This window comes from Pygocentrus nattereri, chromosome 22 (genome assembly GCF_015220715.1).
Source record: "Pygocentrus nattereri isolate fPygNat1 chromosome 22, fPygNat1.pri, whole genome shotgun sequence".
Classification (NCBI taxonomy): domain Eukaryota; kingdom Metazoa; phylum Chordata; class Actinopteri; order Characiformes; family Serrasalmidae; genus Pygocentrus; species Pygocentrus nattereri.
The window spans coordinates 19,703,862-19,775,950 of NC_051232.1; the positions used below are offsets into that span (position 1 = coordinate 19,703,862).

General features: G+C 41.0%; 1 protein-coding gene across 1 annotated transcript; it reads right to left on the bottom strand.

Moving 5' to 3' along the window:
* Window positions 1–14,239: 14,239 nt before the first annotated feature.
* zgc:92594 (uncharacterized protein LOC436996 homolog) lies at window positions 14,240–26,240 on the bottom strand. Its single transcript, XM_017722978.2, has 7 exons — window positions 26,126–26,240; window positions 23,563–24,252; window positions 20,354–20,449; window positions 18,391–18,624; window positions 16,169–16,191; window positions 15,896–16,041; window positions 14,240–15,268 (listed from the first exon to the last, which is right to left on the bottom strand). The coding sequence occupies exons 2-7, from the start codon at window positions 24,184–24,186 to the stop codon at window positions 15,075–15,077; spliced, it is 1,317 nt and encodes a 438-aa protein (XP_017578467.1). The 5' UTR covers window positions 24,187–24,252; window positions 26,126–26,240; the 3' UTR covers window positions 14,240–15,074.
* Between the last annotated feature and the right edge of the window lie 45,849 nt (window positions 26,241–72,089).

A 72,089-nucleotide genomic window follows, 5' to 3' on the forward strand; every position in this document is an offset into this window, starting at 1 on the left:
AACGACCCACTGGAGCTGAAATGAAGAGTTAGTCCGCTTTGACTAAGTTTACCATCTGTTTTTTACTTCCCACCAGTTTCTGAGGTGGTGGTGTTTTGGTTTGAGTCAATGCTCGGTGTCTGTATTGAACATTTGAGTTGTTCTGAAAAAGTTACAAGCTCTGGCTTTTCTAGACATCAAAGTGGGAAAATTATGTAACAGCTACGGATTCTGGTCAAGGAGGGTCTGAGCCAGCATAGCGTGACTCAATATCACAGTGATGGTCAACATAAATAGAAGTGCTATTAATTAAATATGTATGGTTCAGTACAGCTGGTGTTGTTCAGAGGGGTTTTTGTTTACATCATGAACAAAATCAACACTATGAGCATGCCGTTTACTAGACGTTCCTGAGTCGGCCCACCAGGCCACTCTCTGATAGATCAGAGCTGTTACCATAAAGGTGAAGACTAGTGATGGAGTGCTAATGTGATCTCACAGCTGTGTCTCTGAGTGTTGAAAGATGCATCTTTCTTTAAGCCCGCACATGCAGCCTCTGCTGATAGTATGTGCCACTTTATAAGCCAGTCAACGAAGCTGGTTAACATGGTTTTTCAAGAGCAATAACAGAGATAGTAACGTTGCCTTCAAGCTTTAACTACTCATACAATAAACTGTGAAATAGAGCCGTCATTTATTGACTCTGCTTAGTACAATAACCCAGATTTCACATTCGTGCTAGCCTGGTAGTCGCCGTACATGTAGCCCTGACGCCCAAGTGAAGCTCTTGTAGTGAGCTTAACATAAATTAGGAAAGTAGTCATGATGTACCTTAAGCTTCCCAATAACCTGCCCTGAAAGTAAATGCATAGCTGTTTTGTAGCTTCTTGTTTAAAGTCTGGACTGAGTGAAGACTGCTTCAGTTGTCAGAGTTGCTGAGTCCTACTTCCAGATTAACATGAGGGTGAAGTCATGTTGTTATGAAGAAATTTTTTTGGTGCTACCATCGCTTACTCATTCGTTTATTCATTCTGTTGTGCTCGTTTTACCATCTGAGGCGGAGCAATGGGTCTAGTGATGAACATACCATTAATGAGAAAAGTAGTCGCAACATACTTACAGCTTCATGACAACATAGTCAGACAAATTTGGGCTTATAGGCCCAAATTTATCTTTCCTTGCTTTCAACCCAACATGGGTAGAGGCTGGGGACGTCACTGATCTTGTAACACAAGATCTTATGATGTTCTAAGCCTCACTGAAAGCAAGAGTGCTTTAGCAGCAAGCACCTGCTGGATTGCTGCGAGAGAGAGCCCAGTAGAAGAATGAAGCTCAGCTGGTCAGCTCTGCAGTCTTTTTTTTTTGTTTGTTTTCTTTTGCAACAATTTTTCACCAGGATGGTGTACTGCACTCTCTATATTTATTCTGTTGTGCTAGTGTTCTCATCCGCGGTGAAGAAAAACTTGTATATTAAGTTATTTTTCTAATTCACCGTGATGGAGAATCCTAGTCATAGCACAAGGTTTATAAATGGCTCATGGATTTTTGGGCCCTTTGGCTGCACATGATTGGTTAATTAGCTATGAATATGCAAATCAGCACTCTCACGCTTTATTTTCTGAGTTTCCTCATAGAGCCCCATTATAACACATTCTCCCTCTCAATGTATTGCTAATGTCTCTCGCCCTCTCTCTCTTCCAAAAAGTGCTCTTAGAGGAGAGGGAGTTGGAGTTGAGCTGAGACTCAGCACTTCATCCCGGTAACTGCACTGGAGACTTTACCGAGTGGAGGACTCACAGACTGAGAGCAGAAAGCTCACTTACAGCTGCACTAAAAAGTCTAGGAGGACTGTAGAGGTGAAGGCCAAACTCTCCCACATTGACCTGTTAGTGGAGCAGTTTGTCACTCACACACATAGATTCCAAAAACCAATGAAATCCAGAAGCCTGAAACTCAGTCTTAAAACTCTTGAAAACTTGGCTTGTTCTTTCTAACACCGATTGCACTGGACGTTTTCAGTCATTTCAAGGAAGGATAGTGTGGTTTTCTTGACATCAGCACAAGGTGAAGGTCTGAAAAGATCAAGAGACAAAACATTTTAAACGTTATTACAGCTGCCCACGCCCCAGCTACCCGCCACTTACCCTGGACTAGCTGCCCATCCTACGTTGAACTTTTCATGGACTCCTACACTGTTAGAAATAAAGGTACCACGTAGGTATATGATTCGTTCATCAAGGTACAAACAGTGTAAACGTTTCCTCAAAGGTACAACAGTGGTTTTAAGGTCCAGCTGTGCACCGTAAATAAGAATTCCCTAGTAGAAACGTAGACATTTGTATCTTTTTATAAAATAATGTTTTAAAACAAAACCACTTTATAAAAAGCCTGGCGATGAGACGGGGTGCGTGGAGTCAGTACAACTTACAAAATATCATTTCAATGGATTATGGTACAGTTATGTTCCATGACTAAAAGGTACTGAGATGTGTCCTTGAGGGTACCATCACAGTGGCAGTGTCGTACCTTTTTTTCTGAGAGTGTAGCTATTGTTACTACTAATAAAACTATTAATAATATTAGTAGTAGAATAACTCCGTAGGTAGCTCGACCAGAGGAGAATAGGTCCCCCCCTGTGAGCCTTGGATCCTCCCAAGGTTTCTTTCTCAGCTCTGAGGGACTTTTTCCTTGCCACTGTCGCCCCTGGCTTGCACACCTGCGGGTTTTTACATTCATGTTAAAACTTTCTCTTCACTGGAATTCACTGAAGCTGCTTTGTGACATTAGTTGTAAAAAGTGCAATACAAATGAATTTGATTTGATTCGACCTTTAAAACACACCTTAGACAAACCATCAACAGACGACTGAGATCTGAGTCCTATTCCTCACATAATTATAAAGTGAAGATATAAAGCTGCTCGTACTCTATAACGGTCTCAGATCAACTGAACAGATTAGACAGTAATATTTTTCCAAGACTTTATCAAGATCTCCATCAACTGATTGTCTAAAATGCCTAGAATGTAGGTCAATATATTCTCTACAGGGACTCGGTAAAATGCTGAATACTGATGGTCAGTCTAGGTTAGAGCGACAGTTGTGACCAAAACAGGCACAGAAACTGTCATGAAGAACTCAAGTGGGGGTCAAACTCAGGTCCTGAAGAGATTCGTGTTTATACCTCTTCTGATGTTCAGATATCAGTTCGTAATAAAACTGTCTAATTAGCAGACAGACTGAAGCAGGTCAATTTCTAAAGGACCTCCAGGACTAGAGTTTCACCACCCTGACTACTCACATCAGCCAGCATTCGCTGTAGCACTTGGTCAACAGCAACATCAAGAACATCAGGAACATCAATCACAAGTATCTACTAGTGATATCCAAAGAGTGTGTTTCAGGAAAAAAGCTAAAAGAACCTGTACTCGCTAAACAGAAGGGAGAAAAGTCCACTTCTATGGGGGAACTGCGTTTAATGCAGCTTCAGTCTAAAATCAAAGCCGTCTAAAGTCTGCCAGGTCTAAGAAATGTAGTGTGTCAAATTTTAAGAACACAAACCCAAAACTCCAGCTGCAATACCAACACTAACCAGCAGGTGTCACGCAGTATAAGACTGTTCAACTTTTTCAACAACTCCAAAGTTCATTTTGGGCTCATGGCATGAAATGAAGTGAACGTTAGTAAAACAGAGCAGTTTATCGCTCTTAAACGACGAAAAGACACACAACAGCTGCACTGAACTGGGCTTTAAACCGCAGCTAAGTTCACAGAGGAGCTTCAGTCCCACAGCTGAACCAAATCCTCTAAATGAACCAAAGCTTTAGCGACGGCATTCTGCATCTTTTCTTCAAAAAGGACACAAATCTACTGGAATAAAGCAAAACCACATCAGCACAAGTGTCATTTCATCATAAAATCAGAGTTTTGTGAGCTCACCTGATGTCGTTGCTGGTCTCGGCTTCCTCTTGCCTGGAGATGCAATGCCGCCATCTTGTGCTGGAAAGCTGCAGTAACAGGGTTTGTCGAAGATCTAAATCAGGTGGAAGCTTCGAGTAGCTTTTGACGAGCACTGATACGTCAACGCTGCTTATTGCTGTGTTTTAGCCGTTCTTTCACTCTCTGGTTGTGAATGTGCAACAACCATGAATGTGAAGGCTTTCAACAAACGACCCACTGGAGCTGAAATGAAGAGTTAGTCCGCTTTGACTAAGTTTACCATCTGTTTTTTACTTCCCACCAGTTTCTGAGGTGGTGGTGTTTTGGTTTGAGTCAATGCTCGGTGTCTGAATTGAACATTTGAGTTGTTCTGAAAAAGTTACAAGCTCTGGCTTTTCTAGACATCAAAGTGGGAAAATTATGTAACAGCTACGGATTCTGGTCAAGGAGGGTCTGAGCCAGCATAGCGTGACTCAATATCACAGTGATGGTCAACATTAATAGAAGTGCTATTAATTAAATATGTATGGTTCAGTACAGCTGGTGTTGTTCAGAGGGGTTTTTGTTTACATCATGAACAAAATCAACACTATGAGCATGCCGTTTACTAGACGTTCCTGAGTCGGCCCACCAGGCCACTCTCTGATAGATCAGAGCTGTTACCATAAAGGTGAAGACTAGTGATGGAGTGCTAATGTGATCTCACAGCTGTGTCTCTGAGTGTTGAAAGATGCATCTTTCTTTAAGCCCGCACATGCAGCCTCTGCTGATAGTATGTGCCACTTTATAAGCCAGTCAACGAAGCTGGGTAACATGGTTTTTCATGAGCAATAACAGAGATAGTAACGTTGCCTTCAAGCTTTAACTACTCATACAATAAACTGTGAAATAGAGCCGTCATTTATTGACTCTGCTTAGTACAATAACCCAGATTTCACATTCGTGCTAGCCTGGTAGTCGCCGTACATGTAGCCCTGACGCCCAAGTGAAGCTCTTGTAGTGAGCTTAACATAAATTAGGAAAGTAGTCATGATGTGCCTTAAGCTTCCCAATAACCTGCCCTGAAAGTAAATGCATAGCTGTTTTGTAGCTTCTTGTTTAAAGTCTGGACTGAGTGAAGACTGCTTCAGTTGTCAGAGTTGCTGAGTCCTACTTCCAGATTAACATGAGGGTGAAGTCATGTTGTTATGAAGAAATTTTTTTGGTGCTACCATCGCTTACTCATTCGTTTATTCATTCTGTTGTGCTCGTTTTACCATCTGAGGCGGAGCATTGGGTCTAGTGATGAACATACCATTAATGAGAAAAGTAGTCGCAACATACTTACAGCTTCATGACAACATAGTCAGACAAATTTGGGCTTATAGGCCCAAATTTATCTTTCCTTGCTTTCAACCCAACATGGGTAGAGGCTGGGGACGTCACTGATCTTGTAACACAAGATCTTATGATGTTCTAAGCCTCACTGAAAGCAAGAGTGCTTTAGCAGCAAGCACCTGCTGGATTGCTGCGAGAGAGAGCCCAGTAGAAGAATGAAGCTCAGCTGGTCAGCTCTGCAGTCTTTTTTTTTTGTTTGTTTTCTTTTGCAACAATTTTTCACCAGGATGGTGTACTGCACTCTCTATATTTATTCTGTTGTGCTAGTGTTCTCATCCGCGGTGAAGAAAAACTTGTATATTAAGTTATTTTTCTAATTCACCGTGATGGAGAATCCTAGTCATAGCACAAGGTTTATAAATGGCTCATGGATTTTTGGGCCCTTTGGCTGCACATGATTGGTTAATTAGCTATGAATATGCAAATCAGCACTCTCACGCTTTATTTTCTGAGTTTCCTCATAGAGCCCCATTATAACACATTCTCCCTCTCAATGTATTGCTAATGTCTCTCGCCCTCTCTCTCTTCCAAAAAGTGCTCTTAGAGGAGAGGGAGTTGGAGTTGAGCTGAGACTCAGCACTTCATCCCGGTAACTGCACTGGAGACTTTACCGAGTGGAGGACTCACAGACTGAGAGCAGAAAGCTCACTTACAGCTGCACTAAAAAGTCTAGGAGGACTGTAGAGGTGAAGGCCAAACTCTCCCACATTGACCTGTTAGTGGAGCAGTTTGTCACTCACACACATAGATTCCAAAAACCAATGAAATCCAGAAGCCTGAAACTCAGTCTTAAAACTCTTGAAAACTTGGCTTGTTCTTTCTAACACCGATTGCACTGGACGTTTTCAGTCATTTCAAGGAAGGATAGTGTGGTTTTCTTGACATCAGCACAAGGTGAAGGTCTGAAAAGATCAAGAGACAAAACATTTTAAACGTTATTACAGCTGCCCACGCCCCAGCTACCCGCCACTTACCCTGGACTAGCTGCCCATCCTACGTTGAACTTTTCATGGACTCCTACACTGTTAGAAATAAAGGTACCACGTAGGTATATGATTCGTTCATCGAGGTACAAACAGTGTAAACGTTTCCTCAAAGGTACAACAGTGGTTTTAAGGTCCAGCTGTGCACCGTAAATAAGAATTCCCTAGTAGAAACGTAGACATTTGTATCTTTTTATAAAATAATGTTTTAAAACAAAACCACTTTATAAAAAGCCTGGCGATGAGACGGGGTGCGTGGAGTCAGTACAACTTACAAAATATCATTTCAATGGATTATGGTACAGTTATGTTCCATGACTAAAAGGTACTGAGATGTGTCCTTGAGGGTACCATCACAGTGGCAGTGTCGTACCTTTTTTTCTGAGAGTGTAGCTATTGTTACTACTAATAAAACTAATAATAATATTAGTAGTAGAATAACTCCGTAGGTAGCTCGACCAGAGGAGAATAGGTCCCCCCCTGTGAGCCTTGGATCCTCCCAAGGTTTCTTTCTCAGCTCTGAGGGACTTTTTCCTTGCCACTGTCGCCCCTGGCTTGCACACCTGCGGGTTTTTACATTCATGTTAAAACTTTCTCTTCACTGGAATTCACTGAAGCTGCTTTGTGACATTAGTTGTAAAAAGTGCAATACAAATGAATTTGATTTGATTCGACCTTTAAAACACACCTTAGACAAACCATCAACAGACGACTGAGATCTGAGTCCTATTCCTCACATAATTATAAAGTGAAGATATAAAGCTGCTCGTACTCTATAACGGTCTCAGATCAACTGAACAGATTAGACAGTAATATTTTTCCAAGACTTTATCAAGATCTCCATCAACTGATTGTCTAAAATGCCTAGAATGTAGGTCAATATATTCTCTACAGGGACTCGGTAAAATGCTGAATACTGATGGTCAGTCTAGGTTAGAGCGACAGTTGTGACCAAAACAGGCACAGAAACTGTCATGAAGAACTCAAGTGGGGGTCAAACTCAGGTCCTGAAGAGATTCGTGTTTATACCTCTTCTGATGTTCAGATATCAGTTCGTAATAAAACTGTCTAATTAGCAGACAGACTGAAGCAGGTCAATTTCTAAAGGACCTCCAGGACTAGAGTTTCACCATCCTGACTACTCACATCAGCCAGCATTCGCTGTAGCACTTGGTCAACAGCAACATCAAGAACATCAGGAACATCAATCACAAGTATCTACTAGTGATATCCAAAGAGTGTGTTTCAGGAAAAAAGCTAAAAGAACCTGTACTCGCTAAACAGAAGGGAGAAAAGTCCACTTCTATGGGGGAACTGCGTTTAATGCAGCTTCAGTCTAAAATCAAAGCCGTCTAAAGTCTGCCAGGTCTAAGAAATGTAGTGTGTCAAATTTTAAGAACACAAACCCAAAACTCCAGCTGCAATACCAACACTAACCAGCAGGTGTCACGCAGTATAAGACTGTTCAACTTTTTCAACAACTCCAAAGTTCATTTTGGGCTCATGGCATGAAATGAAGTGAACGTTAGTAAAACAGAGCAGTTTATCGCTCTTAAACGACGAAAAGACACACAACAGCTGCACTGAACTGGGCTTTAAACCGCAGCTAAGTTCACAGAGGAGCTTCAGTCCCACAGCTGAACCAAATCCTCTAAATGAACCAAAGCAGCGGCCCAAACATTCTCTAGCGCTAAGCTCAAAAACGCACACATTTAGCGTCAAAACAGGCCAACTGAAAGCTTTAGCGACAGCATTCTGCATCTTTTCTTCAAAAAGGACACAAATCTACTGGAATAAAGCAAAACCACATCAGCACAAGTGTCATTTCATCATAAAATCAGAGTTTTGTGAGCTCACCTGATGTCGTTGCTGGTCTCGGCTTCCTCTTGCCTGGAGATGCAATGCCGCCATCTTGTGCTGGAAAGCTGCAGTAACAGGGTTTGTCGAAGATCTAAATCAGGTGGAAGCTTCGAGTAGCTTTTGACGAGCACTGATACGTCAACGCTGCTTATTGCTGTGTTTTAGCCGTTCTTTCACTCTCTGGTTGTGAATGTGCAACAACCATGAATGTGAAGGCTTTCAACAAACGACCCACTGGAGCTGAAATGAAGAGTTAGTCCGCTTTGACTAAGTTTACCATCTGTTTCTTACTTCCCACCAGTTTCTGAGGTGGTGGTGTTTTGGTTTGAGTCAATGCTCGGTGTCTGAATTGAACATTTGAGTTGTTCTGAAAAAGTTACAAGCTCTGGCTTTTCTAGACATCAAAGTGGGAAAATTATGTAACAGCTACGGATTCTGGTCAAGGAGGGTCTGAGCCAGCATAGCGTGACTCAATATCACAGTGATGGTCAACATAAATAGAAGTGCTATTAATTAAATATGTATGGTTCAGTACAGCTGGTGTTGTTCAGAGGGGTTTTTGTTTACATCATGAACAAAATCAACACTATGAGCATGCCGTTTACTAGACGTTCCTGAGTCGGCCCACCAGGCCACTCTCTGATAGATCAGAGCTGTTACCATAAAGGTGAAGACTAGTGATGGAGTGCTAATGTGATCTCACAGCTGTGTCTCTGAGTGTTGAAAGATGCATCTTTCTTTAAGCCCGCACATGCAGCCTCTGCTGATAGTATGTGCCACTTTATAAGCCAGTCAACGAAGCTGGGTAACATGGTTTTTCATGAGCAATAACAGAGATAGTAACGTTGCCTTCAAGCTTTAACTACTCATACAATAAACTGTGAAATAGAGCCGTCATTTATTGACTCTGCTTAGTACAATAACCCAGATTTCACATTCGTGCTAGCCTGGTAGTCGCCGTACATGTAGCCCTGACGCCCAAGTGAAGCTCTTGTAGTGAGCTTAACATAAATTAGGAAAGTAGTCATGATGTGCCTTAAGCTTCCCAATAACCTGCCCTGAAAGTAAATGCATAGCTGTTTTGTAGCTTCTTGTTTAAAGTCTGGACTGAGTGAAGACTGCTTCAGTTGTCAGAGTTGCTGAGTCCTACTTCCAGATTAACATGAGGGTGAAGTCATGTTGTTATGAAGAAATTTTTTTGGTGCTACCATCGCTTACTCATTCGTTTATTCATTCTGTTGTGCTCGTTTTACCATCTGAGGCGGAGCAATGGGTCTAGTGATGAACATACCATTAATGAGAAAAGTAGTCGCAACATACTTACAGCTTCATGACAACATAGTCAGACAAATTTGGGCTTATAGGCCCAAATTTATCTTTCCTTGCTTTCAACCCAACATGGGTAGAGGCTGGGGACGTCACTGATCTTGTAACACAAGATCTTATGATGTTCTAAGCCTCACTGAAAGCAAGAGTGCTTTAGCAGCAAGCACCTGCTGGATTGCTGCGAGAGAGAGCCCAGTAGAAGAATGAAGCTCAGCTGGTCAGCTCTGCAGTCTTTTTTTTTTGTTTGTTTTCTTTTGCAACAATTTTTCACCAGGATGGTGTACTGCACTCTCTATATTTATTCTGTTGTGCTAGTGTTCTCATCCGCGGTGAAGAAAAACTTGTATATTAAGTTATTTTTCTAATTCACCGTGATGGAGAATCCTAGTCATAGCACAAGGTTTATAAATGGCTCATGGATTTTTGGGCCCTTTGGCTGCACATGATTGGTTAATTAGCTATGAATATGCAAATCAGCACTCTCACGCTTTATTTTCTGAGTTTCCTCATAGAGCCCCATTATAACACATTCTCCCTCTCAATGTATTGCTAATGTCTCTCGCCCTCTCTCTCTTCCAAAAAGTGCTCTTAGAGGAGAGGGAGTTGGAGTTGAGCTGAGACTCAGCACTTCATCCCGGTAACTGCACTGGAGACTTTACCGAGTGGAGGACTCACAGACTGAGAGCAGAAAGCTCACTTACAGCTGCACTAAAAAGTCTAGGAGGACTGTAGAGGTGAAGGCCAAACTCTCCCACATTGACCTGTTAGTGGAGCAGTTTGTCACTCACACACATAGATTCCAAAAACCAATGAAATCCAGAAGCCTGAAACTCAGTCTTAAAACTCTTGAAAACTTGGCTTGTTCTTTCTAACACCGATTGCACTGGACGTTTTCAGTCATTTCAAGGAAGGATAGTGTGGTTTTCTTGACATCAGCACAAGGTGAAGGTCTGAAAAGATCAAGAGACAAAACATTTTAAACGTTATTACAGCTGCCCACGCCCCAGCTACCCGCCACTTACCCTGGACTAGCTGCCCATCCTACGTTGAACTTTTCATGGACTCCTACACTGTTAGAAATAAAGGTACCACGTAGGTATATGATTCGTTCATCAAGGTACAAACAGTGTAAACGTTCCCTCAAAGGTACAACAGTGGTTTTAAGGTCCAGCTGTGCACCGTAAATAAGAATTCCCTAGTAGAAACGTAGACATTTGTATCTTTTTATAAAATAATGTTTTAAAACAAAACCACTTTATAAAAAGCCTGGCGATGAGACGGGGTGCGTGGAGTCAGTACAACTTACAAAATATCATTTCAATGGATTATGGTACAGTTATGTTCCATGACTAAAAGGTACTGAGATGTGTCCTTGAGGGTACCATCACAGTGGCAGTGTCGTACCTTTTTTTCTGAGAGTGTAGCTATTGTTACTACTAATAAAACTAATAATAATATTAGTAGTAGAATAACTCCGTAGGTAGCTCGACCAGAGGAGAATAGGTCCCCCCCTGTGAGCCTTGGATCCTCCCAAGGTTTCTTTCTCAGCTCTGAGGGACTTTTTCCTTGCCACTGTCGCCCCTGGCTTGCACACCTGCGGGTTTTTACATTCATGTTAAAACTTTCTCTTCACTGGAATTCACTGAAGCTGCTTTGTGACATTAGTTGTAAAAAGTGCAATACAAATGAATTTGATTTGATTCGACCTTTAAAACACACCTTAGACAAACCATCAACAGACGACTGAGATCTGAGTCCTATTCCTCACATAATTATAAAGTGAAGATATAAAGCTGCTCGTACTCTATAACGGTCTCAGATCAACTGAACAGATTAGACAGTAATATTTTTCCAAGACTTTATCAAGATCTCCATCAACTGATTGTCTAAAATGCCTAGAATGTAGGTCAATATATTCTCTACAGGGACTCGGTAAAATGCTGAATACTGATGGTCAGTCTAGGTTAGAGCGACAGTTGTGACCAAAACAGGCACAGAAACTGTCATGAAGAACTCAAGTGGGGGTCAAACTCAGGTCCTGAAGAGATTCGTGTTTATACCTCTTCTGATGTTCAGATATCAGTTCGTAATAAAACTGTCTAATTAGCAGACAGACTGAAGCAGGTCAATTTCTAAAGGACCTCCAGGACTAGAGTTTCACCACCCTGACTACTCACATCAGCCAGCATTCGCTGTAGCACTTGGTCAACAGCAACATCAAGAACATCAGGAACATCAATCACAAGTATCTACTAGTGATATCCAAAGAGTGTGTTTCAGGAAAAAAGCTAAAAGAACCTGTACTCGCTAAACAGAAGGGAGAAAAGTCCACTTCTATGGGGGAACTGCGTTTAATGCAGCTTCAGTCTAAAATCAAAGCCGTCTAAAGTCTGCCAGGTCTAAGAAATGTAGTGTGTCAAATTTTAAGAACACAAACCCAAAACTCCAGCTGCAATACCAACACTAACCAGCAGGTGTCACGCAGTATAAGACTGTTCAACTTTTTCAACAACTCCAAAGTTCATTTTGGGCTCATGGCATGAAATGAAGTGAACGTTAGTAAAACAGAGCAGTTTATCGCTCTTAAACGACGAAAAGACACACAACAGCTGCACTGAACTGGGCTTTAAACCGCAGCTAAGTTCACAGAGGAGCTTCAGTCCCACAGCTGAACCAAATCCTCTAAATGAACCAAAGCAGCGGCCCAAACATTCTCTAGCGCTAAGCTCAAAAACGCACACATTTAGCGTCAAAACAGGCCAACTGAAAGCTTTAGCGACGGCATTCTGCATCTTTTCTTCAAAAAGGACACAAATCTACTGGAATAAAGCAAAACCACATCAGCACAAGTGTCATTTCATCATAAAATCAGAGTTTTGTGAGCTCACCTGATGTCGTTGCTGGTCTCGGCTTCCTCTTGCCTGGAGATGCAATGCCGCCATCTTGTGCTGGAAAGCTGCAGTAACAGGGTTTGTCGAAGATCTAAATCAGGTGGAAGCTTCGAGTAGCTTTTGACGAGCACTGATACGTCAACGCTGCTTATTGCTGTGTTTTAGCCGTTCTTTCACTCTCTGGTTGTGAATGTGCAACAACCATGAATGTGAAGGCTTTCAACAAACGACCCACTGGAGCTGAAATGAAGAGTTAGTCCGCTTTGACTAAGTTTACCATCTGTTTCTTACTTCCCACCAGTTTCTGAGGTGGTGGTGTTTTGGTTTGAGTCAATGCTCGGTGTCTGAATTGAACATTTGAGTTGTTCTGAAAAAGTTACAAGCTCTGGCTTTTCTAGACATCAAAGTGGGAAAATTATGTAACAGCTACGGATTCTGGTCAAGGAGGGTCTGAGCCAGCATAGCGTGACTCAATATCACAGTGATGGTCAACATAAATAGAAGTGCTATTAATTAAATATGTATGGTTCAGTACAGCTGGTGTTGTTCAGAGGGGTTTTTGTTTACATCATGAACAAAATCAACACTATGAGCATGCCGTTTACTAGACGTTCCTGAGTCGGCCCACCAGGCCACTCTCTGATAGATCAGAGCTGTTACCATAAAGGTGAAGACTAGTGATGGAGTGCTAATGTGATCTCACAGCTGTGTCTCTGAGTGTTGAAAGATGCATCTTTCTTTAAGCCCGCACATGCAGCCTGTGCTGATAGTATGTGCCGCTTTATAAGCCAGTCAACGAAGCTGGTTAACATGGGTTTTCAAGAGCAATATATAAAGAACAACATAGTCAGACAAAATTGGGGGCACAGTCCCAGTGAGCAGCAGGTGAGGTTGGGACAGTTCACCTCAAACACCCAGATCATCAGTACAGGTACTCCACAGGGTTGTGTCCTCTCACCATTGCTTTTCTCACTATACACACATGACTGTAACTCCATGGACCCCTCAGTCAAAATCTTGAAGTAGATATAGATTGAAAGGGGAGGGAACCTCCGGCTGTGAAAATAATTCATACGTCTCCACAAAGAAGGGCAATCAGAAAAAAATGGGCAGCATAACTGCAGCTTTTATCAACAATATCAAACCATGTACAGCTGCCAAAATAATTGGAATAAAATTTTCATCCACTCCTTTATACATCACCTTTATCACTTTATCACTTGTCTCTCTGGCTGGGAGTGATAATCATGGAATGTTTAGAAACTCCAAGAAACTCCTCTATTAAGCTGCATTTTGATTTCTATTTTTATCATTCAGACTTTATCAATTAGGTTCAATTAGAGCTCAATTCTGGCATCCTATAAACTGTGTTTTATATATTTAGATTTCAGGGTGGTCTGGATCTGTGTGTAAATCAGGTCAAAAGGGCTTGTTATAGTTCACAGTAGACCACTGAGGTAACGTAACAGACACAAAACACACATTAGCATTTTTGAACCACGTTCCCATCCATCACACTGGTGCTCTCCCTGTCTGTAATACTGCATAACAGCCTGGACCCCAGGGACCCCCAGAGGGTCCACATTTTTGCTTCAACCCAACTCAAAACTCATAGGGCTGGAGGAAAAATGCAGACCAAGTTAAGAACCACTGCTGGTCACTGTCAGAATAAAAACTCATAATTGAGAAATGATTTATTCTAAGTAATTTTGGATCATTTCTACAGCTTCAGCCATGACAAAACTTTGAAATAATGTAGGGCAGTTTGTGATTGTGTGAAAATCTGAAAAACGACAAAAGTGGAATGAGGTGCGTTGCTGTGAGATTCATAATTGGACAGAGCAGACTTGGGTGGTATTGCTGAAACTAAAGCAATAAAGCTGTAGTAAAGAACACAGATTACTCCCTGATGAGAGCACTTTTATTTCACCCCCCTATAAAAAGTATTTAACATTCGGTCATTAAAAGTCTAACTGGTAAAAAACATCCAGTGCAAAATATTTTTGATGTAAATATGTCTTTGCTACCCTGAGATACTAAGCAGTCTGATATGTAACACTTCTGCTCATATATATTCACAAAATTAAGTCCAGTTTCAGACTAAAAAGAATATATGATGACCTGACTGAGAAATTCAGTTCAAAACAGTGTAGCTCATGTTTGGTGCACGTAAACATTAAACAAGTTACATTCATTGCTTTGGTCAGAAAAGCTATTTTTCAGTAGCACCGTTAACAAAAAGTGGGCTGTTGAGTTGGACAGCACAGCACTGATGTATATTTCCCCAATGGGCACAGATTAAGCCTAGTCTGGGACTAAACTGCAGTGCCAATAGTGAAGAAGATAATCCCTTAAAGCAGTTCTGCACTAAACTATTGTTAATTGCAGCACAATATCAAAAATACAATTTTTTTTTTTAAATCTTCAAGTTTGTGCATATTTGTCTTCATACATATACGAACACACACAAACTCCAAACAGCAATGCCAGATTGAAGTTACTAGAGAGTTCCCTACAGGCTTCCCTATTGGCCAGACTGGGAAGTACATGCTTAAATATGCCTTTACAAAGTGCTGTGATTTAATAGTGAATTTTATATACAGAGTCTTTTGGTAAACAAGCGTATTGAAGAACAAAGTAGAGGTTCAGCTGCGTGACGTTCAGCAGCCGTTCTTAAATACAACAGTGCAGAAAAGTGCTTAGGCGTGCAGGACACTCGTATTATTGATCCTCCTCCTCCTCCTCCTCCTCCTCAGGGGTGTAGTCTTCATCAGTATACTCGCTGTGGTCCTGCTCTTCCTCACTCCTCATCTCCTCCTCTTCCTCCCCGTCCTCCTCACTGCCATCATCCTCGTTTTCATCGCTCTCTTCGCTTTCGTCTTCTTCCACTCCCTCGTCTCTGTCGTCACCAGCACCTGACACACACACACACACACACACACACACACACACACACACACACAGATTTGCTTTGCTGACTTAAACTGTAAAAATGACCAGTGTTAAGAGTTATTATACAGTTCAATATACAGAATATTAATCAGTGAAAGTGCCGATTAACAGAGCTTAAATGTTAGTGCAGCACTATGAAAAATACAAATAAAAATCATTGTGGTCAGTAGTGCTACATAAAAAAAATACTATAAAAAAAACTTTCTTGGTTCCAACTAATCATTACATATCATGTAATCACGTATCACAATATTATATTATTGATGTACTGACCACCTGTTTGATACAACATGAAAACCTTGCAGAATACTGCAAAACAAATGAAGCAGAAAAGTCCATACCAGTATGCTAATGCCATACTTTTTGAAATGAATGAAAAGTCCTTAATTTCAGTTTCAGCTAAAAAAAAAATTTGGTGCATCACTAATATTTCCATTATCTCCAGAAGGGGGAGACCAAGCCTTAAAGCCTTACTTTTTTTTACTGTGAGTTACAGACACAGGAACATTTTTTTCCTATTGTGGTTGTCGTTATGAGTGAAACTAGTGTAGGTTTGAGAGACATAAATAAAAACTAGTCTACTAACTTACACAGAGTGTCAATGAGTGAGATGATCTGTTGCCGCATGTCGGTCATAAACTCCTCCATTCTGCCTTCCATAATCGCCCCCAGAGAGTCCATATCAATCGGCATGCTGTGCGCCAGAAACAGAGGCCTTCTCAGAAGACGGCGGTATCTGAAACACACACACACACACACACACACACACACACACACACACACACACACACACACACTCACTCACTATCTCCATATTCTGAAAATATTTATATGTGACCGAATGACTCAAATCGGCTTCTTACCTTTTGGCACATGAACTGTACTCCTGTAAAAGACAACATTTAGTATCAGTGGATGACAGACATTAAAAGCTATAAAATTTAAGGGGATTTTTAAAGCTAGATTTGTACCTGGCATTTTACATTAACCACAGCCAACATACACAGGCAGATTTTTTAATTTTTACCAATTGTTGGATTAGTCCACTTAATTCAGTGAGATTATGCTGGTAGTATGTAATTATGAATCTGACCAACTGACCAGCAAAGGAAGAGAACTGTTTATGAATTAACAGTGAAACTTCAAAAACAGCTTCAATGTTCTGCCAAACATATTCCAAGTTTGTAAATAGAGACACATACTGTACCCCTACGCTTATCTTTGGACATGAAAACTTACATCAGTACAATGTACAGTATAATAAAATGGAAATTAATACAGGAAATCAGAACACTGTACTAGCAACTGTACCAGTTTGGGGGGGGGGGTCATTAACTTCCTGTATCACACAATAACCACACTAGTGCTGCGGTATTTCAACAGACTGTTTCCTACTCCTACTCCTACTCCTCAAAGCAATATAAGCCTATTTTAACTTGCCAATATGAATTAACATTAACCAAACAATTTAATGAAATGGTAACTGTGGTGCTTAATTAGATGAAAGTTAACAGAAACACAATGTTACAGATTTCAAATGTTACATCGTATTCTGTTTTTATTTGTTTTACACAATGTCCCAACTTCACTGGAATTGGGGTTGTAGTTGTTAAATGGTCACATAATCCTTTTTAACCTATATTCAATTGAATACACTACAAAGACAAGATACTTCATGTTCACGGATAAACGGATAAACTTTGTTTTTTGCAAATATTGACTCATTTTGAATTTGATGCCTGCAAAACGTTCCAAAGAAGTTGGGACAGGGGCAACAAAAGACTGGGAAAGTTGAGGAATGCTCAAAAAACACCTGTTTGGAACATTCCACAGGTGAACAGGTTAATTGGAAACAGGTGAGTGTCATGATTGGGCATAAACGGAGCATCCCTGAATGGCTCAGTCGATCACAAGCAAGGATGGGGCGAGGTTCACCACTTTGTGAACAGCTGTGTGAGCAAATAGTCCAACAGTTTACGAACGTTTCTCAACGTGCAGTTGAAGGGAATTTAGGGATTTCATCATCTACAGTCCATAATATCATTAAAAGATTCAGGAGAGAAAAGAATCTGGAGAAATCTCTGCAAGTCTGCCTCAGCAAGGCAGAAAACCAACATTGAATGCCCGTGACCTTCCATCCCTCAGGCGGCACTGCATTAAAAACCGACATCGTTCTGTAACGGATATTACCACATGGGCTCAGGAACACTTCAGAAAACCATTGTTGGTGAACACAGTTGAACATGAAATATCTTGTCTTTGTAGCGTATTCAATTGAATATAGGTTGAAAAGGATTTGAACATCATCGTATTCTGTTTTCATTTGTACAAGATGAACGCAGACAACTCTAAAGTTCAAATAATGAGCACAAAACAACCAAAACATCCAAAACTACACCCAAAACAACCTTCAAAATTTTTTGTGCCAACAGTTTCTCCTTCTGTTTCAGAGAGAATACACACAGTAAAGCTCAATACCATTTCTTATTTTTACCCCATCCCTTGTTTTCGAGTGTCACCTTACCCCTTGTTGCTGAGTTACCAGGGGTAGTGACAAATCTTCCCAACAAAATGGGACCCTCAAATAAAAAGAGCATTACTTCATCTTCAGGCTACTAGCGCTGCTCTGTAGGTGACCCTGCCAGTCTGCAGTGAAAGAGGATCGTAAACTTCAGCTGCTCATTGCTGGGCTTTGGGTACATTTAGCGCATCATATGCGATTTTTTTAACAGAGAAAAATCTCACATTTGTGGGTTTCTTTGATCACTTGTGTAGCCATCTTGCTGGTATTTTTCCTTTTTCTCAAACACTCTGTTTGCAGCATGCCCGAACGTGCAAAATGGAGGGGTAGGAGCGAGGGGTGAAACAGGATTGGGTCCAAGTCTCATCCTTCTAGCTTGTTTCTCTTTGGAGCTCCCCTCCAGTCTCCTCTAATACTGAACATATGTGATTTACACACCTACATATATTCTCAGCAGCACAACAGACCTGAGCAGTGGTTTTCCTCAGTTTCACTGTTTGTGAAATCACAGTTCTTTGCCTTTGTAGGGCAATACAGATGTGGACCCCTGCATGAGTCACTGACCTTGATGAACTGGAAGGGGTCATGCTCCTGCAGCAGCCGCTCGATGCCCGTGTGGACGTCTGCTAGGCGGCTGCGGTCCTCAGCGATACAAGTTAGGTTCTGCTGGACGCTGAGGCTGTTCTCTGCCTCATGCATGTGCAAACTCTCGCATAGTGATGACAGAAAACCTTCCAGCCGGGTGCTCAGGGTGCCTCTTAAGGCCTCCACCCGCTGCTCAGCCTCTTCCATGAAGGCCTAAGGCAACAAAGAGGGTGTATAACAGGCCCAGTAAGGAGGGCTAATAAAACTCAGTTTAAAATGAATTTAAATGAACTTGTTTAGTCCCAAGTCATAAGTGGGTAATGTAAGCTTTGCAAAGCAAAAAAAAAAAAAAAAAAAAAAGCGAAAGACACAAACAACAAATATTTATAATGATTGAACATTAATAGTCATTGATCAAGTCACCCTGTGTTGGACAGACATCTGTTGCAAGACCAATGGAGAACCAATCATTTTGGCTGAAGTGGATATAATGCTCTGCAAAAATTCCTTGTTTTTAAACTCACAGAGCAAAACCAGTAAATGAAGAAGAATGAAACACTTTCAATAAAAGAGCTTTGAAAGCTGAACAGATGAATCCACATAAAAAACTAACCAAAGAACATCTGTAGGACGTCAGCTATGAAGGTTAAAATGTTAAACAGCAGCAGATCAACAACACAACAAACACACAGATAAAACTGGTGGTTTCAAACATGGAAAATAAAATTATAAAATGTGCTGCACACACTTCACTCTGCTTTACCAGCCACATTAATGGACATGCTAGCATGTAGTTACGTGTGCGGCACGATCATTAAATACGATATCTAAACAGGGTCTAAACAGCTTGCTTAGCTAGGAAGCCCACCCCACCACTTGCACGTTCCATGGCAGTGCTAACATATTTTACATGCCCTCGTCCACTCGGCCTCTTTACTTCTCTGACACCGTCTGAAGTTCAGTTCCACTCGACTTACCCAGAAATCATTGCGCCCTGATGTGTTTCCATTTTAAACTAGTCCTGACAGTGGACAATAGTTAGCACAATATTTCCTAGTTTTGAAAAAAAATTACAATAGTCTGTTCAGTAAATACAGTGGATCTATATAAAATCATAAACACTGAAAGAACCCTTTGCATGTCTAAATGGTTCTCTGCACGGTAATATGGTTCTTCAGACACCTCCCCTGAGCGCATTTGTGAGCTAATTTTGTTGTGGGTTCATGTACTAATAGTGCTGCCTGCTGGAGAATCTTCAGATGGCAACAGACTCCAAAAACTTTGCCCACCTACTTTACATATTTAAAATTAAATAAGTGAAAATAAAGGCCTAGAGGCGTTTCTTAACTATAGTGGAGTCACTCAGCAACACTCTTAAAAAAAGATGTCTCTTTAGTCAAGAAAATGGTTCAATAAAGAACCCTGAACAAAGAACCCTTTGCATGATGAAAAGGTTCTTTGCATGATGAAAAGGTTCTTCAGAATGTGCCGTAGACGGCTTTTTGAAAAGGGTTGTATACGGCATCCAAAACGGTCACAAAGCTCGTCAAAAATAGAAGAATATATAGAACCCTTTTCAAAAAGGTTCTATACAGAACCATCTATAGCACGTTCTCCGAAAATCTAAGGAACCCTTTCATGAGGCAAAGAACCCTATAATCATGCATAGGGTTCTTTGAGTGTTCATGGTTCCTGATAAAAAAAGTGTTTCTTTAGTAAAGAAAGTGTTTAAGAGCGCATTATCACAGTTTCATAATTTTCATCATTTATGACTGGCCTAATTTAAACCCAAACATGGTGGACCAAGCAGCTTATAACCCAGAGCAGTGAATAACTAGTAAATAATTTACTAATAATTTTAATCTATGCTCCCCTACAATATCAGGCCTGGTGTGTACATGTGTGAGATACAGAGAGACAGACTTAGATGTCAAGTGTTTACCTTGTTCTGATGCTCCACCTCAGTTTGGTCCTGCACGTTTCTCTCAACTTTTCTGATCTTCCGGTCTGCCTTCTGCAGATCCATGTCCAGAGAGGCCTGAAGAGAGACACGATGTGAATAAGAGCAGAGCAGCTCATTCACACAGTAAAACACTCACATCTGTGTCATATTTTATAGCACAAACTGAATGAAAGCAGCAGTTGTATGTGGGTGGTTGCCTGTTCCAGCCTTTTTAAATAGACTAACATTTTAGATACTGAAGTACGACTGGGCAATTAAACGATAACAATAATTATTGTTCACGATATAACTTTTCCTCGATAAAGCGATAAGACATGTTCGATACATTTTCGGTATAATACACCATTCCCACACCTCCACGTTCAGCGACAGCCCTGGTGGTGTTTTCTACTGCAAGGAAAGCGACACTGCTCTGCTGTCGCCAGGAAAGGACGCACTTCCGAGTTTTTCGATGATTAGAGAGGGGGGCCACAGGTAAGATGAGTCTTTAGCAATGGCTGAAACGCGGAGTTATACATTCCGTTTGAGTGGAGCGTGCGAGTGACAAGATCTGTGGTGTTACTATACGGACCTACAGTGAACTCATCTCTTTTTGTACATCCTAACAAGCTCGAGCAGCGTTAAATCACAATCCTCACAACTACAGCGCTGTTACAGCGCTCAAAAAGTCATTTTAGTATTCGTGCTTTCCCAAGCAACGAAAGTGAAAGAAAGAAATGGGTTCCTGATTTAAACGAAAGTAAACTGAGGAGGCTGTGAGGCATTGGAGAGTGGGAGAGTGCCATCTTTCCAGACTAGCTGTTTTTAGCAGCTTGGCTAACTTGAAGTAGCGCTCTGTCACTCACATATCACGGCGAATTGATGATAGTGTAGATCAAACTTGACACAAAAGCACTGCTTTTAGTTTAAACGTAGCTAAAAGGAGGACTCTGTCTGTCTGGTGTTGCTATATTGTGGTTCACCCCATCACCAGACAGCTAAAATAATTTTCTATTTTTCTTTCTTAAATTACATAGACTATTACAAAAACTGTGGCTGTGCTTTTACAGTTCAAAGACACTTTCTTCAACTGTCCCATGACAGATTTGTGAAATGCTCCACTGTGAAAGTTAATCAGAAATATTTCTATTGTGCAAAATAGTTCTTTGAGGTTTTTTTCCCAGTTAAAGAGCATATTTCTTCACTGTCTTCTTTTTGTAATACATTTTATTTAGCTAGAAAAACCCTAGACTGAGTCAAGCAGCTCCTCAGCCAGTAAAAGAGGAAACAGAAGCATGGCTCTGGTGTCCATGTCAGGTTAAGACTGACCCCAAAAGACCAGCCATTCTTTTAAGTCCGCTTTCTTGGAAACAAAGTGGCTTTAATTGCAATGGACTAAAGAGCGTGCGGTGATTGAAGGTCTGCTTCATTGTGATCTTGGTTTGAAACGTGACCGAAACATTCCCGACTCACTCAGCTAAAGGGGATAACCATTGTATGGTTTACGCTGCCTGTACGTTGTGTTATCTCTGCTTATTTGAGGTATACCAAAAACTCACATTGGAGGAAGAATTTCAAAAGTGTACCAACAAACCACTCTGTGCTAGTTGGAAACACACAGATCATTTCTTACTGATGCCGAACATATGGTGATTTTCAAAAGTCTGAACACCCTTATTCAAATCACGTTTTGATTGAAGTGAAAATAAGTGAACATCCTCTACAGGGAAAAAACTCAAACTGCACATTTCTGCTAATTGCATTTCACAGTTTCTATTTATTTGTTGAGGTTTAGAAAATGTGAAATTCAAATAATTGTGCATTAAAGTGTGTAGAAGTGTCTACTCTGCAGAGGATTAGTTATTTTCATAGAAAGCTAGCAAAACAAACGTCCACATATGGCTGTAAGCCGTATGTTCAGGTGTCAGACAAAATATGTATGAGAGTTCAAATTGCTCGTCTTTATTCTCTCTCACAACGGATCCATTCATATACAAAGCATAATGCACAGAAACTGCTCTGCTTTCCGTGTGTTCCAGCTTGTCAGTCCATATGACAGTGAAGGAACAGGTTATTGTATAGTGTTTTTACAGGTGAGTGTTTTATAGTAGTTCAACAAATGCTCAACAGGGAACAAATTTTTTTTTCTACAAATCTTACTGCACAATTCCTATTTATTTGTGGGGTTTAACCTATTATTTTGGCACAGGCCACATTATGTTTTATTATCATCCAGTTCAGTAAATAAACAGAAATTAAAATGTGTAGATTTGTGTTCTCTGTCGAGTGCTTTATTTTCACTTAGTAAATCATCAAAAAGTGGAATTGACCCAGGGTGCCCAAACTTTTGCATATGTCCACTTTTTATCTATAATGCAAACAGTGATGTGTCCGCAACAGCAATGAAGGACCATCTTAATCAGAGTCATCAAAACAGAAACAATGCAGCTGTTGAGTTTGTTTCATGAACTGTCTATCGTCTCCTCTCCTGTTTGTTTATAAGTTATAACAACAAATATGTTTGGAAAGATAGAACCAATTAAATATGAATTTATCAGAATTCATTAACAGTACCCACTGCGACTGGCAATGTGATGGTACACCAACTGGTGTCATAGAAGCTTAAATTGAAGATGTTAAACAAGGCTATTCCTGCAGATGACAAAGACCGACAGAACCTAAACTGGACGACATTAGGGTGGACTATGTCGGCAGGGGGAACCATAACAAAAACCACAACAGCAATGTTTTCATTAATGTAAAGTTTTTACTAAATATTTCCTTTTTCAAAGCAACACCTGACTGTTTTTGGTACTGAAGCATGTTTGTTAACTGTAAATACAATGCATTACCAGGTATGTAACATAAATGTAGATGTTACCATCTTTTAGAGATCAGGGCATAAACTTCATCTCCTCTGCAGACCAGTTTCTGCTCTGCCACGTTGAACGTTATACACTGTCACTATGACACAACGAGCATAGACAGAACATACTGAAACCTTCCAAATTGGAAATGCAATCAGATACCGATGTTAAAATGATTATTCTTCTTCTATTAACATATTATTTACAGGATTACCCACCTTATTCAATTAGATAGAAACCTATTCTGGTACATGTTATATCCGCTCTATTCCAGCAGAACTATTAGTCCAACTCATTTTCACGCTGCATGTACACGTGGCTACTGTGTGTGACGTGTCCTACCCTCATGTCCTTCATGGTGTTCTTGAGTGTTTTGATGCTGTGTCCACTGTGGCCTCCCTCGATGGTGCACGCGTTACACAGAAACGTGCATTCGTCCACGCAATAATAGCGAAACATCTCGTCATGCTCTGCACACTTCCTCTTTCTCAGGTCACCTAATGGCTCCACCAGCGGGTGCTCCCGAAAAGCTGGGAGCTCCAGGTGGGGCTGCACATGCTCTGGACACATAGATACCTCGCACTTCAGGCATGTCTTCACTGCTGTAGACCCTTTACTCATATCCATAGGCGCTATGGGGCAGTAATCACAGCGCACCCCCTCAGTCCTGCAGGTGGGGCTCTGCCTGCCAGATACAGGACGTTCGGCCTGACTGCGGCGCCGGAAACCATCTGCAATATTGGCGAGCTTGAAGTTCTTCTGCCAAGGCACCGTGCACCTGTGGCTCTGCCGGCACTCTGGACAGCGCAGGCGCCCTCGCTCTGAGCGCCCCTTCAGCTTCCGCAGGCATGGCAGGCAGAAGTTGTGGCCGCACGGCAGGAGCCGAGGGTCACGGTACAGGTCCAGACAGACAGGGCAGGTCAACTCCTCCTCCAAAACACTGGTGTCCTCCACAGCTGTGGCCATACTGGCAGCAGTGAGAAAAGGCAGGTTTTGAGAGTGAACGTCAAAGCACAAGCTCCTCTCTTGACCCTGTAATCAGAAGAGAGATCCCCAAGTTTAGTTTCCCCAAATAGCACCATCAACACAGATTCAATCACAGCAAAGCAGAGGGATGATTAACCTCTTCCCGAATTTATAACTGGTATATCCGAAAATGGCCTGGACCAATCATCAATGAGACAAGCCCTCATTGTCAAACCAGATGAAATGTCGTCAACTGAGGTGAAAGGTGCCTCTGTATGTATGTGTCTGTATGTATGTGTGTAGATTCAGTGGAGCCTACCCTTTCGGCCTTGGACACTTTACAGATAAACTCAAGGCACAAACATCTAATCTAACTCTGATAGGCAGACTAAGATTCATGCATATATAAACACTTTAAATAACACTCCAGTAATGATTATATATCTAATTCTTTAATACCATTGAAAAAAATATAGTTTGCTGGGCAACATTCCCAGATCTTACACCCTCCAACAAAAACATAAAAAATAATCCCACAAAAGGTGGAATGGTTATCAGGTATTTTGCTTCCCATTTTATTTTGTAGAACATTTTACATTGAAACTGTTATTTTATTTACTATTCAAAACCACCAGTGAACCTGTGTTCTGATAGTTTTATGTTACTGATAATGGTAAAAAAAAAAAAAAACATTGGCAAACAAACACTGTAAAAACAATGTCTCAGACATCAGGCACCATCTTCATAACCATGCCATGTAATAACTAAGGATAATAATAAATAAGGAACTTTTGGAGGTTGACGTCTGGTCCTACCACCACTGTGAACAATCCTTGGTCTCCAAGTTTCTCTTGAACGGAGCATTTGGCACCAAACCACTCTGAACGACTCTGTTTAGATGTAAACTACGCAGAGATTTTGGAAAATCGGTGGGCTTCCCCTTCAAGTTTAATAATACAGTGGAGGCCGTTTACGGAAACGCAGTAAAGTGCTGCAGATTGGAAACTAAAGTTAGACGAACCGTCATCTGATTTGCGTTCACTCTCTGTCTCTGCTCTGCTGTGATGAGCAGAAAGGCCGTGAACAGTGACCCGCAGAAAGGCCGTGAACAGTGACCCGCAGAAAGGCCGTGAACAGTGACCCGCAGAAAGGCCGTGAACAGTGACCCGCAGAAAGGCCGTGAGAGACTTTCTGGACAGAAGGACACACAACAAAAGCAGCGAACCTCCACAGACGCTGACTTAGAGGCTTTACTGGCATTTTACTGAGAGAGCGATTAGCGGACACACAGTGGAGATGGAGATATGAGGCTAAAGCGCCCTATTCGCCAGCTGTTTGCTGGAATTTTCCCGTTCCAATGTACCAGCAGGTACATTCTGGCGCATGAGGCAGAGACGCCAGAATGTACCTGTAACACCACTTAAGGTGGAACGGGAAAATTCCAACAAGAAGCTGACTTTTTCCCGCGATTAACTGGACGTAAAGCAACGTCAACACAGGATTTCTTCGTTTGTTGCCCATATAAGTTCAGCTGAAGGTCAAGCCTGTCCAGCCGGAGAAGAGTTGACCGATTCAGACCGGACAGTCCTCAGACTCCCAGTTCAGTTCACGGCCTTTGAGAAATCCTGCCGACAAATCCCGCTCAAAACTTCACAGACTGTTCGCGAAAACTGACATTACTGACAATTTTATGTGTTTACCAAGTAGCATACAAGTTAAACGACAAACAGGCGTCTTGGGCAACTAATAAGTACCAAAACATCCCCAAACGCTCCGCTTTACTCCGCGTTATGTAAGCTAGCTAGAAACAACCGCCGACAACACAGTGACAGGGCTAGCGGTGTTCTAGCTAGCGTTACCTGGAACGTTAAACCAAGCAGGTTCCAAGCTACTTAGACACTTAAGCTGACATGTCAGTCACACAGTACAGTCAACTCACCTCAGATAAGAAACCAGGTTCCCCTCAGAGGCTTGGTTACCCTCAAATTCCGCCGCAAGCTTCACGTTTCACCATAAGCCAACTTACAACGCGCTTATGAGCGGGAGGTGAGAGGGATGAGTGGGCACGTAACGCCATGACGTATCTTTTCGCACAAGCACCGCCCTCCTGTGCTCTGACTGGCTAGTGTCATCCTGCTGTGTAAGCGAGGATTGGCGAACGTTGTGTGAGGACGACCTGCTGACCAATCCTCACGCAGGAGGACGGGATTTGTCGTAATATAGGTGGAAAAAGAAATGCACGCTCTGGGGAGAAGCTCGTAATTGGTGCATTGGTTTATGTAGCAGCCTATTGTGCCTTACGATTACAATTACGATTTACAAGACCTCCGCAAAACAAATATTATAATGCATTTTTAACTTGGAGTAACAAATTACTTTTTGAACTTTAAAATAAAATAAAAAACAATAGGCTGGGAGGTGAGATTGTTACACAGTAATGCAAACAAAATTCTCATGCAATATCTGTTATTCTTAGCCATTAAGGAGACATTAGAACTCTGTGTTTGTCTTATAAAACTCGTTATGACCCTAACGTCCATGAGAGAGATAAACAATGCACAGAAAAGAGCCCCATGATGTCCCTGCAGGACATTACAGAGCCCATCTAATGACTGACTGAACTTTTCTTGCTTATTTGAAATAAAATAATTTGATGTAGGATGTCAATGTTTCAAAATCTTTACTCCCATGTCTATAAAGTCCACATACAGGAATTAAAAGAGCACTTTTTGATTCAATGTCTTTGCGATGTCATGAAACTCAACAAGTATCTCTGAAATGGGCAAAAACACAGTAGCCACGTTTACATGCAGCCTAACAATCCATGAATAATCTGACTAATAGCTAAATTGGAACAGAATATGTTCATGTAAACACCTCAATCGAAATAGACTAGTCAGATTGAGGCCATTTGGAATACATCCGACTGAAGGAGGTGGGTAATCCTGTAAATAACCTGTTAAATAGAAGAATAATAACCATGTAAACACCTGTATCCAATTACATTCCCAATCGGAAGGTTTAAGTACGTTCTGTGCATGTTTGTTAAGTATGTTCTGTGCATGGCGGAGCAGAAACTGGTCTGCAGAGGAGACAAAGGTTATACTTTGATCTTTAAAAGACGGAGGTGGGATGGGGGTCCAGTTCACGTGTCTCAGAACACCACGACTTCCTCTCACCCTTCTTTAATAAGTACATGTGAAGGACATTTTCCTACAGAAGTCTGGAGAGGCCAAGAGCTGTGGCTATAATTTTCTGGATTGTTTTTTTGAGATCACAAGACAGGTAAACTGTTATCTTCAGATCATGTCATAATTATTCTGTGATCTCGAGATAACAAGCTTTATCTTAAGATCATAAAATAAGTCATGATCTCAAGATAACAACTTTTATTATCTTGAGATTACAAGATAATTAAGTCACGATCTCATCTCAAGTTATACAGTTTGCCCTTATTATTATGGCTACAGGTAATTTGTCACTGTAATATAGTTACAAAGTTAATTTTGACTTACTATTAATTGACTTTATATTTAAGCACACAAGATGTTCTATGGTTAGTCTTCTCTGCTCTCTTTGTAGTCAAGTTTGTAGTGTTGAATTGTAGTCAAGATCATTATAGAGGCAAGCTCAAATCAAGGTCTTGACCTGGATACAGCAAGTCTGAGTCGAGACCAAGACAAGATCAAGATTCAGGAAACAAAAAAAACCCAAAAATTTATTTGCAGTTGATATGTTTATTATTGCATTTATTTAGAAATAAATATAATGTTATAAAAAAAAACTTTATATAGTCTTACTCCAACTTTGCATTGTAACTTGGTGAGGTTCTTTTCAATCCTTCTTCTCTACCTTTTCTCACTCAGAATTCAGAATATTATATACAGGCCAGAGGACTGGAGTAAGGTCATCTTCTCTGATGAGTCCAATTTTCAACTTTGCCCAACACCTGGTCGTCTAATGGTTAGACAGAGATCTGGAGAGGCGTACAAGCCACAGTGTCTTGCACCCACTGTGAAATTTGGCGGAGGATCGGTGATGATCTGGGGATGCTTCAGCAAGGCTGAAATCGGGCAGATTCATCTTTGCGAAGGACGCACGAATCAAGCCACATACAAGGTTATCCTGGAAGAAAATGCTTCCTTCTGCTCTGGCAATGTTCCCCAACTCTGAGGACTGGTTTTTTCAGCAGGACAACACTCCATGCCACGCAGCTAGGTCAATTAAGGTGTGGATGAAGGACCAAGACCCTGTCATGGCCAGCCCAATCTCCAGACTTGAACCCCATTGAAAACTTCTGGAATGTAATCAAGAGGAAGATGGGTGGTCACAAGCCATCAAACAAAGCTGAACTGCTTGAATTATTGCGCCCAGAATGGCATAAAGTCACCCAAAAGCAGTGTGAAAGACTGGTGGAGAGCATGCCAAGACGCACGAAAGCTGTGATTAAAAATCAGGGTTATTCTACCAAATGTTGATTTCTGAACTCTTCCTGAGTTAGTATTATTGTTTCTAAATGAATATGAACTTGTTTTCTTTGCATTATTTGAAGCACAGCATCTTTTTTGTTATTTTGAAATCTTTTTCTCATTTTCTGCAAATAAATGCTCTAAATGACAATATTTTTATTTGGAATTTTGGAGAAATGTTGACAGTAGTTTATAGAATAAAACAACAATGTTCATTTTACTCAAACATATACCTATAAATTAGTGATGGGAATTGATTAAAAATTTTAATCGAGTTAATGACAGGGTCTGTAATAAATTAATCGCAATTAATTACAAAAATTATTTTGCTACTAAAATTTTGAATGAATACACGTATATTCTAAACAACAAACGTGTTTATTGCTTCCACCTTGTGGAAACATCCTGGATTAGGGGTTCGTTTTCCTGGTCAAGTGCCCTTTGCTCTTTATACAGTTCCGTTGTGTTGGCTGGACTGTGTCTGAAATGACCCACTATCTTGCGGCACCTTGCTAGTACATCATTAAATCCTGTCCAGGCACTCAGTGACGGATCTCTGCCAAATATGCGCAACACGCGGCATCTGCTGAAATGGGAGCCGTCTTGCTGCTGCCATCATGTTTCTGGCACGATCGGTGCCAATTGTTGTAACCTTTTGCTCAATTTTCCAGGACTCAGCTACAGAAAAAATGGTCTGCGGAGTTTTTACTGCATAATGTCTGCTGTTGACTTTCTCTACAGTGAGGACGAAAGATGCTAAACTTTGTTAACGACGCACACTGTGAGCGCGGTCACGCCAAGGTAGTTAGAATTGCTGACGGAAGTCCAAAGGTCCCCTGTCAATGCAACACGATCAACTGCATTCAATATGTCTTGTTTTGGCTGCTTTTCGTCATCATAAAGCTGCCTGATCTTACCCGCCATGGTTTTCCTACACGGGAGTTCGTGAACAGGGTCCGATGTCGCGATCTAACACAGACTGTAGCCCCCTGTCCTCTACCACAGAAAGCGGTCTACAGTCTGTTGCGATCCATTTAGCCAGGGAGTTGTTTAGTTTTTCAGACCTAGACTTGCTTATTTTGGCCCTGAAACCGGTCGCCTGGTCCAGTGCGGCTGGCTGGAGCGGTTATTTACCGCTGAAAGCAGCTGTGGGGTCGGCTCTGCTTACCGCTACATGTTTTGCATTGAGATGCTATTTTAGGCTTGAGTAGCTTCGGTGATGAGCAAACTCCTTTTTGCACAACTTGCATACAACAGTAGTCTTTTCGAAAGTCCCATCAGGACGTTTTTTTAAAGCTAAAGTTGTCCCTCAGTGGACCAAGAGAAGCGGCTTCGTCGTCCATCGTTGTTGTTTGCGGATGTCGCTTGTGCATCTGATTTACAGGCGTGCTAGAACACGCGAATACAAAGGTTCCGGCTCCAAACTTTAAAAAAAGTGATTAATTCCGATAAAAGTTTTAACGCGTTAAATTCTTTGTAATCAAATAATCTAAATTAACGCGTTAAAGTCCCGGCCCTAATATACATATATATATATATATATATATATATATATATATATATATATATATATATATATATGAAAATATAAACTGAGTGCAACCCACTTTGACATCCCAACTTCTTGCTGTGTCTGCCTTACTTTAACTTATGGTAAGTTTTTGCCACCTGCTCTCTTCTGTACTGGGGGTCTTTCTGCTGCTCTCCCTGCCTTAGGCGTTCCATGTATGCATGCTGAAGGGAAGGGAGGTTCCAGATCAGAGCCATACCACCAAATATAGTTTACTGCAAATGTAAATAAAATATTTTCTTTGACAAACTGGTCCTGGTGGAACAGTAAAAATAACTTCTTGATTTGCTTTCAGGGGATGTTTATATTTTTCTGCCACACAGAGTTCAGTTGTCAATTTCTTTCCAAGCAAGAACCCAGTGTACAATATTATCTGCTTTCATCTAAATATCCAAACTAAATGTCACTAAACAGCACATAAAATTTGTCACTTAATTGCATTTAAACTTTCCATGTAAATGAAATAGTCCACATTAAACCCACCACCGAGAAGTTCATATCTAGAAAACAGACAGCACTCAAAACCAGTTCTTTCCTCCTTCTTCACATGGTCTGATTTGTCAAGCTATCAGCCAAACAATCGTTGCACTTTTTGAAGATCTTCACTAATTACTCACTATTTGCTCCAGCATATCTGCATTATATGACATTGCTGAAATGTCAATGTGTTTGCTTTGTGCAAATAAGCAACGAAGAAAGCAGACAGCATTAAAAAAACATGTCAAACTTTAACTCAAGCCTTGAGAAGGTCACTTATTATTTAGCTGATTAAACTTGACACTGGTATCTGTAATTATACTAAAGGTCTAGAATGTCTTATAACTGCATCCTAATTGGAGGTTATGTTGTATATAACTGTAATGTTTTCCATTGATCCCTGTACCTAGAGGGAATCCTAATCTTCAGAAGCCTCAACAACAACAACAAAAATGTATTTTATTTATGTATTTAAATGTGTCCACCCTCTTCCTTTAGGACAGATATCATTCTTCCCAGGAGACATGCCTTCAGTTTTTCCAAAGGAATCTGCAGGGATATATCTCATATCTATAGTCATTTTTAGAGCTCCAGTTTTGGACAGTCCTGTTTTTCACTTATTTTCCTTTGACTTTTCTCTTTCTTATGCAACAGGATTATTTTGTATTTATTTTCTTCACAAATATTTGCTGTAAAATGAATAACATGTACTTCCTAGTCATTTTCACTAGGAGTTAATTAAACAAATGATACTCTCTGACTTCTGCACAGTGCTGTACATTTACTGCTCATATCTTATGTTGTAAGCCACAGGTCCCTTGATGTTGAAGCCAAGAAAGAAAGAGACCTGTCCTTGGCGACGGACGCTGGCTGGATGTTGGGGAGAAACCTCAATCTCCTTTAATCCTTTAACAAAAAATACCTTGTAACTTTGCACTCGTCCATGCACACGTTGAAGACCAGGGATTTTGGCGCTTTCATCTCCTTTGTGAATGTGATCAATGTCGGTTTTGTCTATTTGTGATGTATGGACAAGTTTCTGAAGGCCCTGCCCTCCTCTGAGGAGAAAGAGCGGTACCAGGAAGCGGGAGCGCAGGTAATTTTGGTACGTCCTCTCGAATGATTCATGCATGTATTTGACACATTCGGATATGTCTGGGGAGTTCTCTTTGACCTGCTCCTCACTGGGCCAAAACAGCAAAAGGACCAAGAGGTAGAACTCTGGGCTTCTTTTGTCTTTCTGCTCTTTCCAGAATTCCTTTAAAAGGTTCTGAAGTTCTCCAAGTGGCCTGAGCACTGGAGATGTGACATTTCTTTGACTCAGGAAGATGTTTGCAAGAATGTACTTTTGGACAGCATCAGCATCACTTGGTGAATGCAAATGTAATTCTCTCAACTGTTCTGTGATCAGTTCTAGATCTAAATCCGGAGCGTTCAGCAGTCCTGCAAACGTGCTGACCTTCTTTTCTTTTAGCATCTGCAGCGCTGTTTTTCTCGGCCCACTTTTGGTTACATATTTGTTGTAGCATTTCTCAATAGTTGGCCAAAAGTAACTTGGCTCATCGTTGTCAATGCTCTGCTTTGAGTAAGTAAGATACTGTTCAAAAAACTCAAATGTCTTCTCAACTTCATGTTTGAGACTAAGTAGAGCAGTATACTTTTCACACTTTTCATCCAGAAAAGATTTGAAGAAAGTCTGAGGGGTTATTTCCTGTGTAAGAACCTCGGACCATCCCATGTTCTTTTTTGTAAGATGGTAGAAAATTATGTCTGCAGCCTCCATGAAGCCGTACAAACCCCTGTTGTTAAAGGAGTTAGATATATTTGTCATACCATGATCTTTCATCTCGGGTGCCTGCTCTTTCACAGCAGCTTCAGCCTCATCTTCAAAAGATTCAGTTGCTTTCTTTCCAGTGTGCAAGATTTGTCTGGATGAGCATTCTGCATTCAAGACAAGGTTCTTGAGGTGGTTTTTATGCACTTGTCCGAGCGTGTCTCTAATAAAAGAGTTCTTTTCATCCCTCTCAATTGCAGTTTTAGCCCAATTTTCACCTCTTTTATAATCTTTCTCCTCAATGTAATAGAAGCGGGCCAGAGCTTGTGGAAGAAAAGGATCTTGATCTAATTTCTTTGAGGCACTTTTCAGGACTAAAACACACATATGTGTGCTTTCTTTTGCTTTAATGTCTTGGATCAATCTAGAAAACTTAGCCTGTTTTCCAGACTCGCGTTTGACCATCTCCTTCTCTTCTCTTTCAGATTTATCTTTGTCCTGTATTGTTTCCCGCTTTGTGAGCATTTTTTTGATGGTTTTCACCAAATACAGTGGCACTGGGTTTTTGCAGAGATCTGTCAGGAGATTCCTTGTGATGACACTTCTGGTTAAATCAGCTGAAGTCAGTAATTGTAGACATTCATCAGCAATCATGGGGTGTGCCATGCGTACGTGATCCTCACTTCTGTTCTCTCTCGTCTGGGTGGAGAATATGACCAGAATGTCGGTGAAGGGTTGCATTTGTACCTCCAGAGAGAACTCGTTGAAAGCATTACTGTTGTTTTCAAGAAACTGCTGGCATAGATCACGGGAAAGAGAAGAACCAGGGACGTATGAATTAATCAGTGATAAATATGCTAAAAGTTGTGCTTTACGGGGCCTCTTTTTCTTCTTAATAGGATGGAGAATTTTACAGATCTCTGTAACAACAGATGGGCTGTAATTGCTCAGCATAATGTTAAAAGCATGGAACTTAGTATGTCTGTCTCCATGTCTTTGAATGATTTCAGCTTGATTTTCCTTCAGTTTGTTTTTCTCCTCTTCTGAAAGACTTCTGCACAGCGTTGTACTCTTTGTCGCTGTCAGCTGGCGGACACAGTTTAATATGATGACCACAGGGACAGTGGCAGTGACATTTCTTGCCTTTATCTCATCAACGAGATTGTCTTCAAGGTTTTTTTTAAATGAAGGATCATCACTTGTATCGTCCAGAAGAAGCAGTACAGTGTTCTGGTTTTCAGGACCACCTGCATTAAATAACTGCACCACTTGATATGCAGCAGCCTTCGTGTCTGTTGTAGATGTGACTACTTTGGCACACCTGAGCTTTTTTCTCAGGTCCCATAGTATCTGCATGGCTAGGGTGGACCCTCCACTCCCAGGTTGGTGGAATAAGTTGACATGAGTGATGCTTCTGCTCGTCTGTTTGTTTATGTCAATCTTCTTCCATATTACTTCATAAAAATCCCGTTTAACAATGGGCGACCCCTCCTTTTCAGACCAATAGAAGTTCAGCCACTGTGGTGGAGCACCTCTGTAAAATTCTGCTTCTTTCTCTTTGCCATTTTCTGGACTGATGTTTTCACCCTCAAACTTATTAGCCCATACCACATTGAGGTTTGAGAGATGGTCTCTGATGTCGGTCTTTAGTGGTATTTGTTTGCCATGTTGTGAAGGAACAGTGTAATATTCCATCAGGTCTGAGTCCTGAGATAAATCCTTGACTGATCTTAACGCCTGTTGACCAAAACTATCATTTTCCAAATTCCTTCACCAGAGCAAAAAAAAAAAAAAAAAGAGAAATTATTTGAAACATTAGTTAGAATCGTGAACTCAACATTTCTGGAATTTTGACATGCTTAACATGGTTTAACATGCCAAATATTTGCCTCTTTTTGCATTAACATTTGTCAGAGATTTCAAGTAAATTTAAAATAAATTAAATTCTTTTTAATAAATCACAAAATCCAAGGCAGATGTTTTTTTCCTTTTCAAGAAAGTCTTTGTGACCAAATTCTACTCAAGTTCATCAAAATACAAAACACATTTGTACATTTGATTTACAACTAGTCCTAGGTTTTTGCCTTAACTGCACAAATCTGGCTTTAAAAATGTCTAGAGTGTTAACTTTGGGAATAGTAGTGGCTCTGCAATTAAGCAAACACATGAGAAACAACTACAAAATTATAATTGAAGAGAACTATACATGACTGTGATTCAGAAATGCTCATGTGACTGTAGGGGGAATACATTTAGAATTAGTTAATTGTATGAATTATATTTGTAGATAAGACGGCTGCAAAATAACTTGTCACCAGTACCTCTCAATGATAGGACATATATATATATATATATAGCTCACTATTTGGATGTTAGGCTATGTTATTAAAACACTGGATGCACTGATCTATCAATATATATTTTTCTAAGAAATATCTACAGTCATAAATGATCTTCTCAATATTGTAATGATGACTATCCAATATATTTTACAAGTAGATATAGATGTGTATAGATTTTCATGGACTCACCTGTTGAGAGGTTGTGTTCCTTTTGAATGGGATTTGAATGTGTCCTTTATAAACAGGGAAGTCTGTTGTCGGTCTAGTTTAATCTGATGAAACATGATCTTGCTCCACCCTCTTACAGACCCTATTGTCTTCACTTTCAGTAAAATGGACAAGCTTGTAAAGATGTGTAATTCCTAGATACGAAGGAACACCATTCACTCTGAGCCTTATTAGTCTCCAAAACAATACCATGCTTCTATACCAACCAGACCAGACCACTGCCTCGTTAATCTCCAGAAACATTCCATAGTTGTCTACTTACCAGACCTAAGAGTAGCTTAATTAATGTCTAAGATAGTCCCATAGGTTTATACTAACCAGACCCAAACATAGCCTCATGAATCTTCAACATTATCCCATACTTCTAAGGAACCATTCCAGAACACAGCATTTTTAATTTCCAAAACAATCCCATAGGTCTATACCAACAAGACCAGAACACAGCCTTATCAATCTCCAAAATAATACCAACTACACCCAAACCACCCCTCAGTAATTTTCAATACAATCCCATAGTTCTATTAGGGACTGGTCACAATCTTTAAATACCCATATAGTGATGAAAATGTGAAAAATGTAACTGTAAATAAATTTTTGACATGCAAATTAGCTCATCACTCATGTTATACGTTCTAATACAGAAGAACCCTGAGATGTCTAAACTCTGTACTCCACCAGAAGGCAGTGTAGAATCTGCGTTTTAACGTTTGGTGTTCGCTCCAAAGAGGGAAACACAGACAGACTACTGTGGCTGGTTAATAGCTACCACACACTGGAGAAGAAGCTCCACGCCACATCACTGGACAGCACACAACATAAAGCACAGCAATAGCACATAGGAAGCACTGCAGAAAAGCACAGGTAAACAAGAAGATTAAGCTCAATTTACACTCAAATCATACAGATTTATTGTGTTAAAACTTTTACATTAATGACCTTTTCAGATTTGGCATCTGCTAACTAACTCTGCAGAACCTCACTGTTTTCAAGCTAAAAGGTATGAGGTGAAAACAATAGGCTAGCAATGGCTGCCAAAGGCTGACATGAAAACGGATACTTAGCATTTGTCTGTTAGGATTAATCTGACATATAAAATGAAACAGTGATTTTTACTGTGGTTTTACGTTGTTTTACTTCATGAGTTTTATTTGAAATTTGTGCCGTGATTTTACGCCATACAACTTACAATGATTTGCAAATCCTTTTCAATTGAATACACTACAGAGACGAGATATTTACTGTTCAAACTGATAAACTTTTGTTTAACTATTAACTATTGTTTTTTGCATATATTCAATCATTTTGAAATTGATGTCTGCAACATGTTCCAAAGAAGTTGGGACAGGGGCATATTTACTCAATGCCCAACTCTGTATTCAGTTTTTTCATTTCCTGTTGATGACATTGTGGTGCATGAAATCACTGGACAGCTAAGTGTCACAGGAAACACTCTAAGCCCAACTCTGTAGCCACTTTTGTCATTTCCTACTGCAGTGACAGTGGTACATGACATCGCTGAACAGCTGAATATTGCCAGAGGAAAACACTCAGTTTCCAACTTTGCATCCACTTTTTTTGTCTTTTTTGTATTACTTTCTTTTTTTAAAACCCAGGCCAAGTGACTTGGCCACTCCACCACCCCCCCTATTGGGGAAACAATTTGTTTTTTTATTTATTTTGTTGTTGACTTCTTGCAGTGACAGTGGTACATGACATTGCTGGACAACTGAATGTTGTCAGAGGAAAACACTCACTGCCAAACACTGTAGCCACTGTTGTCATTTCCTGTTGCTATCACAGTGGTACATGACATCGCTGAACAGCTGAATATTGTCAGTAGAAAACACTCAGTTTCCAACATTGTATCCACTTTTTTTTTCTTTTTTCAATTACTTTCTTTTTTAAGACCCGGGCCAAGTGAGTTGGCCACTCCTCCACCCCCCCCATTGGGGACACAATTTGTTCCTCCACCCCCCCATTGGGGACACAATTTGTTTTTTCACTTATTTTGTTGTTGTCTTCTTGCAATAACAGTGGTACATGAAATTGCTGAACAGCTGAATGTTGTCAGAGGAAAACACTCACTGCCCAACACTGTAGCCACTGTTGTCATTTCCTGTTGAGGAGACGGTGGTACATGACATCGCTGGACAGCTGAATGTTGTCAGAGGAAAACACTCAGTTTCCAAAATTGTATCCATTTTTTTCTTTTTTTCAATTACTTTCTTTTTTAAGACCCGGGCCAAGTGACTTGGCCACTCCACCACCCCCCCTATTGGGGACACAATTAGTTTTTTTACTTATTTCGTTGCTATCTTCTTGCAATGACTGTGGTACATGAAATCGCTGAACGGCTGAATGTTGTCAGAGGAAAACAATCACTGCCCAACACTCTAGCCACTGTTGTCATTTCCTGTTGCTATGACAGTGGTACATGACATCGCTGTACAGCTGAATGTTGTCAGAGGAAAACACTCAGTTTCCAACATTGTATCCACTTTTTATTCTTTTTTCAATTACTTTCTTTCTTAAGACCCGGGCCAAGTGACTTGGCCACTTCACCACCCCCCCCTATTGGGGACACAATTTTTTTTAACTTATTTTGTTGCTGTCTTCTTGCAATAACAGTGGTACATGAAATCGCTGAATAGCTGAATGTTGTCAGAGGAAAACACTCAGTTTCCAACATTGTATCCACTTTTTTTTCTTTTTTCAATTACTTTCTTTTTTAAGACCTGGGCCAAATGACTTGGCCACTCCACCACCCCCCCCCCATTGGGGACACAATTTTTTTTACTTATTTTGTTGGTGTCTTGTTGCAATAACAGTGGTACATGAAATCGCTGAACAGCTGAATGTTGTCAGAGGAAAACACTGACTGCCCAACTCTGTAGCCACTGTTGTCATTTCCTGTTGCTATTACAGTGATACATCACATCGCTGGACAGCTAAGTGTCACAGGAAACACTCACTGCCCACCTCTGTATCCAGTTTTGTCATTTCCTGTTGACCAGAATGTGGTACGTGAAATAGCTGGACAGCTGAATGATGTCAAAGGAAAACACTCAGTTTACAACATTGTATCCACCTTTTTTTCTTTTTTCAATTACTTTCTTTTTTAAGATCCGGGCTAAGTGACTTGGCCACTCCACCACCCCCCCCCTATTGGGGACACAATTTGTTTTTTTAATTATTTTGTTGTTGTCTTCTGGCAATGACAGTGGTACATGAATTCGCTGAACAGCTGAATGTTGTCCGAGGAAAACACTCAGTTTCCAACATTCTATCCAATTTTTTTCTTTTTTCAATTACTTTCTTTTTTAAGACCCGGGCCAAGTGACTTGGCCACTCCACCACCCCCCCTATTGGGGACACAATTTGTTTTTTTACTTATTTTGTTGCTGTCTTCTTGCAATGACAGTGGTACATGAAATCGCTGAACAGCTGAATGTTGTCAGAGGAAAACACTCACTGCCCAACACTGTAGCCACTGTTGTCATTTCCTGTTGAGGAGACGGTGGTGCATGAAATGGCTGGACAGCTAAGTGTCACAGGAAACACTCTCTGCCCAACTCTGTCTCCACTTTTGTAATTTGCTGTTGCAGTGACAGTGGTACACGAAATCGCTGGACAACTACGTGTCACAGGAAACACTCACTGCCCACCTCTGTATCCACTTTTGTCATTTGCTGTTGACGAGAATGTGGTACATGACATCGCTGTACAGCTGAATGTTGTCAGAGGAAAACACTCAGTTTCCAACATTGTATCCACTTTTTATTCTTTTTTCAAATACTTTCTTTCTTAAGACCCGGGCCAAGTGACTTGGCGACTCCACCACCCCCCCTATTAGGGACACAATTTGTTTTTTTACTTATTTTGTTGTTGTCTTCTTGCAATGACAGTGGTACATGAAATCGCTGAATAGCTGAATGTTGTCAGAGGAAAACACTCACTGCCCAACACTGTATCTACTTTTGTCATTTCCTGTTGAGGAGAATGTGATACGTGAAATAGCTGGACAGCTGAATGTTGTCAGAGGAAAACACTGACTGCCCAAATCTGTAGCCACTATTGTCATTTCCTGTTGCTATGACAGTGACACATGACATCGCTGGACAGCTAAGTGTCACAGGAAACACTCACTGCCCACCTCAGTATCCACTTTTGTCATTTCCTGTTGACCAGAATGTGGTACGTGAAATAGCTGGACAGCTGAATGTTGTCAGAGGAAAACACTCAGTTTCCAACACTGTAGCCACTGTTGTAAATTCCTGTTGCTATGACAGTGGTACATGACATCGCTGGACAGCTGAATGTTGTCAAAGGAAAACACTCAGTTTACAACATTGTATCTACTTTTTTTTTCTTTTTTCAATTACTTTCTTTTTTAAGACCCGGGCCAAGTGACTTGGCCACTCCACCACCCCCCCCCTATTGGGGACACAATTTGTTTTTTCACTTATTTTGTTGCCTTCTTGCAATGACAGTGGTAGATGAAATTGCTGAACAGCTGAATGTTGTCAGAGGAAAACACTCACTGCCCAACACTGTAGCCACTGTTGTCATTTCCTGTTGCTATGACAGTGGTACATGACATCGCTGGACAACTGAATGGTGTCAGAGGAAAACACTGACTGTCCAACTCTGTAGCCACTGTTGTTATTTTCTGTTGATTTCCTGTTGCTATGACAGTGGTACATGACATCGCTGGACAGCTAAGTGTCACAGGAAACACTCACTGCCCACCTCTGTCTCCACTTTTGTCATTTCCTGTTGCAGTGACAGTGGTACATGACATTGCTGGACAGCTAAGTGTCACAGGAAACACTCACTGCCCACCTCTGTATCCACTTTTGTCATTTCCTTTTGACGCGAATGTGGTACGTGAAATAGCTGGACAGCTGAATGTTGTCAGAGGAAAACACTCAGTTTCCAACATTGTATCCACTTTTTTTTCTATTTCAATTTCTTTCTTTTTTAAGACCCGGGCCAAGTGACTTGGCCACTCCACCACCCCCCCCTATTGGGGACACAATTTGGTTTTTTACTTAATTTGTTGTTGTCTTCTTGCAATGACAGTGGTACATGAAATTGCTGAACAGCTGAATGTTGTCAGAGGAAAACACTCACTGCCCAACACTGTAGCCACTGTTGTCATTTCCCGTTGCTATGACAGTGGTACATGACATCGCTGGACAGCTGAATGTTGTCAGAGGAAAACACTCAGTTTCCAACATTGTATCCACTTTTTATTCTTTTTTCAAATACTTTCTTTCTTAAGACCCGGGCCAAGTGACTTGGCGACTCCACCACCCCCCCTATTAGGGACACAATTTGTTTTTTTACTTATTTTGTTGTTGTCTTCTTGCAATGACAGTGGTACATGAAATCGCTGAATAGCTGAATGTTGTCAGAGGAAAAGACTCACTGCCCAACACTGTATCCACTTTTGTCATTTCCTGTTGAGGAGAATGTGATACGTGAAATAGCTGGACAGCTGAATGTTGTCAGAGGAAAACACTGACTGCCCAACTCTGTAGCCACTGTTGTCATTTCCTGTTGCTATGACAGTGGTACATGACATCGCTGGACAGCTGAATGTTGTCAAAGGAAAACACTCAGTTTACAACATTATATCTACTTTTTTTTTCTTTTTTCAATTACTTTCTTTTTTAAGACCCGGGCCAAGTGACTTGGCCATTCCACCACCCCCCCTATTGGGGACACAATTTGTTTTTTCACTTATTTTGTTGCCTTCTTGCAATGACAGTGGTACATGAAATTGCTGAACAGCTGAATGTTGTCAGAGGAAAACACTCACTGCCCAACACTGTAGCCACTGTTGTCATTTCCCGTTGCTATGACAGTGGTACATGACATCGCTGGACAGCTGAATGTTGTCAGAGGAAAACACTCAGTTTCCAACATTGTATCCACTTTTTTTGCTTTTTTCAATTACTTTCTTTTTTAAGACCCGGGCCAAGTGACTTGGCCACTCCACCACCCCCCCCCCCCCTATTGGGGACACAAATTGTTTTTTTACTTATTTTGTTGCCTTCTTGCAATGACAGTGGTACATGACATCGCTGGACAGCTGAATGTTGTCAGAGGAAAACACTCAGTTTCCAACATTGTATCCAATTTTTTTGCTTTTTTCAATTACTTTCTTTTTTAAGACCCGGGCCAAGTGACTTGGCCACTCCACCCCCCCCCCCCCCCCTATTGGGGACACAATTTGTTTTTTTACTTATTTTGTTGTTGTCTTCTTGCAATGACAGTGGTAGATGAAATTGCTGAACAGCTGAATGTTGTCAGAGGAAAACACTCACTGCCCAACACTGTAGCCACTGTTGTCATTTCCTGTTGCTATGACAGTGGTACATGACATCGCTGGACAACTGAATGGTGTCAGAGGAAAACACTGACTGTCCAACTCTGTAGCCACTGTTGTTATTTTCTGTTGATTTCCTGTTGCTATGACAGTGACAAATTGCTGAACAGCTGAATGTTGTCAGAGGAAAACACTCAGTTTCCAACATTGTATCCACTTTTTTTTCTTTTTTCAATTACTTTCTTTTTTAAGACCCGGGCCAAGTGACTTGGCCACTCCACCACCCCCCTCTATTGGGGACACAATTTGATTTTTTACTTATTTTGTTGTCTTCTTGCAATGACAGTGGTACATGAAATTGCTGAACAGCTGAATGTTGTCAGAGGAAAACACTCACTGCCCAACACTGTATCCACTTTTGTCATTTCCTGTTGAGGAGACGCTGGTGCATGAAATGGCTGGACAGCTAAGTGTCACAGGAAACACTCTCTGACCAATTCTGTCTCCACTTTTGTCATTTCCTGTTGCAGTGACAGTGGTACATGACATTGCCGGACAGCTAAGTGTCACAGGAAACACTCACTGCCCACCTCTGTATCCACTTTTGTCATTTCCTGTTGACGCGAATGTGGTACGTGAAATAGCTGGACAGCTGAATGTTGTCAGAGGAAAACACTCAGTTTCCAACATTTTATCCACTTTTTTTTCTTTTTCAATTACTTTCTTTTTTAAGACCCGGGCCAAGTGACTTGGCCACTCCACCACCCCCCCTATTGGGGACACAATTTGTTTTTTTACTTATTTTGTTGTTGTCTTCTTGCAATGACAGTGGTACATGAAATTGCTGAACAGCTGAATGTTGTCAGAGGAAAACACTCACTGCCCAACACTGTAGCGACTGTTGTCATTTCCCGTTGCTATGACAGTGGTACATGACATCGCTGGACAGCTGAATGTTGTCAGAGGAAAACACTCAGTTTCCAACATTGTATCCACTTTTTTTGCTTTTATCAATTACTTTCTTTTTTAAGACCCGGGCCAAGTGACTTGGCCACTCCACCACCCCCCCCTATTGGGGACACAATTTGTTTTTTTACTTATTTTGTTGCCTTCTTGCAATGACAGTGGTACATGAAATTGCTGAACAGCTGAATGTTGTCAGAGGAAAACACTCACTGCCCAACACTGTAGCCACTGTTGTCATTTCCTGTTGCTATAACAGTGGTACATGACATCGCTGGACAACTGAATGGTGTCAGAGGAAAACACTGACTGTCCAACTCTGTAGCCACTGTTGTTATTTCCTGTTGATTTCCTGTTGCTATGACAGTGGTACATGACATCGCTGGACAGCTGAATGTTGTCCGAGGAAAACACTCAGTTTCCAACATTGTATCCACTTTTTTTTTCTTTTTTTTCTTACTTTCTTTTTTTAAGACCCGAGCCAAGTGATATGGCCACTCCACCACCCCCCCCTATTAGGAACACAATTTGTATCTTTACTTATTTTGTTGTTGTCTTCTTGCAATGACAGTGGGTTATGACATCGCTGGACAACTGAATGTTGTCAGAGGAAAACACTCAGTTTCCAACATTGTATCCACTTTTTTTTCTTTTTTCAATTACTTTCTTTTTTAAGACCCGGCCCAATGACTTGGCCACTCCACCACCCCCCCCCATTGGGGATACAATTTGTTTTTTTACTTATTTTGTTGTCTTCTTGCAATGACAGTGGTAGGTGAAATAGCTGGACAGCTGAATGTTGTCAGAGGAAAACACTCAGTTTCCAACATTGTATCCACTTTTCTTTCTTTTTTCAATTACTTTCTTTTTTAAGACCCGGGCCAAGTGACTTGGCCATTACACCACCCCCCCCTATTGGGGACACAATTTGTTTTTTTACTTATTTTGTTGTCTTCTTGCAATGACAGTGGTACATGAAATTGCTGAACAGCTGAATGTTGTCAGAGGAAAACACTCAGTGCCCAACACTGTATCCACTTTTGTCATTTCCTGTTGAGGAGACGCTGGTGCATGAAATGGCTGGACAGCTAAGTGTCACAGGAAACACTCTCTGCCCAATTCTGTCTCCACTTTTGTCATTTCCTGTTGCAGTGACAGTGGTACATGACATTGCTGGACAGCTAAGTGTCACAGGAAACACTCACTGCCCACCTCTGTATCCACTTTTGTCATTTCCTGTTGACGCGAATGTGGTACGTGAAATAGCTGGACAGCTGAATGTTGTCAGAGGAAAGCACTCAGTTTCCAACATTGTAACCACTTTTTTTTCTATTTCAATTACTTTCTTTTTTAAGACCCGGGCCAAGTGACTTGGCCACTCCAACCACCCCCCCCTATTGGGGACACAATTAGTTTTTTTACTTAATTTGTTGTTGTCTTCTTGCAATGACAGTGGTACATGAAATTGCTGAACAGCTGAATGTTGTCAGAGGAAAACACTCACTGCCCAACACTGTAGCCACTGTTGTCATTTCCCGTTGCTATGACAGTGGTACATGACATCGCTGGACAGCTGAATGTTGTCAGAGGAAAACACTCAGTTTCCAACATTGTATCCACTTTTTTTACTTTTTTCAATTACTTTCTTTTTTAAGACCCGGGCCAAGTGACTTGGCCACTCCACCACCCCCCCCTATTGGGGACACAATTTGTTTTTTTACTTATTTTGTTGCCTTCTTGCAATGACAGTGGTACATGAAATTGCTGAACAGCTGAATGTTGTCAGAGGAAAACACTCACTGCCCAACACTGTATCCACTTTTGTCATTTCCTGTTGAGGAGAATGTGATACGTGAAATAGCTGGACAGCTGAATGTTGTCAGAGGAAAACACTGACTGCCCAACTCTGTAGCCACTGTTGTCATTTCGTGTTGCTATGACAGTGACACATGACATCGCTGGACAGCTAAGTGTCACAGGAAACACTCACTGCCCACCTCTGTATCCACTTTTGTCATTTCCTGTTGACCAGAATGTGGTACGTGAAATAGCTGGACAGCTGAATGTTGTCAGAGGAAAACACTCACTGCCCAACACTGTAGCCACTGTTGTCAATTCCTGTTGCTATGACAGTGGTACATGACATCGCTGGACAGCTGAATGTTGTCAAAGGTAAACACTCAGTTTACAACATTGTATCTACTTTTTTTTTCTTTTTTCAATTACTTTCTTTTTTAAGACCCGGGCCAAGTGACTTGGCCATTCCACCACCCCCCCTATTGGGGACACAATTTGTTTTTTCACTTATTTTGTTGCCTTCTTGCAATGACAGTGGTACATGAAATTGCTGAACAGCTGAATGTTGTCAGAGGAAAACACTCACTGCCCAACACTGTAGCCACTGTTCTCATTTCCTGTTGCTATTACAGTGGTACATGACATCGCTGGACAGCTGAATGTTGTCAGAGGAAAACACTCAGTTTCCAACATTGTATCCACTTTTTTTTCTTTTTTCAATTACTTTCTTTTTTAAGACCCGGGCCAAGTGACTTGGCCACTCCACCCCCCCCCCTATTGGGGACACAATTTGTTTTTTTACTTATTTTGTTGTCTTCTTGCAATGACAGTTGTACATGAAATTGCTGAACAGCTGAATGTTGTCAGAGGAAAACACTCACTGCCCAACACTGTAGCCACTGTTGTCATTTCCTGTTGCTATGACAGTGGTACATGACATCGCTGGACAGCTGAATGTTGTCAGAGGAAAACACTCAGTTTCCAACATTGTATCCACTTTTTTTTCTTTTTTCAATTACTTTCTTTTTTAAGACCCGGGCCAAGTGACTTGGCCATTCCACCACCCCCCCCTATTGGGGACACAATTTGTTTTTTTACTTATTTTGTTGTCTTGTTGCAATGACAGTGGTACATGAAATTGCTGAACAGCTGAATGTTGTCAGAGGAAAACACTCACTGCCCAACACTGTAGCCACTTTTGTCATTTCCTGTTGAGGAGACGCTGGTGCATGAAATGGCTGGACAGCTAAGTGTCACAGGAAACACTCTCTGCCCAATTCTGTCTCCACTTTTGTCATTTCCTGTTGCAGTGACAGTGGTACATGACATTGCTGGACAGCTAAGTGTCACAGGAAACACTCACTGCCCACCTCTGTATCCACTTTTGTCATTTTCTGTTGACGCGAATGTGGTACGTGAAATAGCTGGACAGCTGAATGTTGTCAGAGGAAAACACTCAGTTTCCAACATTGTATCCACTTTTTTTTCTATTTCAATTACTTTCTTTTTTAAGACCCGGGCCAAGTGACTTGGCCACTCCACCACCCCCCCTATTGGGGACACAATTTGTTTTTTTACTTAATTTGTTGTTGTCTTCTTGCAATGACAGTGGTACATGAAATTGCTGAACAGCTGAATGTTGTCAGAGGAAAACACTCACTGCCCAACACTGTAGCCACTGTTGTCATTTCCCGTTGCTATGACAGTGGTACATGACATCGCTGGACAGCTGAATGTTGTCAGAGGAAAACACTCAGTTTCCAACATTGTATCCAATTTTTTTGCTTTTTTCAATTACTTTCTTTTTTAAGACCCGGGCCAAGTGACTTGGCCACTCCACCCCCCCCCCCCCCCTATTGGGGACACAATTTGTTTTTTTACTTATTTTGTTGTTGTCTTCTTGCAATGACAGTGGTAGATGAAATTGCTGAACAGCTGAATGTTGTCAGAGGAAAACACTCACTGCCCAACACTGTAGCCACTGTTGTCATTTCCTGTTGCTATGACAGTGGTACATGACATCGCTGGACAACTGAATGGTGTCAGAGGAAAACACTGACTGTCCAACTCTGTAGCCACTGTTGTTATTTTCTGTTGATTTCCTGTTGCTATGACAGTGGTACATGAAATTGCTGAACAGCTGAATGTTGTCAGAGTTAAACACTCACTGCCCAACACTGTAGCCACTTTTGTCATTTCCTGTTGACGCGAATGTGGTACGTGAAATAGCTGGACAGCTGAATGTTGTCAGAGGAAAACACTCAGTTTCCAACATTGTATCCACTTTTTTTTCTTCTTTCAATTACTTTCTTTTTTAAGACCCGGGCCAAGTGACTTGGCCACTCCACCACCCCCCCCTATTGGGGACACAATTTGTTTTTTTACTTATTTTTTTGTTGTCTTCTTGCAATGACAGTGGTACATGAAATTGCTGAACAGCTGAATGTTGTCAGAGGAAAACAGTCACTGCCCAACACTGTAGCGACTGTTGTCATTTCCCGTTGCTATGACAGTGGTACATGACATCGCTGGACAGCTGAATGTTGTCAGAGGAAAACACTCAGTTTCCAACATTGTATCCACTTTTTTTGCTTTTTTCAATTACTTTCTTTTTTAAGACCCGGGCCAAGTGACTTGGCCACTCCACCCCCCCCCCTATTGGGGACACAATTTGTTTTTTTACTTATTTTGTTGCCTTCTTGCAATGACAGTGGTACATGAAATTGCTGAACAGCTGAATGTTGTCAGAGGAGAACACTCACTGCCCAACACTGTAGCCACTGTTGTCATTTCCTGTTGCTATGACAGTGGTACATGACATCGCTGGACAGCTGAATGTTGTCCGAGGAAAACACTCAGTTTCCAACATTGTATCCACTTTTTTTTTCTTTTTTTTATTACTTTCTTTTTTTAAGACCCGAGCCAAGTGATATGGCCACTCCACCACCCCCCCCTATTGGGAACACAATTTGTATCTTTACTTATTTTGTTGTTGTCTTCTTGCAATGACAGTGGGTCATGACATCGCTGGACAACTGAATGTTGTCAGAGGAAAACACTCAGTTTCCAACATTGTATCCACTTTTTTTTCTTTTTTCAATTACTTTCTTTTTTAAGACCCGGGCCAAGTGACTTGGCCACTCCACCACCCCCCCCTATTGGGGACACAATTTGTTTTTTTACTTATTTTGTTGTCTTCTTGCAATGACAGTGGTACATGAAATTGCTGAACAGCTGAATGTTGTCAGAGGAAAACACTCACTGCCCAACACTGTATCCACTTTTGTCATTTCCTGTTGAGGAGACGCTGGTGCATGAAATGGCTGAACAGCTAAGTGTCACAGGAAACACTCTCTGCCCAATTCTGTCTCCACTTTTGTCATTTCCTGTTGCAGTGACAGTGGTACATGACATTGCTGGACAGCTAAGTGTCACAGGAAACACTCACTGCCCACCTCTGTATCCACTTTTGTCATTTCCTGTTGACGCGAATGTGGTACGTGAAATAGCTGGACAGCTGAATGTTGTCAGAGGAAAACACTCAGTTTCCAACATTTTATCCACTTTTTTTTCTTTTCCAATTACTTTCTTTTTTAAGACCCGGGCCAAGTGACTTGGCCACTCCACCACCCCCCCTATTGGGGACACAATTTGTTTTTTTACTTATTTTGTTGTTGTCTTCTTGCAATGACAGTGGTACATGAAATTGCTGAACAGCTGAATGTTGTCAGAGGAAAACACTCACTGCCCAACACTGTAGCGACTGTTGTCATTTCCCGTTGCTATGACAGTGGTACATGACATCGCTGGACAACTGAATGGTGTCAGAAGAAAACATTGACTGTCCAAATCTGTAGCCACTGTTGTTATTTCCTGTTGATTTCCTGTTGCTATGACAGTGGTACATGATATCGCTGGACAGCTGAATGTTGTCAGAGGAAAACACTGACTGTCCAACTCTGTAGCCACTGTTGTTATTTTCTGTTGATTTCCTGTTGCTATGACAGTGGTACATGACATTGCTGGACAGCTAAGTGTCACGGGAAACACTCACTGCCCACCTCTGTATCCACTTTTGTCATTTCCTGTTGACGCGAATGTGGTACGTGAAATAGCTGGACAGCTGAATGTTGTCAGAGGAAAACACTCAGTTTCCAACATTGTATCCACTTTTTTTTCTATTTCAATTACTTTCTTTTTTAAGACCCGGGCCAAGTGACTTGGCCACTCCACCACCCCCCCCTATTGGGGACACAATTTGTTTTTTTACTTAATTTGTTGTTGTCTTCTTGCAATGACAGTGGTACATGAAATTGCTGAACAGCTGAATGTTGACAGAGGAAAACACTCACTGCCCAACACTGTAGCCACTGTTGTCATTTCCCGTTGCTATGACAGTGGTACATGACATCGCTGGACAGCTGAATGTTGTCAGAGGAAAACACTCAGTTTCCAACATTGTATCCACTTTTTTTGCTTTTTTCAATTACTTTCTTTTTTAAGACCCGGGCCAAGTGACTTGGCCACTCCACCACCCCCCCCCTATTGGGGACACAATTTGTTTTTTTACTTATTTTGTTGCCTTCTTGCAATGACAGTGGTACATGAAATTGCTGAACAGCTGAATGTTGTCAGAGGAAAACACTCACTGCCCAACACTGTAGCCACTGTTGTCATTTCCTGTTGCTATGACAGTGGTACATGACATCGCTGGACAACTGAATGGTGTCAGAGGAAAACACTGACTATCCAACTCTGTAGCCACTGTTGTTATTTTCTGTTGATTTCCTGTTGCTATGACAGTGGTACATGAAATTGCTGAACAGCTGAATGTTGTCAGAGTTAAACACTCACTGCCCAACACTGTAGCCACTTTTGCCATTTCCTGTTGACGAGAATGTGGTACGTGAAATAGCTGGACAGCTGAATGTTGTCAGAGGAAAACACTCAGTTTCCAACATTGTATCCACTTTTTTTTCTTTTTTCAATTACTTTCTTTTTTAAGACCCGGGCCAAGTGACTTGGCCACTCCACCACCCCCCCCTATTGGGGACTCAATTTGTTTTTTTACTTATTTTGTTGTCTTCTTGCAATGACAGTGGTACATGAAATTGCTGAACAGCTGAATGTTGTCAGAGGAAAACACTCACTGCCCAACACTGTAGCCACTGTTGTCATTTCCTGTTGCTATGACAGTGGTACATGACATCGCTGGACAACTGAATGGTGTCAGAGGAAAACACTGACTGTCCAACTCTGTAGCCACTGTTGTTATTTCCTGTTGATTTCCTGTTGCTATGACAGTGGTACATGACATCGCTGGACAGCTGAATGTTGTCCGAGGAAAACACTCAGTTTCCAACATTGTATCCACTTTTTTTTTCTTTTTTTTATTACTTTCTTTTTTTAAGACCCGAACCAAGTGATATGGCCATTCCACCACCCCCCCCTATTGGGAACACAATTTGTATCTTTACTTATTTTGTTGTTGTCTTCTTGCAATGACAGTGGGTCATGACATCGCTGGACAACTGAATGTTGTCAGAGGAAAACACTCAGTTTCCAACATTGTATCCACTTTTTTTTCTTTTTTCAATTACTTTCTTTTTTAAGACCCGGGCCAATGACTTGGCCACTACACCACCCCCCCCCCATTGGGGATACAATTTGTTTTTTTACTTATTTTGTTGTCTTCTTGCAATGACAGTGGTACGTGAAATAGCTGGACAGCTGAATGTTGTCAGAGGAAAACACTCAGTTTCCAACATTGTATCCACTTTTTTTTCTATTTCAATTACTTTCTTTTTTAAGACCCGGGCCAAGTGACTTGGCCACTCCACCCCCCCCCCCCCCTATTGGGGACACAATTTGTTTTTTTACTTAATTTGTTGTTGTCTTCTTGCAATGACAGTGGTACATGAAATTGCTGAACAGCTGAATGTTGTCAGAGGAAAACACTCACTGCCCAACACTGTAGCCACTGTTGTCATTTCCTGTTGCTATGACAGTGGTACATGACATCGCTGGACAGCTGAATGTTGTCAGAGGAAAACACTCAGTTTCCAACATTGTATCCACTATTTTTTCTTTTTTCAATTACTTTCTTTTTTAAGACCCGAACCAAGTGACTTGGCCATTCCACCACCCCCCCTATTGGGGACACAATTTGTTTTTTTACTTATTTTGTTGTCTTCTTGCAATGACAGTGGTACATGAAATTGCTGAACAGCTGAATGTTGTCAGAGGAAAACACTCACTGCCCAACACTGTAGCCACTTTTGTCATTTCCTGTTGAGGAGACGCTGGTGCATGAAATGGCTGGACAGCTAAGTGTCACAGGAAACACTCTCTGCTCAATTCTGTCTCCACTTTTGTCATTTCCTGTTGCAGTGACAGTGGTACATGACATTGCTGGACAGCTAAGTGTCACAGGAAACACTCACTGCCCACCTCTGTATCCACTTTTGTCATTTCCTGTTGACGCGAATGTGGTACGTGAAATAGCTGGACAGCTGAATGTTGTCAGAGGAAAACACTCAGTTTCCAACATTGTATCCACTTTTTTTGCTTTTTTCAATTACTTTCTTTTTTAAGACCCGGGCCAAGTGACTTGGCCACTCCACCACCCCCCCCTATTGGGGACACAATTTGTTTTTTTACTTATTTTGTTGCCTTCTTGCAATGACAGTGGTACATGAAATTGCTGAACAGCTGAATGTTGTCAGAGGAAAACACTCACTGCCCAACACTGTAGCCACTGTTGTCATTTCCCGTTGCTATGACAGTGGTACATGACATCGCTGGACAGCTGAATGTTGTCAGAGGAAAACACTGACTGTCCAACTCTGTAGCCACTGTTGTTATTTCCTGTTGATTTCCTGTTGCTATGACAGTGGTACATGACATCGCTGGACAGCTGAATGTTGTCCGAGGAAAACACTCAGTTTCCAACATTGTATCCTCTTTTTTTTCTTTTTTTAATTACTTTCTTTTTTTAAGACCCGAGCCAAGTGATATGGCCACTCAACCACCCCCCCTATTGGGAACACAGTTTGTTTCTTTACTTATTTTGTTGTTGTCTTCTTGCAATGACAGTGGTACATGACATCGCTGGACAACTGAATGTTGTCAGAGGAAAACACTCAGTTTCCAACATTGTATCCACTTTTTTTTCTTTTTTCAATTACTTTCTTTTTTAAGACCCGGGCCAATGACTTGGCCACTCCACCACCCCCCCCTATTGGGGACACAATTTGTTTTTTTACTTATTTTGGTGTCTTCTTGCAATGACAGTGGTACGTGAAATAGCTGGACAGCTGAATGTTGTCAGAGGAAAACACTCAGTTTCCAACATTGTATCCCCTTTTTTTTCTTTTTTCAATTACTTTCTTTTTTAAGACCCGGGCCAAGTGACTTGGCCATTCCACCACCCCCCCCTATTGGGGACACAATTTGTTTTTTTACTTGTTTTGTTGTCTTCTTGCAATGACAGTGGTACATGAAATTGCTGAACAGCTGAATGTTGTCAGAGGAAAACACTCACTGCCCAACACTGTATCCACTTCTGTCATTTCCTGTTGAGGAGACGCTGGTGCCTGAAATGGCTGGACAGCTAAGTGTCACAGGAAACACTCTCTGCCCAATTCTGTCTCCACTTTTGTCATTTCCTGTTGCAGTGACAGTGGTACATGACATTGCTGGACAGGTAAGTGTCACAGGAAACACTCACTGCCCACCTCTGTATCCACTTTTGTCATTTCCTGTTGACGCGAATATGGTACGTGAAATAGCTGGACAGCTGAATGTTGTCAGAGGAAAACACTCAGTTTCCAACATTGTATCCACTTTTTTTTCTTTTTCAATTACTTTCTTTTTTAAGACCCGGGCCAAGTGACTTGGCCACTCCACCACCCCCCCCTATTGGGGACACAATTTGTTTTTTTACTTAATTTGTTGTTGTCTTCTTGCAATGACAGTGGTACATGAAATTGCTGAACAGCTGAATGTTGTCAGAGGAAAACACTCACTGCCCAACACTGTAGCCACTGTTGTCATTTCCCGTTGCTATGACAGTGGTACATGACATCGCTGGACAGCTGAATGTTGTCAGAGGAAAACACTCAGTTTCCAATATTGTATCCACTTTTTTTGCTTTTTTCAATTACTTTCTTTTTTAAGACCCGGGCCAAGTGACTTGGCCACTCCACCACCTCCCCCCTATTGGGGACACAATTTGTTTTTTTACTTATTTTGTTGCCTTCTCGCAATGACAGTGGTACATGAAATTGCTGAACAGCTGAATGTTGTCAGAGGAAAACACTCACTGCCCAACACTGTAGCCACTGTTGTCATTTCCTGTTGCTATGACAGTGGTACATGACATCGCTGGACAACTGAATGGTGTCAGAGGAAAACACTGACTGTCCAACTCTGTAGCCACTGTTGTTATTTCCTGTTGATTTCCTGTTGCTATGACAGTGGTACATGACATCGCTGGACAGCTGAATGTTGTCAGAGGAAAACACTCAGTTTCCAACATTGTATCCACTTTTTTTTCTTTTTTCAATTACTTTCTTTTTTAAGACCCGGGGCAATGACTTGGCCACTCCACCACCCCCCCCTATTGGGGACACAATTTGTTTTTTTACTTATTTTGGTGTCTTCTTGCAATGACAGTGGTACGTGAAATAGCTGGACAGCTGAATGTTGTCAGAGGAAAACACTCAGTTTCCAACATTGTATCCCCTTTTTTTTCTTTTTTCAATTACTTTCTTTTTTAAGACCCGGGCCAAGTGACTTGGCCATTCCACCACCCCCCCCTATTGGGGACACAATTTGTTTTTTTACTTATTTTGTTGTCTTCTTGCAATGACAGTGGTACATGAAATTGCTGAACAGCTGAATGTTGTCAGAGGAAAACACTCACTGCCCAACACTGTATCCACTTCTGTCATTTCCTGTTGAGGAGACGCTGGTGCCTGAAATGGCTGGACAGCTAAGTGTCACAGGAAACACTCTCTGCCCAATTCTGTCTCCACTTTTGTCATTTCCTGTTGCAGTGACAGTGGTACATGACATTGCTGGACAGGTAAGTGTCACAGGAAACACTCACTGCCCACCTCTGTATCCACTTTTGTCATTTCCTGTTGACGCGAATATGGTACGTGAAATAGCTGGACAGCTGAATGTTGTCAGAGGAAAACACTCAGTTTCCAACATTGTATCCACTTTTTTTTCTTTTTCAATTACTTTCTTTTTTAAGACCCGGGCCAAGTGACTTGGCCACTCCACCACCCCCCCCTATTGGGGACACAATTTGTTTTTTTACTTAATTTGTTGTTGTCTTCTTGCAATGACAGTGGTACATGAAATTGCTGAACAGCTGAATGTTGTCAGAGGAAAACACTCACTGCCCAACACTGTAGCCACTGTTGTCATTTCCCGTTGCTATGACAGTGGTACATGACATCGCTGGACAGCTGAATGTTGTCAGAGGAAAACACTCAGTTTCCAATATTGTATCCACTTTTTTTGCTTTTTTCAATTACTTTCTTTTTTAAGACCCGGGCCAAGTGACTTGGCCACTCCACCACCCCCCCCCTATTGGGGACACAATTTGTTTTTTTACTTATTTTGTTGCCTTCTCGCAATGACAGTGGTACATGAAATTGCTGAACAGCTGAATGTTGTCAGAGGAAAACACTCACTGCCCAACACTGTAGCCACTGTTGTCATTTCCTGTTGCTATGACAGTGGTACATGACATCGCTGGACAACTGAATGGTGTCAGAGGAAAACACTGACTGTCCAACTCTGTAGCCACTGTTGTTATTTCCTGTTGATTTCCTGTTGCTATGACAGTGGTACATGACATCGCTGGACAGCTGAATGTTGTCAGAGGAAAACACTCAGTTTCCAACATTGTATCCACTTTTTTTTCTTTTTTCAATTACTTTCTTTTTTAAGACCCGGGGCAATGACTTGGCCACTCCACCACCCCCCCTATTGGGGACACAATTTGTTTTTTTACTTATTTTGTTGTCTTCTTGCAATGACAGTGGTACATGAAATTGCTGAACAGCTGAACGTTGTCAGAGGAAAACACTCACTGCCCACCTCTGTATCCACTTTTGTCATTTCCTGTTGACACGAATGTGGTACGTGAAATAGCTGGACAGCTGAATGTTGTCAGAGGAAAACACTCAGTTTCCAACATTTTATCCACTTTTTTTTCTTTTTTCAATTACTTTCTTTTTTAAGACCCGGGCCAAGTGACTTGGCCACTCCACCACCCCCCCTATTGGGGACACAATTTGTTTTTTTCCTTATTTTGTTGTCTTCTTGCAATGACAGTGGTACATGAAATTGCTGAACAGCTGAATGTTGTCAGAGGAAAACACTCACTGCCCAACACTGTATCCACTTTTGTGATTTCCTGTTGAGGAGACGCTGGTGCATGAAATGGCTGGATAGCTAAGTGTCACAGGAAACACTCTCTGACCAATTCTGTCTCCACTTTTGTCATTTCCTGTTGCAGTGACAGTGGTACATGACATTGCTGGACAGCTAAGTGTCACAGGAAACACTCACTGCCCACCTCTGTATCCACTTTTGTCATTTCCTGTTGACGCGAATGTGGTACGTGAAATAGCTGGACAGCTGAATGTTGTCCGAGGAAAACACTCAGTTTCCAACATTGTATCCACTTTTTTTTCTTTTTCAATTACTTTCTTTTTTAAGACCCGGGCCAAGTGACTTGGCCACTCCACCACCCCCCCCCCCCCCCTATTGGGGACACAATTTGTTTTTTTACTTATTTTGTTGCCTTCTTGCAATGACAGTGGTACATGAAATTGCTGAACAGCTGAATGTTGTCAGAGGAAAACACTGACTGTCCAACTCTGTAGCCACTGTTGTTATTTCCTGTTGATTTCCTGTTGTTATGACAGTGGTACATGACATCGCTGGACAGCTGAATGTTGTCCGAGGAAAACACTCAGTTTCCAACATTGTATCCACTTTTTTTTTCTTTTTTTAATTACTTTCTTTTTTTAAGACCCGAGCCAAGTGATATGGCCACTCCACCACCCCCCCCTATTGGGGACACAATTTGTTTTTTTACTTATTTTGTTGTCTTCTTGCAATGACAGTGGTAAATGAAATTGCTGAACAGCTGAATGTTGTCAGAGGAAAACACTCACTGCCCAACACTGTATCCACTTTTGTCATTTCCTGTTGAGGAGACGCTGGTGCATGAAATGGCTGGACAGCTAAGTGTCACAGGAAACACTCTCTGCCCAATTCTGTCTCCACTTTTGTCATTTCCTGTTGCAGTGACAGTGGTACATGACATTGCTGGACAGCTAAGTGTCACAGGAAACACTCACTGCCCACCTCTGTATCCACTTTTGTAATTTCCTGTTGACGCGAATGTGGTACGTGAAATAGCTGGACAGCTGAATGTTGTCCGAGGAAAACACTCAGTTTCCAACATTGTATCCACTTTTTTTTTCTTTTTTCAATTACTTTCTTTTTTAAGACCCGGGCCAAGTGACTTGGCCACTCCACCACCCCCCCCTATTGGGGACACAATTTGTTTTTTTACTAATTTTGTTGTTGTCTTTTTTTCATTATTTATTATTTTTATTTTTTTGTCTTGTTTCATTGACAGTGGTGAATGAAATCACAGGACACTTAAATTTTACAAGTGCTTTTCTTGTGTTTTTCTGTTGTTTTTTTAGTTATTCTTTTCTTTATTTACTTAGTTATATGAATTTTATATAATATATATATATACATTTATATTTTTATAAATATTTTGTGTTATCTGTGCTTCATTTCCTGACCTTTTAGCTTAGATATTTAACTATTTGTTTATTAATTTATATTAATTATCCCAGGCCAATAGACTTGGCCACATCACCGCCCCAGTATTGAGGACATTATATTTCTCAAGGTTTTTCTTTTTCTTGTTACAGTGACAGTGGTACATGATATGACTGGACACATGAATGTTGCCAGAGAACACTCACTGCCCAAATTTGTATCCACTTTTTTCTTGTTTTTCTGCTTTTATGTATGTATGTATTTATTTATTAGTCCTGTTGTTTTATGATTCACAGCTTTGGTGATTTCTTGTATCTGTAGATCTATTGATTCTGATACAGTTGTAGATAGTTGGCCTAAGGAGGGCCTGCTCAGGAATGCTTCAGCTTCCTCTGGTTAGGCTTTCTTATCTGAAGTCTAGAGACTGGAGTAAAAAGATCTAAATACATGATTTATAGCTAAAGTTATCTTACCTAAATGAGCTCACTGTCCAGTTTAATTGTGCAGTATATTAATAAACTTGCATTTCGTTTTAATCAGTCAGTATATTAGAGGGCTGTAGGCCAATAGACGTGTTATAAAAATTTGTATTACTAAGTGTTTGTAAAAATAAGTAAATAACTGTAATTTAAACCCCACTGTAATTATATTTGTACTTACCGTTGATGGTCTTGCTGTTTCACTGTTTCACTAACGGTTTATTTTTTTCTGTACAGTTCAATGTTTTCCAGCTCCAACATGCTTTACACTGTATAAAATTTAAATAACTCATAATGTAACACAAGATTTAACTAACTAACAAAGATGGAGTAAAATATTAATAATAAACACATGCAATGCTCTCCATGACCACTTAAATGTAGTTGAAATCTGTTTAAAAATGAAAGATTTCACTAATTGTACGTAATACATCCCTATTAACTGAAATATTTTCATAATACTGCAGGAAATCAGGAGCAAGACACTTACTTACCATCACCTGTTGAAGAGACTCGCACATTCAGAATGAGGCGCTCCGTTTTCTCGCAGTTCTAAATGATGTCATAAAGAACACATGTGACATCATAACGGAATACTGCGTGTCATAGTGCATTAATTTACTGTTGGCCTGACTTTCCCAGCCAGCTCCCATAGGAAACCACTTCTTTCAGAAACAGTGAAAACAATAATAACACAAAAATAACATGTTCAATATTGTAACCCAGTAATTCTGGGTTTTGTAGAACACTGAAAGCTGCTGATTCTGTTCTGCTATTTTCTCATTATAACCCTCATTACAGTCTGTACAACAGAGTGAGGAATATAAAGAGATCAATTCATCAAAACGTCATGTAATTATAATATATAAAAGCAGTTAAAATAAAATGTAATGGAGTGAATGAACCCTTCTGGATTAACCCAGGACTCTGTGTTCTCTCTCAGAGATCAGTGGCCTTTTCCAGCATCACTACACCAGAAACACTACAGGAGAAAAGTCTGTTAGCAGCATTAAAAATAAACAGTGTAGAATTATTTATTGCACAGTGTAGATTATTTTAAAGACTTTTTCCCACTGAAAGATCAGTTAGATTGCTAGAACTTAGAAAAGAACAGGAACCCACTGGCACTAAACTCTGTAGCAGAAGTCAATGGGCAGACGCTGAAGCTAAAGTGTTCTGTTCATTTCTAAAACCAGGCTCTGAGAAAGTTCATTAATCCTCATTTTTTACAGCTGCTTTTAAACCTCCCAGCTCAAAGTAAGCTCATTTTGTTAGCTGGCTAGCACAAAGTCAGACACGGGGTCGTGGAAAATAATAATAATAATAATACATTTTATTTATAATGCACTTCACATTCGAAACAAATCTCAAAGTGCTACAAAGTAAAATCACCAGTTTAAAACAGCATAAAACCAATCAGAGTAATTAAGAATCATTAGTTCTGCTAAAAAGAAACGTTTTAAATCCTTTTTTAAAACTCTCAATTGTCTGTGGTGCCCTCAAATGGTCAGGTAGGGCGTTCCATAAATGAGGTGCGGCACAGCAAAAGCCCGATCACCCATGGTGCTGAGCTTAGTCCTTGGAACAGGAAGGCGATTTGAGTTTGTAGAGCAGAGAGATCATGATGAGGTTTGTGGAGTGAGAAGTTCTTTCAGGTAGGGAGGAGCATTTCCATGGATGCACTGGTAAGTGAGTAGGGAGACCTTGTATTCAACCCTAACAGAGATGGGAAGCCAGTGGAGAGTGAAGGATAGGTGTGATGTGTTCATGTTTCTGTACTCTCATCAGGATCCGAGCAGCACTCTTCTGAATGTACTGTAGTTTTGAAGACTCTTGTTAGGAATCCCAATAAAAAGTCATTTGCAATAATCCAGTCTGGAGGAAACAAATGCGTGAACCAGCTTTTCCGTATCTGGAGCAGTGAGTGTAGGGCGTAGTTTGGCAGTATGTCTGAGATGATGAAAAATGCCATGTTTCTAATTCAAAAATAAAACCTAATATGGAACAGAAAACAGTTTAACACCAAGAATAACAGAAAAGGTACAATATTTCATTAAAGATTAAGACTTAATAAATACAAGTGCTAATCAAAGATGCCCAGCTGTGTTTAGAAGCTGTAAGCATTTGATTACACTATTACCCACAAACCTAAACACACTTTAAGAAGATGGGGCTCTTGGTCACATCATATCACATCAATTAACACCCCACTTTTCCATTCCTTCAGTCAACACGAGAGTACAGATGTCACGCATTGGCCTCCTCGATCGGACTCCAACTCCCAGAATGCGCTGGGAGATCATGTGACTCTGGACTCCAGCTTGCACTCTAACTGTTATCCCCTGTGTCTCGCTGTAGCTCAGAGTACAAACGCCCGGGCTTTAGAAAGGGTCAGTGTGAGGTGTTGTTTCTCCAGAATGTACTGAGCGGTCTCTCCCTGTGATTATATGTTTGACCGTGTTAGTGACCTTCTTACTTTGTGTTTTGACTGCGTCTTTTGCCTTTCCCTTTTTGGTACTTCTGCTGGTTGTTTTGACTCGTGTTTTGACATTTGGCCTGAACTCTGACTGCTCTTTTGTGTTTTGTCCCTTTTTGGCTTTGGTTGCTTGGTTTACTATTAAACCTTCACACCTCTCATCAGCGAGCGTCTGGGTTTCTGTCACTTCGTTACAACAGAGCAGTTAGAATCTACTGATTATCCCTAATTTTGACTAAACATTTTATTGGTAATAGTGACTAAATAAGAAAGTGATAAATATTTACTTTGTCGATGAAATGGATGAAAAATAAAGTTATATAAAGTCAAAACTAGGTCTGTATGTGTGTGTGCAGGCCAAGAGTCCTAGAGCTTCCGAGGCCTGGTTGAAGCACAGCACTCTGGGACAAAAGAAGCCTGCATGGGGAGGGGGAGAGAGAGAGAGAGAGAGAGAGAGAGAGAGAGAGAGAGAGAGAGAGAGAGAGAGAGAGAGAACACCAACACCTGTAGTGTGATTAACTATGGAATCAGTATTTTTCTAACCATATTCATTCATCTTAAAAACATCTTCCAGTTAGTTTATTTAAATCTGCTATATAATAAAAGTAATACACAAGCTGATCCATGCTGTTAACACTGAATTACACTGTTGGAGGTTCGTATTGAGCTGTACTTGTATTGAGTATCCTACTATTCAGGGGATGATTTGCTATGCTGGGCTTTTTGCTGAGTCATCACTTCATTTAAGCAGCTTTGTATGCTACAGTAATACTTTGACATGAGTAAGAGTTCAGGTTACTCTACACACCTCATGTGTGTATTTTGTACAGTGTGTTAATGTTTGTTTGTTTGTTTTTTTCCTCTTTAAGAAATTTATCATCAAGATTTAAACACCTGTCTATCGGTGCATCACTCTGGCTTAAGGAGCTGGTATTTCGTGTCCTCCGTCATGTTTCGGAGTGACTGTGTACAAAAACTTAAAACATGTGCAGTAAGTAATATGACTTTATTCTCTTCTTCTTTCCAAATAAATTATGTATATGTGTTTTTATCATAGTTTCATTTATTTGTTTTTTTTTTTTTTTAACTGGTAAAAAATGTTTACCAGGTGAAAACATACAAACTTTTCTTTTTTTGGTGATTCTATTCAACAATTTGTCATTTCAGTTACGCCTTTTTATTCAATATGTACAAAACTACACTGCTCAAAAAAATAAAGGGAACACTCACATAACACATCCTAGATCTGAATGAATGAAATATTCTCAGTGAAGACTTTGTTCTGTACAAAGTTGAATGTCCATAGCTTCAATGCCTTCATCTTGCAGGAACTGCTGACACACTCCAGCCACATGACATCTCATCTCGGTACCTAATGGCAGTCAGGCTACCTCTGGCGAGCACATGGAGGGCTGTGCGGCCCTCCAAAGAAATGCCACCCCACACCATTACTGACCCACTGCCAAACCGGTCATGCTGAAGGATGTTGCAGGCAGCAGATCGCTCTCCACGGCGTCTCCAGACTCTGTCACGTCTGTCACATGTGCTCAGTGTGAACCTCATCTGTGAAGACCACAGGGCGCCAGTGGCAAACTTGCCAATCCTGGTGTTCTCTGGCAAATGCCAAGCGTCCTGCATGGTGTTGGGCTGTGAGCACAGCCCCCATCTGTGGACGTCGGGCCCTCATAACATCCTCATGGAGTCGGTTTCTAACCGTTTGTGCAGACACATGCACATTTGTGGCCTGCTGGAGGTCATTTTGCAGGGCTCTGGCAGTGCTCCTCCTGTTCCTCCTTGCACAAAGGCAGAGGTAGCGGTCCTGCTGCTGGGTTGTTGCCCTCCTACGTCCTCCTCCACGTCTCCTGGTGTACTGGCCTGTCTCCTGGTAGCGCCTCCAGCCTCTGGACACTACGCTGACAGACACAGCAAACCTTCTTGCCACAGCTCGCATTGATGTGCCATCCTGGATGAGCTGCACTACCTGAGCCACTTGTGTGGGTTGTAGAGTCCGTCTCATGCTACCACGAGTGTGAAAGCACCACCAACATTCAAAAGTGACCAAAACATCAGCCAGAAAGCAGAAAGGTACTGAGAAGTGGTCTGTGGTCCCCACCTGCAGAACCACTCCTTTATTGAGTGTGTCTTGCTAATTGCCAATGATTTCCACCTGCTGTCTATTCCATTTGCACAACAGCTGTGAAACTGATTGTCAATCAGTGTTGCTTCCTAAGTGGACAGTTTGATTTCACAGAAGTTTGATTTACTTGGAGTTATATTGTGTTGTTTAAGTGTTCCCTTTATTTTTTTGAGCAGTGTGTATATATACACACACACACTGTAACCGTATCTGGACTAAGCGGTTAATGACAATGATGATGATATATGTGTGTGTGTGTGAGTTTGTGTGTGTGTTTGTGTATGTTTTTTAAATGAAATTTTAAGTTCAAAATTTCAAGTATTGTTTGGACAGGCAGTCCATTCCAAACAACTCGGAAACCAGGCTAACATACATACAGAGAGCAAAACAAGACAGAAACTCCCCTCGTGTGTGTGTGTGTGTGGTGATCGTGGATAGAGGGGAGTTTCTGTCTTGTTTTGTTCTCTGTATGTATGTTAGCCTGGTTTCCGAGTTGTTCTCAGTGTTGTTTATTGTGTCTGTGGGTCAAACCTGAATTCTGAAATCCAGCTAGTTGTTCACTGTAATTCACCATTTTATTACACTACATTTCCATTTTGGCTTTATGCTTTATTAATTCTCTCATTTTCAACTTTCTGATTGGCTGGCTGCTCATTAACATGCAAATGTATGCAAAAATTGTATGGAGAATGAGGAAGTTAAGGAGATTTGCAGTGTGCTGCATTGTGGGAAGGGTAACTGCAGTGCAGGAAGTCCAGTTAAACGATGCTTCACACTGATCTTCTACACTGGACTTGTTCTCTGAAGCAGAAGAAGAATCAGGAACTTCTCAGGATGGAATGAAGATCCAGAAGCTCAAACTGGATTTTTCACCCAGTTCCTTGCAAACATCTGATGTAAATTAAAGATTCTCAAAATTAAAATGCCATGTATTATGCAGGATAAACCATAAATGAAGGCCTAGCACTTTGGAGTAAGTGCCCTAAATCAAGCTTCCTCAGTAGGGCGTAAGAGAGAAGACAGATACTTTATAGGGAGTGAGTGAACTTGTGAACCTTTCAAGGCCAAAAACCGAGATGGAAAAGTACCAGCATGCGCTTGGCACAATATTTTTTTAAAAAAAGGATTCAGACTAGACTTGGAGATAATGGTTCACACAAGACCCTATTTGATAGACATATGAAGGTCAATTTGGATATAATGGTGGTTTTGTGAAATCAGGAGATGACAAAAAAAGAGGTGGGGCGATGTCACCCCACCTTCACAGAGGGTATAAAACATGTGTACAAACTCTGTATATTCGGGAGTGTCATCCAACGGCCTTTGGAAAACATTCTCCATGCTCAAGAAATGAAGGACCTGCACTTCTGAATTCTGAAGAGTCTTCTCGTATTTCTTAGTTTGTTAGATTCTTTTTACTTTCTTCCAACAAACAAATTGAATTTGTTTTATTTTACAAACCATAGACAGAACTTAGGCTTGGTGGTCAAACAAGTGTCAAGCCACGACACACAGCTTTAAGTGTTGTCAATGTCAATGTCACTTTATTTATAGAGCACATTTTACTCAACGTTAGTTTACCAAAGTGCTGCACAAATACAAACCTTAAACTACAGTACTAGTAAAAACAATTTAAAAGAGATAAAACAAATTACATAAGAGCCATGGAGCAGTAATGAGCTTTAAGACTAGATTTAAAATGTGACAGAGTGGGTGCCAATCGAATCTGCAGCGGCAGCTCATTCCACAGTTTCGGGGCAGCCACAGCAAACGCTCGGTCCCCCCCTCTGTTTCAGCCTCGACTTGGGGACCACCAGCCAAAGCTGATCGGCAGATCTTAGGGCCCGTGCCGGAACATAGGGCACAAGCAATTCAGCCAAGTAGCTGGGAGCTAACCCATGCAGAGACTTCTACACTAAAAGCAAAAGTTTATACTGTATTCTAAAAACAACTGGGGGCCAATGGAGTGAAGCCAAAACCGGAGTAATATGTTCTTTCCGGGATGTACGTGTTAAAAGCATCGTTGCAGCATTTTGCACCAACTGTAGCTTAGCAACCAACGAATGCCCAGCACCAATGTATAGTGAATTACAATAATTCGAGCCCTGTGGAAATAAATGCATGAATTACTATCTCAAAGTCTGAGAAAGAGGAAAACTATGACACTCATCAAACATCTTAAGCAGGTAAACATCAGGGGCCTCATTTATAAAGCGTGCGTACGCACAAAAACGGGTCTGAAATGTGCGCACGCAACATCTTGCGCAAAAACTGTGATTTATAAAAAAGTACGTGGCGTAAAAACGTGCGTAGTTTTAAGCAAACTCTAGAGCTGCCGTAAACCTGTAAAACATTGCGGAGAGAGAGATAGAGAGAGTGGGGAAATAGTGACATCATCTGGTTAAATAGAGAATTGCAAGTAAATGCGCAAACCATCCTCACGCATCAGTTAATCCCGAATAGATCAAGATTAAGAACAGAAGGATTAACAAAGATTAACAAACACATATTAATTAATTATTAATTAATTTGCAGTCATTATTTTTTGTCTGTATGTTTAAGGTTTTAGTGCATGCTGTATCTTATTCGACTTTATTTGTAGTACTATTTTATTCTAGCTGGTTTTATTTCACTCTGCATTTTAATTAAGGTTAATTTAATTCTACATATTGTTTTATTTCGCACTTTTAAACACTTTTTAAAAGGGTACTTAATAAAACGTATTTTATCATCATCATCATCATCATCATGACGACAGCAAATGGAACTAATAATAAAGCAATAAAGATACAGTAAAGGGAAATTGGTTGTTAATATTTTGAGATAATTAACAGCTGTAACTATTTGCAGTAAATCACAGCTATATAAATAGACAAGATCGACTGATGCGCTGTCTGTCATAATGGCTTTTTTGGCATTACTCGAAGACCTAGCGAGCCGCCAAATAAGGCGACAACGTATTTTTCGAGATCATGAAGATTTTTTTGCAAACGATGATGACGACTGGTTAATGAGCCGATTTAGGTTTCCAAGAGCAATTCTCTTGACACTGTGTGCTGAGTTGGGTCCAGATTTGGAGAGACCAACACTACGAAATCGGGCAATACCTGTCCATTTACAGGTGTTAACAACCCTTGGATTCCTGGCAACTGGTTGCTTTCAGAGGGAATTAGCAGACAGGTCGGGGATATCTCAACCATCCTTAAGCTCCATGATGTCAGGCGTATTATCTGGCATAATAAAACTGACAGGTCGGTACATCAGGTTTCCTTACACTTTGAGTGAACAGGCTGACATTAAAGTGCAATTCGCAGCAGTGGCCGGTTTCCCCAAATGTAATCGGAGCAATTGACTGCACTCATGTTGCCATAAGAGCACCAAGCCAGAATGAAGCTGCTTTCATCAACAGAAAGCAAATTCATTCTATAAACGTACAGGTCATATGCGATGCTACAATGACCTTAACCAACGTAGTTGCTCGATGGCCTGGTTCTACTCATGACTCATTTATTCTGAGGAACAGCAGTGTAGGAACCCGTCTTGAAAATGGAGCTGTACGGGATGGTTGGCTTCTTGGTAAGTTTAAAATGTATTATTATTATTTTAATTTAAGCAGTTGCCCTAGCAGTAAATGCAACATTATCTCTGATTAATTTCTTTAGGTGATAGTGGCTACCCGCTCAAGCGCTGGCTCCTCACTCCATTTCCAAACCCACAGAGCACAGAGGAGAGACGCTACAATGACGTGCACACTCTGACACGCTCTGTTGTAGAACGCACCATCGGGCTGCTAAAAGGCCGATGGCGCTGTTTAGATGCATCAGGTGGGAGACTGCTTTACAACCCAGAAAAAGTCTGCCGGATAGTGAGAGCATGTGCCGTGCTACACAACATGGCACAGCAGAATGGTCTCCCCCTGATAATGACCGACCAACAAGCAAATGACCCTGAACAGACTGCGCGAGGACGTGATGCGTCGATTATAAATAATTGGAGAGAAACGCAAAGGTATTTTTTAACAAGTTCTTTTAATGTACTTGACATTTCAGACAGTATCCCCTTAATCTCTTTAAGCTCATTTGTTAAATTGTCAATTGCTGTAATTGTGTTCATTTGTGTTTGTAAAAAAGCCTCAGTCAGAACACGACCTCCGCTTAAAGCACGTGGTGCACCGCTGGAGGCATCCGGGGCACCGGAGACACCGCTGGAGGCAACCGGGGCACCGGAGACACCGTTGGGGCCGGGTTGGCAGTTTTCAGCTGAATGACTGCTGTCCACTCCCACAGTCCTCTCTAAAAAGCAGTGATGGTTAAATAATTTAATAAACCATTCTAGGAAAAAAAGTCTGATTATTGCGTCTTTATTAAAACTATGTACGATTATGGATAATTTGTTTTTACCTGGTTCACCAGTGATGGGTTCATCAGCCAAGTCTGTATCGCCCTCCTTTTTCAGTCACCACGCCACTTAACAGGGGTTCCCCAATTAAACATGCCATCCTCTCATGAAAAGGAGACGGAGAAAGTGTAGCACTTGCACTCTTCCTGAGCAAAGAAATCCGTTTCTTTGCATCTACTTTCAAGTCCGACCATTTCTTTTTTACTTCTGCAACAGTGCGGCTTGTAGAGCTTACATTGTTAACAGCTGCAGCCACATGTTGCCACTCAACAAACTTGCGTTTGTTTGTCACTCCACTACTAAGGCTCCCAAACAACACATTTTTCCTTGCCTCGACCTCTGAAACAAGGACTTCCACTTCACATTCTCCAAATTTTCGTTTTTTCGTCTTTTTCTCATCCATTATTCCGCTTCAAAAAGAATGGGGCAAGCTGCCATTTAAATATTTATGAGTGATTTGCATTGACCATTTATGGGTAAAAGTGGGCGGGGCGGAGGCGGAACGTGCGGCTGATTCAGCTGCGCTCAGTTTGAAGATGGTTGTGATTTATAAAGAGGAAACAACGTGCAGGTGTGCGTACGCAGGGTTTTATAAATCAGATTTTTTTTGTGCGCACGCAATTTCCTGGTTTTGAGCGTACGTACATTTTCACTCCAGATTCCACGCAAAGTTTTATAAATGAGGCCCCAGGACAGAACAAACAGGACAAAGAGCCGTCCTCCAAAAACTGACACCATCCAACACACTAGGCTACATTAGTACCATGAAGAAAAGCAGAGCTGCTCAAAACCAGTCAACCAAAAACAACAGCTGAGATTTTAAACACATCAGAAAATGGTTAAAGCTCCAAAAAAGGAACTGAACAGTATTATATTTAACACACTGTGATCTGGTGAAAGACCTAAGACACTCAGTGATCAGTTAAGACTCAGATTAGTAGCTTTGGGGATAAACACTGACAGCTAGCTGCCTTGCTAACCCTGCTGTGGGTCTGTAATGAAGGGCTCTCCCTCACTCACCAACATAAACACATATTTTATTATAAATGCAACTAAATTTTACTGCTCAACTATTTCAGAAACAAATTACAGCGTAACATTAGAAAATCCTTTTTAAAAGCTAATTTTCTGCTCAGTTCTTCCACTGCAGATCAGGAGTTTATCTCTGATCTCTCTGATTGAGCAGAGTGCACTGTGTGGATCTCAGTCTCTCTCCAACAGTCAAACTATCGCTCAGGTGAGGAGAAACTCACTATGATCACTATTACAGAGCACTAAGAGCACCAGGACGGAAACTAGAACGGCACCATCGGCATTTCTACAGTTAGCACTTTGTAAACACTTCACAAAGGCTGACGCTAACACTGTTAGCATGTGAGCTAGCAGCTAGAGAGTGCTTTGTTACTATTCTCCTCTTTAACGTTGACAACATTAACAGTTAGGCCCTCCTGAGGTTTGTAAACAGAGCTCTGAGCTGGTCTTGCTTCTGTTTTCCCGCTGTTCACTAAAACAACAGCATTAGTTCATATTCATGTCTGATCAGCCTGCCTGACTGTGGAGCCGCTCTGCTTCATTTAGAGTCACTGTCCTTCTAACACGACACCTCATTGGCTGATCAGCTAACATGTCACTGCCTGATTGGTGATTATTAATGTCAACAGTTATCTTGGTGTAAACGCTGTAGCAGTTTTAAAGACTTTGAGTCATAAAATTGATATTGAAAATGTTGCGTAAATAAACGTTCGCTCTCATAACTGAGTTCAATCAAAGTCCTGATCTAAATAGATTCATTTATTCTGACTTGTATTTGGATCCGGCAGCAGGAACTGGTCGCTCTAAAAACAGGCCGGACAGCAGCTCCTGAGAGGACAGCAGCAGCTCCAGAGGGGCACTTTAATCTGAAACACAGGCTGTGACTCAAACGGTTAAACTCCTAGTTAATCTGTTAAACTTCTGGTGGTTAAAAATCATTTGGGGCTCCAGACATCTTGTTTATGGTAACTCAGGAAATTAGCATATGCCCACATTACCATGTAAGGAACTTACTAAAAGTTAGCATCAATCAATAGTTCCCACCCCAGTCACTAGACCACCCCACATGACTGGCTGGGAGCTGGACAAAGCGGTGCTCTGGACAAACAAAAAACAAATGTAACATCAAGAAGGTACAGTGGCGATTTTTATGGTGTTTATTCAGGTATAAAGCCATTTTATTTTAAAATGATTCATGACTCTCAAAACCAGAAGGGACCTCCCAACAGCAGGAAATCACACACATTACAGCTCATATCACAAAATACAAAGAGCTGAAGACACGTAGTTAATATGGGTATAAACACACAATCATTACAGGCATAATAATCACAGAAGCAGGTGACTACCAGAACATATGGTGTGTGCCCATAAACTGACCCCTGCACACCAAAATCTGATCTTACCCATGTGAAAAGAGAGCTAAAGAACTCCGCAACCATTTTATTATTTCACGTGCTGCAAATAAATAAAACGGCTGTGGTTGAACGAGCTGGACGTTGTAAAGCAGGTGCTAAAAGAGGAACAGTGACATTGTCAAACAGCCTTGACCAATTTACTGTCTAACATTCAGAACAAAATCATGATTTTTTGTGTCTCTTTAAAAAAATGTGAAGCCTTTTTGTTCTAGAACCTATGAAGCTTGTGTGGATGTGGCCATAAATAACAGTTAAAAAGTTGCTGCTGCTGTGAATAAAACAAACTGCATTTCTACTGAGAAACAGAGTGTGACAGATTTTAGGTTTGGACTTCTGACCAGCATCAAATCCAGACTTTCAGTGGACACTCAGCAGAAGCAGAAGACCTGAGTTAAGGTCAGCGGACTGTAATAATGAAGCTAACGCTGCTTTAGCTGCTGGAAACAGAGCTCAGATGACAACATTACTAAACGTTCCTCTCACCTCAGCCAAGTCCTCAAACACGGCTAAAGAGGTCACAAAAATAGCCAAACGTGACTTTCCCTTTAATTTTACAAACATCTAAAACATGTTTACACAGTGAGAGGCGTCATAAGCAGGTTATAATTTGGGTTTTAAAAATTGGCCTCATGAATTTGTTCTGATCTCTCAGACGGACACATTCAGCGCTGATCAGGAAGAACAGAGAAACGTAGAGAAACACTGCACACGTTAAAATATAGATGCTGAGTACAGATTCTTCTAGACTGCTGTGGACATGAGGGTGACACTAGATATTCACCTCAGACTTCTTGAGCTCTGTGTGACTTTTGCAGACAATCACACACAGCAGGGGGTCTACAGCTACATTCAGACTCATCAGACAAACATCCACCAAAAACACATGCCAGGAAAACTTCTCAAGACTCTGGGAAAAAGAAATATACATGATGGCACATGTGCTGGTAAACGTCCCATACAGGATCATTGTGGTTGTGACTAAAGCCAACACTAACTCGGCTTCTTGGTTCTGTAAGGGAAGTCGCTGATTTGGGGTGGAGCTCTACAAGAGACTATACATGATGTCAGTGTTATAATTAAAAGAAGTGGCAGAGTGAAGAAAACGAGAAGAGTTAAATATATTAAAGCAGTATATTTTAACATTGTTAACCTCTGACCACAAATACCATTAAGTAGCTGAGAATCTATCAGCATGAGCTGAACTCTGTAAGAAAGACTCTCTAAACTCACTTGTTCTGAGTTCTAAACTGTCCTTTACGTCTAGTTCAGCTGAAAGTCCTGACACTGAGGAATCTTCTAAAGTTCTAAACCACAGTTAATTCCTCACTACTTAACACCAGATTTGTGTGAGAAATCAATCATCATACAAGTTAAAGAGTTTCCACATTGTGTTCTAGATGGTTCTTTCTCCTTCGATCAAAAGAACTCTTACAACTCTTACATGATGCAATCATGTAAAGGATTCTTTTAATGTTCATGGTTCTACATAGAACCATTTTCTTTACTAAAGAACCCTTGAAGCACCATTAAACGTCAATTCTGCACTGACGTTATATCTATTACATTTGACACAAACTACTTCAATAAAACATCTTATGGAAATTTAACATTAAACCTGTTTTACACTGAAACATTATTATCAGTGTTATATTGATATGTAGTTAATCCTTCAGCTGAGGTCAGTCATTCTGTGAGCAGTTAAACTCAATATTTAGATGCAATTTAGAACCTGTTGGGTTTCATAACAACAAACTAGAGCACAGCTTTGAAATTGTGGCTGCATGAGTTCAACACAAGATTTTGCTTGAATGTTTTTCCTGATGTGACCAGACGGGTCCCAGGTGGGCAGAAGTTTCATCTGATGTATACCAAAATAATTTCGCTCCAAATGTAACAAAAATCATTAAATTAGTTAATGAACAAAATTAAAACCTTGCCACAGCACTGATTAGGCTTTAAATACAGTATTGTGAAGAAGTATTTGCCCCCTTCCCAATGTCCTTTTTTTCATATTTGTCACACGTGAATGTTTCAAATCATCAAACTTTGCAGCAGAGTGTGAAGCGGCCAGGATGAGAATCAGTACCCCTAAATCCGAGAAGATGTTCTCAGGCAGAAAAGGGTGGAGAGTCCTCTCTGGGTCAGGAAAAAGCTCTTGCCTCAAGTGGAGGAGTTCAAGTATCTCGGGGTCTTGTTCACGAGTGATGGTACAAGGGAGCGGGAGATTGACAGCTGGATTGGTGCTGGGTCAGCAGTGATGCGGGCTCTTTATCGGTCTGTTGTGGTAAAGAAAGAGCTGAGCCACAAGGCAAAGCTCTCGATTTACCGGTTGATCTACGTTCCCACCCTCACCTATGGTCATGAGCTTTGGGTAATGGCCGAAAGAATAAGATCGCGAATACAAGCGGCCGAAATGAGTTTCCTCCGCAGGGTGTCTGGACTCTCCCTTAGAGACAGGGTGAGAAGTTCAGTCATCCAGGAGGGACTCGGAGTAGAGCCACTGCTTCTTTACGTCGAGAGGAGCCAGTTGAGGTGGACGCCTCCCTCGTCAAAACGCTTCTAGCATTACAACTTTCTGTTGCAAATCATGTAAAATTCAAATCATTCAAATGAAACTCAGTTTACACTGTTTTTTTCCGTTGTTCACAGAGCAAAATCTGCCACCGTAGCTCAGCATTCCCAGCTCACAGCCTAGTCAAACTAAAAAATGCTCATTGGCCACTTTGTTATATCGTCAGTAGATTGGTGAACTGCGATATACCCCCTAATGACGAGACCGAAACAGACCTCCGCGTTCGTGTGAGGCTTGCGCTCTTTCTTCTTTATTAGAACCAACAAACAGCACTGCATATCCCACGAATCAGTGCATTCTTAAAGTGCCAATACCATTAAAGCATTAAAGTGTCAATGACTTATGAAATACATCACAGTGGGAAACTGAGCTGAACGTTGGGAAACAGAGGTGACCTGTAGAAACACTCAAGCGGCTTATCGTTACAGGCGAGGCACTGAGGCAACTCCAGAGAGTGCAAGTGAACGGCAACATGGCAAATCCGTCCAAAATACCTAGAGTGGATGCTCCAGGTCCAGGAGAACTGCAGGGTTTCGTCCACAGTGTGAGCCCCGTAAAAATCTCAGCAAGAAACAACAAGTATTTCAATGTCATCTTTCAAGTGAGCAGGGATCAGTACCATCGAGGGGTGGTCTTCACAGCTGATAAGCACAGGCAGTTTGAGCGTGCGGCGAACACTTGTACACCTGTTGGGCTGAGCAACGTCAGGAAAACTTCAGGTAAGTCATTTAAATTAATACCCGAAGTAAAGTGTGAAGTAAGTTTTATAATTGCGGAAATACAAACTTACACCAACGTTGACTGTTTGTTTTATAAGGTCTTGGGCAAGATTTTGATATTCAAGTACATCATGGCTCAACGCTTAAAGTTGCAGAGGTAGACGTTGGGATGAAGCCCCCGCCTGATAACCAAGTTCTGAAGGTTAAGAACATATTGGATCTTCAAGTTCAACAAAAAGTAAGCGAGCGTTTATTATGAAGCCTTTAATGAAAATTTCTTATTTTCATTCTTAATTTAGACTTAATTTTTTAAGAGTATAAATGAAACTAAACTTGTATTGTTGGTGCTTCCACACAGGTCCTTTACTTCATTTAGCACACTGTTGCAACACTTCACTGTTTGTGTATGTATGTATGTTTGTATGTATGTATATTAAAGACGTGATTATGTCTGAAGCACAGCCAATCGGTAAAATTGTTGATTACTTTTAGTTGAATTTCAGCAGCGTGGCTCACCTCATACTCACTGCTTGTTCTGGGTGGAAGATGCTCCTCAGATTGATAAAAATGAAGATCATGACATTGTAGCATTTGTTGATCGTTATGTAACGTGAAATGCCACAAGATGACGACACAGAAACGCATGAAATTGTCTAAGGTGTACAACAACACAGCAAAAGACATTCAAAAACATGCAAAAAAGGGAACAACCTGTAGATTCGATTTTCCACATCCGCCAAGTAACAGAACATTTATAACAAGATGTACAACTGACGAAGCCAAAAAGGATTCTGATGGGAGCCGTGACAAGGAAAAGAATTCATCGAACATAATCAGCCCTCGAATCGAAAAAGCAATTATGAAAAAAGTAAAGGATGCTTTGATGAACACT

What these genes read in the sequence shown, in the direction of transcription:
- zgc:92594 (XM_017722978.2), bottom strand. Translation starts at nt 24,186, where the DNA reads ATGGCCACAGCTGTGGAGGACACCAGTGTTTTGGAGGAGGAGTTGACC. An exon ending in AGGTGGAGCATCAGAACAAG is followed by an intron (nt 18,625 to 20,353) that starts GTAAACACTTGA and finishes TTGTTGCCTTAG; the next exon opens with GCCTTCATGGAAGAGGCTGA. An exon ending in CTCACTCATTGACACTCTGT is followed by an intron (nt 15,269 to 15,895) that starts GTAAGTTAGTAG and finishes TGTGTGTGTCAG; the next exon opens with GTGCTGGTGACGACAGAGAC.